At 39.6% G+C, this 62,810-nt stretch overlaps 1 protein-coding gene across 1 annotated transcript; it reads right to left on the minus strand.

The window, feature by feature from the left end:
- Positions 1-13,713: 13,713 nt before the first annotated feature.
- Positions 13,714-45,303, minus strand: leo1 (LEO1 homolog, Paf1/RNA polymerase II complex component). Its single transcript, XM_039770315.1, has 12 exons — positions 45,199-45,303; positions 36,136-36,807; positions 34,543-34,647; positions 33,695-33,789; positions 33,171-33,319; positions 32,471-32,555; positions 28,233-28,327; positions 24,513-24,647; positions 24,128-24,263; positions 17,469-17,658; positions 14,380-14,477; positions 13,714-14,096 (listed from the first exon to the last, which is right to left on the minus strand). Exons 1-12 carry the CDS (start codon positions 45,254-45,256, stop codon positions 13,986-13,988), a joined length of 1,929 nt encoding a protein of 642 aa, XP_039626249.1. The 5' UTR covers positions 45,257-45,303; the 3' UTR covers positions 13,714-13,985.
- Between the last annotated feature and the right edge of the window lie 17,507 nt (positions 45,304-62,810).

Consider the following 62,810-nt stretch of genomic DNA (forward strand, 5'->3'; position numbering starts at 1 on the left):
CTAACTGGTCTGAACGTTGTTAGTGCCATCACAGTACCTTCTGGGGTCTCACTAGCGTCATTCTCTTTGAGATCACCAACACTCTTTTAAAGGTCCAGCTACCTTTACCACCTCATCTTCCCTCTTCAGGCCCGTTAACAGGCCAGCAGCTAAAGTGGAATTACGTTTAAAGCCTGACTTTTCAAATACTCAACTCGACCAAAGACATAACCTTATCGAACCCACTTAGTCTAACTGCAGTTGAGGGGACCGGAGCCTGTTTGGAAATCATCAGACACAAAGACAATAGCCAGCCCTGGACAAGGTGCCAGTTCATCACTGGAGCAACTAAAGACACAATTTCTAAAATTACAGGGATACTCTGCACAAAAATGACATATATTTTTTAATATGGTACTTACTTTTAACCCCATTTCGTTTGCAGTGATGGCTGAGGAAAAATTTTTACTTTTAATTTTTTGGTTTCATGCAGAATGGAAAAAAAAAGTTTATGATATAATGTAACCCAATGGTGACCAATGCTGTACAGAGGCAAATGATGCCAAAGATGTCCATGGAAAGAAAAAAAAAAAAAACAACAATCTCTCACGTTACTTGTGTCGCATAATCTACATGCTAATTATCCTGTCATGTGCTCACCATATACACAATACGTGCATTGTTTTATTAAAATATCCTTAAATACATACTTATATGAAAAAAATCAGTGCACATCATAAACAGGAAACTCATTCCCATAATACTATGCTTCTACATTGAAGACCCGCCACTGCCACACATTTATTGGTAAAGAGTCCTGTCCATGGAAAAAAAAAACAAAAAAAAGTTATGTGTGTTGTTTTATCTTCTGGTCACAATATATATTACTCTCTATTATAAAAGGAGATGATACGTCATTTTCTCGGAGACACTTTAGCGTTCCGCGAGAGACGCAGTGAGACAAAAAGGACAGCTGTTGCACAGGTTTTTAAATGATCGACATGCAGCATGACAAGCAGTATACGCAGCTCGGCGGCAGCAGCAGCAGCAAGCCAGCAGCTGATCCGACCGCATCTCCTTAGCGTGCATTCAGCCCCCTTCACAATGCGAGTGGCAGAGACACGAAGTGGTTGGCGCATAGCGTACCCCGGGGGGTAAAGGTGGTCGAGCAAAGCAAGCAGAGGGCAAAACCCCCTAGTTTTCTGAAATATTATTAAATAAATACTTCCAGAAAAATATGTCCTCATCATTAAACAGGAAGCAGCACCTTATAATATTGTGCTTCTGAACCGAAGACATGACTCTTCACCAATGAAAGAGTGGGAGAGGTGGGTCTTCAATGTGTTAAGATTTCATTGCTTCATTAGATACCTTGGCCTGCTTCTACCCTTTGGAGTCAGTAGTTGCCATTGATCAATATGAGCACAAGAACTGCGGCAATGAAAGTCAAAGAAGCCATTAGGAGGGTGAAAAACAAGAATAAAACCATTTGTGACATCTGAAAAACCTAAGGATTACCTAAATCAACTGTCTGGAATATCATTAAGAAGCTGGTGAGCTCAGTAATCACAAAGGGATAGGTAGGTGAAGGAAGAACTCCACTGCTGGAAACAGAAGAATCCTCACTATGGTAAAGAAAAAGCCCCCAAACTCCTGTCTGACAGATCAGAAACAGTCTTCAGGGGGCAAATGTGGATGTGTCAAAGACCACCATCAGTGGGAGACTGGACATGATCAGAAATACAGAGGCCACACTGCAAGATGCAGACTACCAGTTAGCCACAAAAACAGGATGGGCAGTTTGAGAAAAAGGACTTCAAGCAGCCTGCAGAATTCTGGGAAAAGGTCTTGTGGACAGACGAGACAAAGCTGAACCTGATTAGAGTGACGGCAACGGCAAAGTGTGGAAAGAAGAAGGAACTGCCCAAAATGCTGGGGGTGTTATGGCTTTGGGAATGTAAGGCTGCCACAGGTCCTGCCGCACTTCTCTTCATTGATGCTGGAACTGCTGACGCCAGAGGCACAATGAATTCTGAGATGTGTGAAAACATCTGATCTGCTCAAGTTCCAGTAAATGCCTCCAAATTCAGAGGATGCTGCTTCGTCCTACAAGATAAAGACCCCAAACATACTGCTGAGACCACACAGGAGTTTATTAAAGCTAAGAAAAGGAATATTCAAACCTGGAATGGCTAAGCCAGTCACCCAATTTCGGCCCAACTGAGCAGGCCTTCCATATGCTGAAGGGAAAACCTATGGGGACAAGCCCCCAAAACAAGCAGGAACTGAAAATGGCTGAATTAAGAGGCTTGGCAGAGAATCTACCAGAGAAGATCCTGAGCACCTGCTGATGTCTATGAATCACGGACTTCAAGCAATCATTGCATGAAAGGGATATGCGACAAAATGCTAAATATGGTGGCTTTGACGTACCATTGCTGTGTCCAAAACACTATGGTGCCCGGAAATAGGGAGGGGGGCCGTGTGGAAAAAGGGTGGTCAATTCTACATACTGTGACGAAAATGAACGCAAATGCCTTAAATGAAAGTCTGCAATGTGCACTTTAATCAGATCTGAATTGTCTGATTTGTAAGTGTAAACTGTGGAGTAGAACGACAACTCAAGACCAAATGTGTCGTCTGAAACATTATGGAGGGCACAGTAAATTGGTCCTGTGGTAGACTGGCACCTCATCCAGGGTTGCCAAATGCTGTTAGGATAAGCATCACCTCTAGGGGATCATCAACTGCATGGATTAAAAAATAAATAAAGACAAATTATTTTTTTTTTTGAAAGGCACTATATAAAGTTGACCCAAGGTTTTTGTGATGCTTACCCCTAGTTAAAAGGATTGGCTTATGATCCTATTTACTTCAAATTGCAGATTGGGAGGTTTTGTAGAAAAATGAAATACAAGACCTCAGACATAACACTGATTGACAGATATGAAGCTCTGCAAGTGTGGCTATGGTCGAACATTCCCTGGGGGGTTAATTAACTTGGTACATTTAGGCTGGTAAGGCGGGGTGGGGTCTGGCTTTCCCCTCGACTCCCACCTCTCCATAACTGTTGCGTGTCTAGACTGGCAGAAAGAGACAATGTTTACAAAAGAATTGCCAAGAGACTCAGTGAATACACAGGACAGCTTATCATTTTACAACAGAGGAGACGCTTGACAAGAAGAAAGCTTCCCCAATTAATCATGTCAAGCGAGCTGCTGCACACCAGCACCTTCTCCTCACGCACAGATCACCATTCGCTCATGACAGACAGAGTGGAGGTGATTTCAAAAGAAAAGCAAACTTTTCTTCTGGTTGCACAGTTTGAAACAGCATTTTTAACAAGGTGTTCTATTTACTGGCTACCAGTCAATCTACAATGTTATACCTACCCATGGTTTCAAGATTTTTTGGTAATGACCAAAAGAATAAGAGATTGCGAGTACTACTGGCCAAACTAAGGTTCCAGCACAAATTTGCTGGGCTCACCATCTCCATAACTAGGCGAATGGTTTGGCAAAGTGAGAGGACCTTACAGTAGGACTGCTGTTTCTTTGGATTAAGACGATTTGGACACTTAGCTGGGATAACCCTGGGTGCTCCTCATGGGTTACAACAGGCACAGCCCACTTGGAGGAGACAGCAGTCCCAGGACACCACAGAATATCATCTCTCAGCTGACTGACGAGCACCTGGGAAATTACCCAGAAGAAACCAGAGAAGGACGCTGGTGTTAGGATGATCCGTTTTGTTCAGCACAAGGTGTTGAGATTGCGACCCTGTCAAAGAAAAACAAAAATAAAATAATTATGATGATGCACAGAGAAGAGTGGCTAGGCAGTACGGGTTGCGGCATTCCTACTTTGCTTCTGAGAGGTTCAAATAATGACAAAGGAAAAATAAAAAAGGCAAGAATTTAAAGGAAGAAAAGATTCAGCTGGCCGTCTCATCACAACCCACGGCCAAACTGAGCCCCCATTTCTGAAATGCTGACAAACAAATGCTATTTTTTTTATTTGCTCTCCTCATTGATGCTGTTACATAATAGCACTGCATAGCGCATTTGCTATCACCCCCCCACCCACACTCCTTGCCCCTCCAAGTCAGAGCCGAAACAGTTCCAGAAAACGTGTCTCACTGGGAAGGTCAAAGAGATACTTGTGCTGTCTTGCAGCACCACCTGATGGAGAACACATTTAAAAAGAGGCCACATTTACTCAGACATACTTAAATAACATAACCCTCCCAAAAACACCACAACATGGGCTCCTGGAGTAGAAATATTTGGTATAACATCTGTACCCTCTCTTTACCACACAGCAATACACAGGAAAAACTACTAGAAATCCCATCACGGACAGAAATGAATATTCTTACAAGTAACAAAGTAAGATATAAGCCAGTATATCTTCACGACGTTCTAGACCAGGGGTGTCCAAACTACGGCCCGTGGTCCATTTTTAATTGGCCCGCCGCAAATTCTAAAAATATAATGAAATATGGCCCACACACGAAACTTGTTTTTAACTGTAATGTACGTCTTAGGTTTAACCCCTTGTTGCCTAAATTTATTTCTCTCTATTATAAAAAAGAAAAAACTTGGGGAGGCAGACTAGGGAGACGAGACGTGATCTTCTCAGAAGACAATTTGAAGTCCCGCGAGAGACATTTTAACTTGCTCCCAGCTCTTAAAACAATGACAAGCAAAACACACAGCTCGCAGCAGATGATCCGACAACTTCTCCTTGCGTGCATTCAGCCACCCTAACCCACCCCCCCATCACAACGTGAAACACAAAGTGGCAAAAGGACAGCGGCTGTACAGGCTTTAAAATGATCGCCTTCACAACGCGAGCAGCGTTATATGTCCTGCGAGAAAGAGGACACCCGGGGCTGGAAATAAAGGACAAGTATTAGTTTTACAACGTCGCACGAGACAAGGCAGTGAGACAACATTTAAAACAAGTCCACGGACATCGAACCTAGCAGTTGTTGGGTTGCTTTTGGCAGACACGCATCATGTGCTCCCAACTCTTTCAGGGCTGATGTCGACTTTTATCGAAATTCAGGGGTAGAGGATGGTAATCAGCTGTAAACTGCGACAAAACTCGCCCTTCCATTTTAGTTCGACTCTCTGTGCTAGAAGGAAAGTTAAGTAGCTTTGTTGATTTGACCGAGATTCCCTGCATGAGTAGCGAAGAGCAAACAATTTCTAAAATGGCATCGACATCTGGTGAGAGACTAAAGCGGATATGCAAATTAAAATACTCTATGGACGTTTTATGTATTATTGCTGAATCAGACTCTGACTCGTTGGACTTAAAATTTGATGCAAGTGATCAGGAGATGGAGATCAAACAAAAGTGAGGTACCGGCATCTACCGATCAGTCCCCTGCTGAACTCGTGGTGCTGAACACGCTTGGGTAGCAGATTTGCCTATGGCAGCTTTCGCCTGGGAGGACCACCACTCCAGCCCATCGTGCATCCCTGCTGGCCATTGAGGTGCCCCAGCGCACCCACAGAGATGCCAAACATGCACCGACAGCAGCCACAGCATGTAGCAACAGACGTTTTAGGTTGATTTATGTGTGAAACCACTGCTTTGTGTGCTTTTCAGAAAACTGAGTTTTTTTTGAAAAAATATTCAGCCCTCAAAGAGTTAAAACGACATGCGACAAGCAGAACAGGCAGCTCGCCAGAAGCAGATGATCCGACGGCATCTCCTTAGCGTGTGTTCAGCTGCCCCCCTTTCACAACGCGAGCAGCGTTATACGTCCTGCGAGAAAGAGATGTAACCACACCCGGGGCCGGAAATAAAGGACAAGTATTGTTTTAACAAACGTTTTTAAAGTAAAAGTGAAAATAATGCATATGTAACAATTCTTATGAAAATAACAATCTCTTTATATTGTATATCTAGTGAACCAAACATGGGGGTAAGTGAGCGAAGTGAGCAGGGGGCAGCGCCCCCAGTACAATTATATAAAAAAATTAATTACTTGTGTTTTTGCTGTCAAGCAGATGGTAAATTAAGAAGGGGGGTCTAGTTGCAGCTTGCAATACCTATGACATCGGTCAGGTGATGCCCACAACGTCAGTCACAAAACGCCCTTCGAGTCAGATAACCGTCCTACAACCCTAATCTTAACCACAGTGCAATGGGGCCCTAATGCTAATCTTAGTCTAATCTGAAGGGTGTTACGTGACGGACATTGAGGGCGTTTCATGATGTTGGGGCGTTACATGACTGACCTCATAGGTACTGCAGTCTGCAATTACACTTTGTTGAAATTGATTGTTAATTTGAATATAGCACACAAGCAAGCTGGTACATATTTTTATCTTACCAACAACTTACCTCAAATTTGGACAATTTCTCGAAATTACTAGCCAAAATCCATTTGTATGGCCACGCCAACACTTCGCTTCTATCAGGCGGATGTAGTTTCCACCACGACTGCTAGAAGGTGTGACCAGTGCTTCCAATATGATCCTTGGTACGTATCGAATACGCATCAACTGGCATTGGCTGGATACATATGCCACCTCAGCTGCATTCAGGCCAAAAGCAGTTTGAAGCGATTTTGCGACAATCGTCTACAAGGGGTTATCATAAGGCAGAGTCTTCACAAACAAGAGCAACCAAAGAACAATTTTGCTACGGGTGACCAAAAATGGCAGAACCAAAGAAACGCACAACAGCAAGTGAGTGCAGAAAATTTCAGACATGGTGGGAAAATGAATATTTCTTCCTAGGAGTCAAGGGCAAGTGTGTCTATTTGATTTGCAATGAAACTGTTGCAGCGATGAAAGAATATAATGTGTGTCAACACTACGAAACCAAACATCCGACCTATACGTCCTACACTGGTGCCTAGCGAGAACAGAAAGTTAAGCAAATGGCAGCTAGTCTGCTAGCTCAACAACAGTATTTTTTCCATGCTAACACAAGAAAATGCCACATTAGCCAGTTACGAAGTAGCGCAACTCACTGCCCATCATGGGAAACCTTTCTCAGATGCGGACTTCATAAAACAGTGCTTCACTAAAGTCGCAGGAATAATGTGCCTGGAGAAAATGCAGGAATTCAACAACATTCGCTTGTCCAGAAATGTAGTTGTGCGGCGAAATGAAGATTTGTCAGCTAACTTAAAACATCAAGTGTCAGATAAAGCTTCTGCTTTGGATTAATACTCGATTGCATGTGATGAGAGCACTATACGAAAACCCATTAATGGAGAGCTGTGATGCTGTTTTTTTTCTTTACGCATATTCAATTATGAAGCATAATTTACCTATATTTGATTGATTTTGCTAGCTTAATACACAGGAGGTGAGGCAATAGTCCTCACCTCTAGTGGGTGGCCCAGCCCTTCGTATATTTCTCTGTATGTGGCACCCAGTAGAAAAAGTTTGGAGACCCCTGTTCTAGATTGTCCGGCCCACCATACACTGTATGCACAATTATTAAGCAAGTTGTATTTTTGAGGATTTATTTTAATATGGAACAAATACAGTGCTATCAGTCAATCCGAAATGTTAATAAACCTGTAACTTGAATGTTTTACAAAGGAAATGTGAGTTGAACATTCTCAGGTTAACACACATGTGTGCACAATTATTAAGTCAACTATTAGTGTGCAGAATTATTACGCAACTAAAGGAAAAGCGAAAATCTTCCCATTTCACTTGTTTGTTTTCATCTGTTAAAATTATAATAAACAACTCAAAATTTACAAGTAAACATTTCTGACATTTCAAAAAATTAATCAGTGACCAATCCATCCTTCTTCTCAATAACAGCCATAAGCCCTCCATTCATGGAGTCTGTCAGTTTCTTGATCTGTTGACAACTTTTTGTGCAGCAGCAACCACAGCCTGTCCCAGACACTGTTCAGAGAGGGGTTCTCTTTTCTTTCCCGTAAATCTGCAGTTTAAGAAGGGCTTTAGATTAGGTGAGGAAGGGGGGCCATGTCATTTTTCTTTTAGGCCTGGAGTACTTTGATGCATGTGATGGAGCATTGTCCTGCATAAAAATCATGGTCTTCTAGAAAGATGCAGACTTTTTTTTTTTCCACTGCTTGAATAAAGTGTCTCTGTCTTCTAAAAACTAGCAGTAGGTTTGGGAGTTGATTTTGAGTCCATCTTAAACCTGAAAAGGTCCAACTAGCTTGTCTTTAATAATACCAGACCACACCAGTACCCCACCTTCATCTTACTGGTGTCAGAGTCGAAGTGGAGCTCTGTGCCCGTTACTGATCCAGCCATGGGCCAATCCATCTGCTCCGTCAAGAGTCCCTTTCATCTCATCAGTTCATAAAACCTTTGAAAAATCGGTCTTCAGATATTTCTTTGCCCAGTCTTGACGTTTCAACTTATGTGTCTTGTTCAGTGGTGGTTGGGTTACAGCCTTCCTTACCTTGGCCATGTCTCCTAGCACTGAATACCTTGTGCTTCTGGGTACTCTATATAGGATGCAGCTCTGGAATATGACAGCACTGGAGGAGAATTGGTTCCTGGTAACTTCACGTTTGATTCTTCTTAAATCTTTGGCAGTTAATTTGCGTCTTTCCCCAACCAACACGTTTCTTGTGGCCCTGTTGACTATTTGCAACAAAACGTTTGATGGTTCTGTGATCACGCCCCAATATCTGAGCAATTTCAAGAGTGCTGCATCCCCGTGAAAGACTTTAAATCTCTTGTTTGGCCCATTTTGCCTAAAGAAAGCAAGCTGCCTAATAATTATGCACACCTTGATATAGGGTGTTGATCTCCTTAGGCCACACCCTCCCTCATTACACAAATACACATCACCTGATATGCTTAAATCAAATAAGCATTCAAGTTTATACAGCTTAGAGTCGGAATACATAAATAAAAAATACATACTTGCCTAATAATTGTGCACACAGTGTACTATTGTGGAAGCCTAAGTGTGCAATGCTGTGGCTACTAGGGCTACGAATTGGCAGACACCTCCCAATTTGATATTAGACTCACCTAAAGGATTATTAGGACCACCATACTAATACGGTGTTTGACCCCCTTTCGCCTTCAGAACTGCCTTAATTCTACGTGGCATTGATTCAACAAGGTGCGGAAAGAATTCTTTAGAAATGTTGGCCCATATTCATAGGATAGCATCTTGCAGTTGATGGAGATTTGTGGGATGCACATCCAGGGCACGAAGCTCCCGTTCCACCACATCCCAAAGATGCTCTATTGGGTTGAGATCTGGTGACTGTGGGGCCATTTTAGTACAGTGAACTCCTTGTCATGTTCAAGAAACCAATTTGAAATGATTCGAGCTTTGTGACATGGTGCATTATCCTGCTGGAAGTAGCCATCAGAGGATGGGTACATGGTGGTCATGAAGGGATGGACATGGCCAGAAACAATGCTCAGGTAGCCCGTGGCATTTAAACGATGCCCAATTGACACTAAGGGGCCTAAAGTGTGCCAAGAAAACATCCCCCACACCATTACACCACCACCACCAGCCTGCACAGTGGTAACAAGGCATGATGGATCCATGTTCTCATTCTGTTTACGCCAAATTCTGACTCTACCATTTGAATGTCTCAACAGAAATCGAGACTCATCAGACCAGGCAACATTTTTCCAGTCTTCAACTGTCCAATTTTGGTGAGCTCGTGCAAATTGTAGCCTCTTTTTCCAATTTGTAGTGGAGATGAGTGGTACCCGGTGGGGTCTTCCTCCTCAAGGTTGTGCGTGTTGTGGCTTCACAAATGCTTTGCTGCATACCTCGGTTGTAACGAGTGGTTATTTCAGTCAAAGTTGCTCTTCTATCAGCTTGAATTAGTCGGCCCATTCTCCTCTGACCTCTAGCATCAACAAGGCATTTTCGCCCACAGGACTGCCGCATACTGGATGTTTTTCCCTTTTCACACCATTCTTTGTAAACCCTAGAAATGGTTGTGTGTGAAAATCCCAGTAACTGAGCAGATTGTGAAATACTCAGACCGGCCCGTCTGGCACCAACAACCATGCCACGCTCAGAATTGCTTAAATCACCTTTCTCTCCCATTCTGACATTCAGTTTGGAGTTCAGGAGATTGTCTTGACCAGGACCACACCCCTAAATGCATTGAAGCAACTGCCATGTGATTGGTTGATTAGATAATTGCATTAATGAGAAATTGAACAGGTGTTCCTAATAATCCTTTAGGTGAGCATATATTGATCGTTGCTGATTTGATTTGTATTGAAATTTTTTTAAAACACTGCAATTTGATTTTACAATGTTATGGATGATGAACATTTACTTTATTATTGAAAACAAGTGAATCTTTCTTAAAACACGTTTATTAAAGACTAGCAGACCACGTGTGCTTCGCTGAAGTCGCTGTAGTTGGAATAATTATGTATCTACTGTACATGCAACTTATAGAGCTTCTTTATATACAACATTTTTGGTTTGTCCTCCTGGAGCCAAAATATATAAATTTTCGCTTTTGACTAATTCGTGAACATGCTACATAAAAAATTGAAACGGGAAAAACGGCAACACCGCCGGGAACAACAGTAAATGAGATGAAGTAAAAGTCTACTAAACACTAAAGTACAAAAACGAAGTAGAAAGTAACAGTAAACCGCAACACCGACGGGAACACCGGCACACCGCGTCTACTAAACACTAAGAAACACTAAGTAGAAACACTAAAGGAAAAAATATTATTCAGTAATTACTGCGTCTAGTAAACAGTAAATGAGTAAAGGAGAGAGGACTAAACACTAAGGAAAAAGAACGGCAAGACCGCATCAACTGCGGAGCTCAGCTCGGAGCGAAACAAAGTGAATGAAATGAGGTGAATGGGAGGGGAGATGATCACGTGACTCCCCCACCTGCCTTAACTCTCCATCCCTCCACAAACACAGTCTCTCGGATCCCAACTCTCCTTTATATGTATAGATGCAGTGGGTCTCCAAATTGTTGAAACCCTTCCCCTAACCAAGCTGAGTAAAAATAATGGAGACAGACGCATCAATCAAATTCCAACTCTCAAAATTAAAAGTGCTTTGTTAAATTTTACTTAAAGAAACACAACAGCATTCACAATATGCAAACCAACACACACCACTGATAATTTCTAACAAAAAAAACAAACTGTGTTCTGTCAGAATCACTGGAAGTGTACAGTATGTTAACAAGCAAGTCCTCACATTTCAAGTGTATGCTGTTAAGAACCAGCACAGTATTTAACATTTTAAAGGAAAACAAAGCGTTTTAGTACAAATACTGCATAAAAGTTTAATTAGAAAAGATTAGCTACATGGCTACTGCTTTAAAAAACTGCAACAAACAAAAAAGAATAATTAGCTCTGATACACTAAGCTCTCTTACAACTCTCAAGCACAACTGCTTTGTGAAGGCCGTGTGAGGACAGACACATTCACCCAAAGTTATGTGATGTTACTGTGAAATAAGGCAGTACAGCCCTTGAACCCAAAGCATCCAATCTCTGAGCAACTCTACCAGCATTGCTTTAGTGACTGTTTAATTTCTGACTTTGTTTGACTGCAGATTTTAAGCACTGCTGTATCAGAGGGAAAATGCATTTATGGTACAAAGTACCTTAGTTTTAATGGATGGGTCAAATTACAGAAACCAGCATTTTTTATGATAACATACAGACAGCAATCCTTGCATGTAAAATATGCAATGGACTGTTCAATTTTAAACACTAGCTATAGATTTTTGGTTAACTGATGCTGTGGCAGGTTTTGCTTTGTTCCAGCTTAACTTCTGGATGGTATCAAGGGAGACACACACGTACACAATTGGTCTTTAAATGGTATCTAATTTTTCAGTGGAAGATTTTGCATATTGCCTGTCACACACGTGCGCATGGGTGGCAGCTAAAGGGCTTGAGTAAGGGCAATTCCGAATCAGACCGGGATGTGGCAGAGTGCACCGACTCTTTTTCTCCCTTTCCTGCAGACCATTTACTGGAGATTCCACCTGGTCCTCTTGATGTCACTTCCGGGTCCAAACCTATGGAAGAAGACCTTGCCAGCTCCGGCCCCTGTTATGCCACGTTCGGGCTCGAGCCTATGGCTGAAGACCCCTATGATTTCACTTCCTGTCTTCCCCTAGTAAAGCCTCCACCTTTTTCCCTATTCACTCAGTTCTGTTTTGGACTCGGTTTTGTGCACATCAGCGCTGTTATACAATCTGCAACTTTGCAGCCAGGATACCAATATACGCGTGGCTGCCCCAAACCTTTTTATGACTCTTATGTCTGGATTTTGAGACTAGCCGTATTCATGTGCAGTTCTCCATTGACTTTTTAAAATCACTAGTTAAGTCCATGCTTTAGATTTGTAAAAAGGTGCTGCATGAACCTGAGGATGAACCTTTTCTGGCGAGTTTTCTTTCTCAACGTGACACAGGCAAGCTCTCTACAGCACATTACCCAAAGTCAGCGTAAATGCATCCCATCATTAAAATTCAACAGTGTGCAACAACACGCTAATTATACTGTATACTATTCCAGTAAACAACCATGTATTTACATTTGTTGATATGATACTAATAATGTAACTATGTAATTCAGCTGAACAAATTACATATGCCGTTCTAACAATACACAGTTTACCTGTTACTTTCTTTGATGAAAAAGATTGTATTGATTTCTCATCAACATGCCCTGCAACCAGATCCTCCAACTTGCTGGGAGAATTCAGGGGTTGGTGGCACGACTGGCACTCCAGCAACTGTAATAAAAAAAAACAAAACAAAAAAAACAACAAAAACCTCACTGTCACACATTCCATTCCAATTAGTGTGGTGCTGAGGTGTCACCCGTTGTACAGCTACACTTGGGTCCTAATTTGGGACCACATAAGTGTGGTGGGTGCGGCTCAGGATCAGTTCTTGCTTGTAATTGTACTTTAACATAAACAAAATGCTATTTCCTATTTTTTATTTTTACTGCTTCAAGCAGCCTTTACTTTTCATTTCTATGGAAGTTTATACAGTGACATTTATTTTCTTGAGCATATCTGTATAAGTTTATTTTTTATCCTGAAAGTATGAAAATGATGATAAGCATAAAGGAATGACTGTGGTGGGCTGGCGCCCTGCCCGGGGTTTGTTTCCTGCCTTGTGCCCTGTGTTGGCTGGGATTGGCTCCAGCAGAACCCCGTGACCCTGTAGTTAGGATATGACGGGTTGGATAATGGATGGATGGATAAAGGAATGACTGGAAGTAAATTAGGAACCCTTCACGGGCAGCAGTGCCTGCAGTTATCAATTATCAGTTCCACAGGAAACTATTCACATGGAATTAAAGAGCAAATTGCAACATTTAAAGTGAACACTTACAAAGAGACGAGGGCTTAGAGGTTGAATGATTAAAGTAATATTCTAATCACATTTCCACAGAATGAGGGTAGAAATAAAGAAACTACTTAAACAGAGGCCCTAGCCCACTTAATAAATTAGCTGAAACAAAACCAGCTGCACTACATGAGGTGTGAAGATTAATGGGGTGAAACTCATCATAGCTGAGGAAACAAAGAAGAGCAAAGTGCCAAACATGTCCCTCAGGAGAAATCCACCAAATGGTTAATTTTTCCATATCTTACCAGTGCAGGGTCATCACGTCAGGCAACAAATAATTATCTGCTCATAAATTGGTTCATAATTTGTATTTCAAGAAAACAGTACAATTGCAAATTAAAAAAAAACAAAATAAATCTTACAAGCAGCATGAAAGTACTTAGTTTGGACCTTAAATTAAGTGTAAAATTTACAAATAAAAAAATATTCTTTAGACAAATAAGCAGTATCAAGAAATGGAAATGCAAGTATCACTGTTTTTGTAATAAGACTCATTTATTTTAATATGCTGTACAAAACATTACTTTTCTTAAAAAGAAAAAAAAATCTATTTCAGAGCTACACAGTGACACTCAGTGAACCAAGAAGCTCCTTACAATTCCATACCCAAGCAAAAGATTTGGGAAAAAAACGAGAATTTTATTCATCATCTTCCTCCTCCTCTTCATCACTGATGACATACTTCTTAGCTTTCTTGCTGCTTTTCTCTTCCTCATCTTCAGATTTCCTCTTCTGAGAGGTCTCTCCTTCCTGCCAACAAGAAAGACCATTTCAAATTAATTGAATCAAACTACAAAATACTTCTCTGGTATTCTAAGTACAGTAATTCTCTATACATCCTGAATGTGCCAAAGGGTGTACAAAGAGAGGTGGGTAATATTTAACAATGAGCAAAAGCGAGTGTGGCATGAATAGCTGATAAGGTCTCATTAACATGATCATTTACATCTAGCTGGTCACAATATTTTCTTAATTCTGCCTTAATATTAGGAGAGCATAATGAAGTAATAATATTCTTTGAGAACACACAAACCTCATCACTGGTGAGCTTCTTGGCCTTTAATAACCTCTGTGTTCGGTCATCATCGGAACCTTCGTCACTGTCAGATGAGTAAATTCTGGCACGTTCCTCTGTTTAAAGAAATAAAGTTTAAACTATTTACAGACATTACTTTTTGTTAACAATGCCACAATAGGAAATTCATGATATACAGTAGTCAAATCTACCTACAAATAAACATGGAGACAATACAAATACCATAAAATTTTATACGGTGTGTGTGTGTATATATATATATATATATATATATATATATATATATATATATATATATATATATATATATATATATACATACACACACACACATATATTGTGACGGACAGCCGGGTCCCATGCCCAGTCGGGACGCCCCTGCTACATATGTCATCATAACCAGCTCATTACCTCCCCTGGGACGCTAGGTGGCAGCCTCCCTGGACAATGTTCATTTCCCACTCTCCCACGTGGCTACCTGGGACATGGAGTACTCTACAGCCTGGTTGGGAGAGGGGGTGGCCGCTAGGGGGCGCTGCCACGACTCAAGAGCCTGGCTGGACGAATCTTCAGCCCCACCCGGAGGTGCAATTAGGACCAGGTGGTCAAGCACCTGGAACACTTCCGGGTGGGGTATAAAACGAGCCAGGCTCCACCACTGGGTAGCCAGAATCAGGAGAAAGAGGACGAGGTTGCCTGGGAGGAGTGGTGGTACCAGAGAGGGAAGAGTATTGCTTGTGCTTTGGGACTGTGTGGCACGGGGAAGACGTGTCACACAGCTGAAGAAAAATAAAAGCCTGTGTGTTTTTGTGCACGTGCCTCTGCGTGGTCTGTGCCGGGTCGGGCGCTATATAGCACCTTTTACAATACACATACATATACATACACAGACACACATATACATACATACATATATACATAAAACAAATTCAGGGAATGCCTTAAGCTATACTGAATTAACAAGTGGAATCACGGGAGACACTCTTCTATTTTTTGTGGAAAAATTAAGCATGGTCCACAGATGCTGTCCTACATCCTACAAACACAATCATAAGAACCAATAACCATTTAATCTGTATTCTGTATTGCATCATTAAAAGTCAGTGATGCACAAAACAACTTACAACAAAGGTATTCCAAATAAGCTATTTATGAATATTGCCAAGTGACAGAGGCAAATATGCAGCAGTGACCCTGAGATATGATGTTCAATGTCTAAGCCACTTCACCACACTGTCTGAATAAATTGCTAAATATGAAATAAAAGAGACAAATGAAATCGACAAAGAAAATATAATTGGCCTTTCAAGTTTAATATTCTCAGAGTAAGTGAATAGCTTTTTTGCATGGTGTATGAAATGCATAATGTGCTGTACCAGGAGGCCAACCATATAAAAAAATGTTTACTGAAGCAAAAACAAACAAGGGAGAAAAACACAAATGTTAACTCAAAGTACCCAGGAAAAAAAAAAAAAAAAGATTAAAACACTGTTGCCACTGTAGGCTTACCTGTACAGGTACTGAAACCTTGTCTAACCTGTAGGATGACTTGCTAATTTGCAGAATAAACATTCACCAACTGTTTTTTTTTCTCTATACACTACAGTGGTCTTTTCCACATACTATCGAGTTTTTATCTTAGTGCAAGCTAGCTTTAAAACCAAATGATTACCCGTCTAAAGAAGCCAACAAATTCCCACTCATTCCAGTGCAGAACAATTGGCTGCCACCTAAATGGGTGAAGGGTGTGAAAGAGTAGAATGGTGCCATTTTCCCAACCTAGGACCATGTTCTGTTTGTGTCTGCCAGGAGGTATCCTGCCCTTCTGTCAACCATCCACAGCTTCTTCTCTCTTAGTTAGGGGAAGGCTATGTCCCCAATATCTTCAGGGTTAACACTGTCTATTTACTTTGACGGCTCAACTTTCAATTCCTGCACAGAAGCCCCCATTGTGACGCCTTCTTAAAACATTACTTGCAGGGCTTCTTGACTCAGACAATGCACTTTAACTCACGTTTTATTATTTGGCTAATTCTACTGTAGTATAAATTTACCTTGATTTCTTAGTGCTAGGCCAAGCTCCGGCTTTTTTCCTGCTCCAACACTTCCTCTCTAGCAAGTGCCCTTCACACAGAGCAACAACTCACAGCCCTTTCAAAATATTCATTTTAAGATAAAGCTGATGTAAAGTTTGCCACTTCTAAAATAAAATTATCCATTGTATTGATGTGGACCCGAGTTAACAGCTTTGCATGGTGATGAATTTCTAGTGTTCAGCCGCAGTCTCCTCACAGTGTAAGCTAATACAACTCCTAGTCTCAGCTGTGGAGAGACCACTTTTGAACACTGTAAGGCCAGCACTTCCTGGTGACATCAGTAGAGCTGTCCCTCACTCAGCTCTCGCAACACTGGCACTAACACTCTACCTGTCCGCAGTGCATATTTCAACATTCTCACCAAATGTTCTGTTGTGGACTCACACCACAAAGTATGGGAGTTTGCAGATTTGCACTGTGGTCAAGTGCCAGCTGGCCATTTGTTGGTGTCAGTCACAGTGCAAATCAGTGAGCCGAGATGGCTTGTAGTGTGTGCAAATCTACGATAAAAGGCCCAGGGTATTTGATATTATTACATTTCTAAGCTGAAAATCTATAAGTGAATCACCACTTCTGTTTACTAAAAGAACAAATGTTATGACAGTTAAGTAGGCCTTAATAAGCAGTCATGCAAACCAGCTGCTTCCTACTGTATAATTATGCATATACTAATTTGTCCCTTGAACACACACATGAGAAGTGATCTGCATTATTAGAACACACTTATCTTTTTTTTTTTTTTTACAGCATCAGTCATCATGATATGAGTGGGTGTATTAAAGATAAATTCACTTATTACTTATTTCTATTACTTTTATTTTCTTTTATTAACTCCTGCAGAACGTAACGTGGTAATGCACAATTCATTAAAAAATGAACACCATATAAAAGCACATACACAATCAATTAATGCATACATAAACAAATAATTTATTATTTAAAAAATTATTTATTAAATAAAAAATGCTGAGTTTTAAAATATGAACATACCTCTGATTCCTCCACCTCTATATTTACTTTTGATGGCAGCCAAACTGATCGATTCTTCACCTTCATCTTCTTCCTCATAACGGTCAGGCTCCAAATAGTTGGCGCTGAGACCTCTTTGGTGCTGCCTTTCTCTCATTCGACGCTGTTGAGATTCTCTTCGAATTGAAGCTCTAAGCCTCTCTTCTTCTTTCTGAAGGGAAAAGAGGTCAGATGAAATTAAAAATGCATCTACCATATTAGCTGCTATAATTGTAAATGGGGCCCTAAACTGCTTTTTAATGAGCTACATAAGGATTACAATGAAAATGTTGGCTGTGCTCGGGAGCTTCACTTGATAATGACACCATGACACTTACAGGAAGACAAGTAAGGAGCTTTTGGATTTTTTACATAAGGGTTTAACAGACTAAAGATTCTCTCCAATGTAAACAACTTGATTAGCCCCTTTTCCTTTCAGACATATACTGCTTTCTGCACATATTTGAGTGATAATTGTGAATGGCACTGTGCACAAATAAATTCCAGCCAAGAACCACTGAGTATACTGTAATCACTCATCTGTATGGATGTGAGCGCGTATGCGCGTATGCTCTCCCCAATGTAAATGTGAAGAGACTTAATTTAATCAAGTGAAATGAATGGTTTGAACCAAGTCAACTGTAATGTCAATGAAGGGAATTGCTCAGTAATTAGGAACATGAGCTGAATATTTCTCTGAATTGGATAGGTCCTTTCACCCAGAGATCATTAGAATGAAGCTAACTTAGGCAAAATAACATCACTTAAAATGAAAACCCTTGCATACTAATAATGTACTTTGCGGATAGTCCATCATACTACATCTACAACAAAATGAAATACTTAGCACAGGCAACTTTCTGCTTTTCTTATTCATCTATCTATCTATATTTATTTCTATTCAACACTTTCTGCAAACAAGGTTTACAATATACTAATCTATAATACTAGCTGAAATACCCAGCATTGCCTGGGAGGAAAAGAATGCTTGTTGTTTTGTTTGAAAAAAACATAATTAAATAAAAAAACCATAAAAATAAATTAAACAATAAAGACTCACTAATGTCCTTGTCTTGAGGGCTTGTATGTATGTTATCATCCAGTTGATGCTCGGAACCGGCCAACTCTATTTAATTTGAAAAGCAACAGGGGCGCGGTGCTGCTCAAACAAAGAATGCTGGCAGTCGCCTGCTATATACTAACTAGAGATATGTAAGCCCATGCTGTTAATAACAAAGGATTCTAGAAAGTATTGAAATCGTCAGAACTACGCTGGACATCTCTCTGCTAGGAGGATTCGTGTTGCCAACGTGCTCACATCGTTTGTGCATTAGCAGCTAAGCGACTGTCTTTCTTAGGAGGTTTCCTTTTGCCGGTGTGCAGGCCTCGCTTGCGTATCCTCGGAGCTGGTGCCCTCACCCCAACTCTACGTCTCACTTCCGGGCCGGACAGACACACACACACTTGCACGCATTGAACTCTATTTCATTTCAAAAGCAACAGGGCTGCCTGTGGTGCTCAAAACATAAAGAATGCTGGCAGTCACCTCCAGTTCGCCCTCTGGTGGTTGTTCCAAGTGTCAACTGAATGATAACATAAGACCGTAAGATCATGAGAAGGGGTGGGTTAGGGCTGATTTCACCCTATTATTTTTAGTCGACCATTGAGAAACATGTGTACCAAGTTTCATGAAAATCACTCCAGCCGTTCAGACGAGATTCTGGAACATACATACTCAGATTGACTTGTATGTATATATGTATGTGTATATATGTATATATATTCCACTCTTGTCTTTGAATATTACAAAAGTACAAAAGTTGTGGAAGTGACCAAATACAAACACAGTAACAGGTACCTGTGCGGTCTGTTTGTGAGGAAACTGCACAAGAAATGAAGACATAATACAAACAAAGCTGAAATTGTAAAAAAATGAAAGCAGCATGTTTTCTTTGCTCTTTGTAAGTAAACATTGTTAAATGAATGAAATGGATATCACCACCTTCAAGCTCTTGAAGGGTTACTGTATAAATGTATACAGTAAAAAAAAAAAAAATTCTGAATATGAAGAGATGCCTTTCCTGCATTTAAATTGCAACACTTGTGAACACACTACATTTCTATGTGTAAAGATGGTTAACAGTGGGAACTATAAGGCCACAGAATCCGTGAGGCAGCAGTGCCAACTACAACACCACCATGCTGGCCTATACATTGATCATATGAAATACTATTAAAGTAACTACAATAATTTAAAAACTTAATACTACAAACACAATTTTATATTTTACTTTTGAAGTAATGCTACTAGTCTCTATGAAGTGCTTTTTTCAACGACCAGTTACTGGTTTAAACAATATTTCTAGCCTTACAAACATGGTGCATGGGAAACCTCTCATTGTTCCGGTTTTCATTATTACTTTGAAATTTCTTCATTTTTTTTTAAAAGGTTATGTTCAGTTGTTTGACAAAAGCTCATAATATTCTTATTTATCATAGTTCTGACACATTTATTATATAGTCCTAACAACTAAACACTTTGTTTTTTCAAAAGAGGGTACAGTAATATAATGCATTACATCTGAATCACTATTTGTATATATTGTACTAGATAAATACATAAACATATTTCTTTAATTTATTCTGTCACAAACATTTAATGCAAAGCACCCATTTTTTCCACATGCAACAAACACAGAATAAGAGAAAAAAAAACTTACAACCCTCTAACATGTTAAAATGAGTTCTGCACTTTCATGTAGGCGGGAAAGTATTTTGAAGGTTGTAAAATGAATGTGAACATTTTTGCAGTGACTACTTTAATATTTCTGTGTAAAGTTGTAAAAAATAAAAATGGCATTGGTTCAAAAAAGTTGACCACATGCAAACAAGCTAGAGTATTGTCTTCAAAATCTGTTGAAAAGGTTTTCACAAAACTTGGTGTGACAGTCATGCTGGATCACATGAGATTTTTATGTATTAGTTGAAGGCCATTCAATTTTACCAGCCATGTTTTGCTAAATTTGTTCATTATGACTGCAACATAAATAATCAACAAAATATTCAGTAATGTCAAAAGAAGTAATCAAAAACAATATTGTTCCTCTAAAACCTTGTAGTATAATAATTTTTTTTTTAGTATTGAATGGAATGTAGCATGACACATACAGTATAATAAATGCAGAAAAATAGCCTCTCACTTTAAAAGTAGCTTCAATTAAATTGCAGTATAAACCATATTTAGATGGTTAGATGTGTAATAACTTGCAACATTGTGCATTGTATTGTATGTTTTTGCTTTCTTGTGTAAATCTATTTGTTTGGTGTTCAATTGTGTTAATTTTATAATTTAATTGTATAACTGTGCTATTAACTCATACCCAGAGAAATGGATTGGGCTTCTTTTTTTCCTGTGCTTCTGTTTCGATTAAGATACTTTAAAAATATGTTTTATTTTATGATCTCTAGACTACACGGTTTTCCTAGTGGTAATAGTGCCAGAGTACAACTCATAAAGGACATTTGTACAACAAATAAAATGAATAGCAAAATTATAGCCCGTGTACTATCAACATTTACATTTGTTTGTTTGTAAACAATTTTCAGGAACATAGTTCTGATTGGAACTATAAATGTAATATAGTGCATCCTTTCCCTGTTCCTTTCTGCCATCTCTGCCTAATAAATGTGACCAGCATGTTCAAGTACTGGTATTGCCTCCCTGATTTGGCTTTCTGGATTTTAATTACTGTACCTGCCAACTTTTAATTATGTTATCTGGGTCAAACCATCTTTTTTGATGTTTAATTCTTTTGCTTGACTTCTCTGAGCTCTCTTTTTTATGTATCACCAAAAGTTAATCTGCTTGTGTATAATAGCTGCTAACTATTACACACCTCCTGTTGGAAGGACCCCAAATACTTTGCTCTAAGCAGACGGCCATTCTCATTTTATAATGTGATACACTAAAAGTTATTGGCATTCTGTTCATGTAGATAAATCTTGCATAAGCAAAAGCTTCATGATGAAGAAGCATGCCCGCTATCCCACTGAATGTAATCCCCTTGTGTGATAAGTGGTCTGTGTTGCTGTGCTAATTTTAAATAAATAATCGCGCAACAAGAAGCTGCTTTCTCCAATCAGGTGTGGCTGTGCGCAAGTGTGTTCTTCTCCATGGTTAATTGGGGAACTGGCTGACTGCGCCACATAAAAGTTGGCAGGCAGGAGGCTCAGTCAGACACCTCAATGATGCCATGGAGGAAGAGGCTCCTTGAACCTGCACCCAATTAGGCAGCAGAAGTTAAAGGAGCCTGTGTGGGACAGAAGGGAAGAGAAGAAAGACAGAACAGAATAGCCATGAGAACAACATTGGGATGGAGAGATAGGACCAGCTAGCCAGCCAGCCAGAATGGGTAAAGGCAGTACAGCTGTTGGCCCCGTGAAGGAGCAATGGATTGGTGCTCTAGGGGCAGATCATTCCCACTTAACAGTTGTAGTGGAGTGGGTGCGACTGAGATTGGATCTTGTCTATGGATCAAAGGTATGCCGGAGTAAGCGAGAAGGAAGACAAGAGGACAACTGACCCCGAGCGGTCTGGCCGACGCCACTTGTGACAGCCAAGAGAGCTGAAGTCTCTGCCAGCTGAGCGAGCAATGGGTGAGCTGGGAAGAAGAAGAGGGAGTTGTGCGGGGCTCGTCTATAAGTGGAAGACATATCGATCCGATAACTGTTGGTTTTTATTCTCATTTTAAGTCTTGCTTTTGAACTCACAGATTTTCACCGTTTTATTGGATTATTTATTTACTGAACATTTTGAACACTGCAATGTTTTGGACATTGTTTTTTGAATTGTTTTTAATAAAACCACTGGTGCTATTTCACCTATCCCTTGCTATGTGTATGCCCTCATCCACTGGTTCATCCTCGGATACTACACCGGCAGTAGCGGGTTGAAGAGACTCCCTAGAGCAACTGGGAGTGTGGAGGTTGAAACTTAAGTGTCTTTTTAACTTTTCTTATCTTGACGTCTTTTTCTGGTTCCCCCAGGGTAGTTTAGTGTGATGATTGAACTATCACTTGTCCCGATAATAATTATTATAATAATTAATATAATAACTGTTGTAAGGATTTTGGGATGGGGAGATGGAGTGAGCGTCAATCAGGGTATTATGTTTATCTTAGAAGTGTCATTGTGTTATATTTCACAAGTAACATCACCGACTCCGGATTTTAATAATAAAAAACTGATTAAAAAAAAAAAGGGTATAGACTTTGTATTAAAGCCTTCCTCTTTAATTATTCATTTACCATAGCAAATATACACTCAGCAGCCACTATAAGGTAGACTGGTTCAACTGATTGTTAACCCAAATATCTAATCAGCCAATCAAAAGGAAGAAACTCAATGCATTTAGGCATGTAGACATTAAGACAACCTACTGAAGTTCAAAATTAACATCAGAATGGAGAAGAAAAGTGATTTAAGTGACTTTGAATGTGGTCAGACTGGTGCCAGATGGGCTGGTCCAAAGTATTTCAGAAACTGCCAATCCACTGGGATTTTCACGTACAAACATCTCTAGAGTTTACAGATAATGGTCCGACAAAGGGCAAATATTCAGTGAGCGGCAGTTCTTAGGGAGAAAATGCCTTGTTGATGCCAGAGGACAATGGCCAGACTGGTTTGAGCTAATGGAAAGGCAAAAGTAACTCAAATAACCACTCTTTACAATCGAAGCAATGCAGAAGAACATCGCTGAATGCACAACACGTCAAACCTTGAAGCAGATGGGCTATAGTAGCAGGAGACTACACTGTGCGCCACTCCTGTTAGCTAAGAAAAGGCAAGTGAGGCTACAAATCGCATGGGCTCACCAAATTTGGACAACTTAAGTTAGGAAAAGCTTTGCCTAGTCTGAGGAGTCTTGATTTCTGCTGCAACATTTGGATGGTAGGGTCAGATTTTGGCGTCAACAACATGAAAGTATTGACTCATTCTGCCTTGTATTAATGGCTCAGGCTGGTGGTGGTGTAATGGTGTGGGGGATATTTTCTTGGCACACTTTGGGCCCCTTAGTGCCAACTGAGCATCATTTAAATGTTCGAGTACTGTTGCTGACCATGTCCATCCTTTTATCAATGCAGTGTACCCATCTTCTGATGGCTACTTCCAGCAGGATAACGTGCCATGTTGCAAAGCTCAAATCATCTCAAACTGGTTTCTTGAACATAACATTGAGTTCACTGTACTCAAATGGCCTCCAAACTTAGCAGATCTTAATCCAACACAGCACCTTTGGCATGCGGTGGAAAGGGAGATTTGCATTGTGGATGTGCAGCAGACACATCCGCAGTAAGTGCGGATTGTTATGTCAATACAGGACCAGAATCCCTGAGGAATGTTTCCAGCACTTTGTTGAATCTATGCCACAAACAATTACAGCACTTTTGTATGCAAAAAGGGGGGTTTGACCCCAGCACTATCAAGGTGTACCTAATAAAGGAGCCAGTGAGAATATGTATGTGCAGCTTTGATAAATCTGCACCATTAGTGGTATTCAAATACCCCACTACAGACATTCCCTGTCTACTGTACATATTTTCCTTCATACATTATGACACATTTTAAAAAATTGTAATACCTTTATCATCTCATTACGCTGAGATTCTGGGTCTCGTCCTGCCATTGGCAGAATTCGGATTTTCTGGGTCTTAGAACACCTGTCTGCTAAAGAAAGCGTCATTTTTCTGTGAGTTGCACTGTCTGTTGAGTGAGGTCTGAAAGAGAAATGGAAAAAGTAATAACATACCTATTATTTAGATTAAACATAATGTATGATTAAAGTAAAATGAGTATAAAATTAAACAAACCCTAAAACAAAACAAGCACAACTTCACAATCCAGATGTTACAGTATCTTTACACTTAAATATTAATGACACAAAATAAAATTTCTCTGAACCCCCCCATTAAATTCTAAACTGACAGGATTTAAAATTTTCTTCATTCATTACTTCATTTCCATACCTAAACGTAAGTTTGGTCTTGAATACAGCCTGTCCCTGCAGACCAGTTCCCTGTCGAATGAAAAGATGGTTGTGGTCTCCTTGAAGTGGCGCCTTATACACATCAAACACTTCATTGCCCAAGTGAAGGGACATACTGAAAAGAAACAACACATTAGTTCAATGTCAAAAAAAAGAAAAAAAAAAAAGGACATTTTTTCCCCCCGATTTTATTACGTTTTATCAAGTGTTTTCAATAGAAGGAAAACTAAAATTTATTCCTCAAATTCCCTAAAGTCTTTTATATACGAATATGTATGTCAATCCATGCTTCATTTTCTAGGATGCTGCAATACAACACTGTTTGCCTCCGCAGGGCTGTCTGATCATAGATCCTCATGAAATCACTTGCTGGGGATGGTCAGCTGTAGCTTAACATACAAAGCAAGTGTTGAGTATTTTTTTTATTATTAATTGCTACAGTAAGACAACTACACCACATTGTATATTTGTGTCAATATGCCAACTGAAGCAGACCTCTTCAGTCTTGGCTCTTATTACAATACTTTCCTCCCGAGCAAAGAGTTTCCCAAATCAAGATATGTACAGCTTAAATGCCATCTGCAGCAGTTAGTACGGACATATGGATGGGTGTCATATTGGACTTTTTGCAATATTACACATAATGTGGCACTATAAATTGCACAGTACAGTTTAGTTTTTAACATACACTGCTGTTTTGTCTCTCCATTTGTATATAGTATTTATCCTTGCACTATATTTTTTCTCTACAGTTTTGCTCATGATGCTGTAAGTTGCACAGTACAGTGAGCCTTTACTAGTTATGTACATTTTTGTCCACTTTTTTCCAACATTCCCAAAGTGTCAATTTGATGGTCATGAAAACAACCTTTTTGTCCAACCAGTCCTAATGGGCTCTGTTTTTCTTTGTTACAGGTTTAAAAACTTTTAAACCTGCACTTTAATGAAGGTCAAAAGCAGCAGCAACAACAAGAAATCATCAAAGTTCAAACAGAATTTTACACTTGCTACCATATGTTTTATTATATCTAATGGCAATAGAATAACATTTTCCTCTCAAATGTCTAAAGTACCTAAACATACATATGATGCAGTAGGTCATCCAGATAATGAAAAAATGTCATAAAATATTAGACTGCCTCTATTAGCAGGCAGGATGACATCCAACTGCAGTATGAAACAAAGTAACTGGCAAAAGAGTAGGATGTCAAGTTTCAACAAATGTAAGAATGCTTAAAAAAAATCATTAATACACTCATTCATTTCTTTACATTAGTTATTTACACTGCAAGCCACTCTATCAAGGACTGAATTATTGAGCCTTATATCAACTGCTGCCAGGATGGCACTGGCTCCCTGTGACCCTGAAATGGATGAGCAGGTAAAAAAAAAAAGAGAGATGTAAGGATATTTATAGAGTGTTTTATGTAATATATGCCATTGTCCCCTTAAAATGCCCTGCTCGAAATGAATGTGTGCATTCAATTGGCCACTTAAAACTTTAGGCAGTACCAATATAAAGGATTATTGACACGATACTTCTTATGAATATTTAGCTGTTACATGTGAAAAACCAACAGCTTGCTGATGACATCCGTTAAAAGAAAGCCGGCTCTCCACATTCATCCCATTAAAAGAATAGAGGTAGAAATCATCTTCCGGCAAAGCACAGAGCTAACACGTGGGAATGCAGAGAATGTGGCCCAAGCAGCTACTGGTAAAGTAAATGAACTTGGGAGTGGTGGAGTACTGGTGCGTTTTATTACAGCAAACAAATGACTGTAGTCGTATTAGCACATAACCTGAACAGCAGCTTGCTATGTAAGAAAGACTATTTTACAAAATACGTAGTAGCCCAGGCTATCAAAGAAGGAAAAAAAAAATCCAGATTTGTTCTGGTTGTCTATAGTTATTCAACACCACAGTTATTTTCAATCCAGAGATCAAACAGTATTCTGTTTTACATATGAATTTCAAACAAATACAGCAAGGCATCCCTGAATTTGTTTTTCCGTGAACATTTTTAAAAGTTTCTTATTCTTACAACTGACTTATTTATTACTTAGAACAGGTAATGTCGCTGCTTTCTTATAGTATGCCAACTAGGCTGAAGGTGAAATTCCACTTCACTGAAAACATACACTGCATTGCACTTTGCTTGGCCCTCATTGCAAATCGGGCAAAAGACAGACAGAGTGCCTTACATGAGCAGATTTCAACAAATAAGTAAATTATATACTATTACTTCAAGGACTCTACCGTGCATATAGAAAAAACCTTAATAGGTTGGAAAAAAAACTATTGGATTATTATTGAATATCTTTTTTTATATACACACACACACACACACACACACACACACATACATACATACATACATACATACATACATACATACATACATACATACATACACACACACATACATACACATGGACACATGAAAACGCATACAGTATTCAAACTGCTTATATTTGTTCATTTAATGGGGACATTAGTTAATGCTTTCAGGCTGTTAAACTGATTTTTTTTAAAGCTGTAATTTTGGCTGCATGTTACACAACATACATCTTACAACAACAAAGAGGTTTAAAGACGAATGGTTTTCATGTATACACTTATCACTCAGGGAGGCTGAAAGTAAACTTTTTTTCTTTTTTTGAGTTTGCAGAGTCTTTCATTGCCTTTATAGTGACCTGCTTGAAAAGAAAACTGAACCCTTAAAAATAACTAAAGTGCACTGAATTTCAAACATTGTTTACTAATGCTTTCATTTCATAGCATTCAGAAAACAACTGTCACACAGCACTTGATTCTTCACTGAAAAGAAAATGTTGCATGTGCTAGCCCCATAATGCCCAGTGACACAGCTGACAAGTAGCAGATCTCTCAAACAGGTACATCCTGGAATACTGTAAACAGACAGCAAATTAGAAGGCCCCTGTAGAGACTGTGCTTAGTTGCCATTTCACTTTTATTTTCCTAAGCAACAGCACCACCTACTTTGCAGTTTTAGTATAGCACTATATGCAGATAAAATTAAACAGACTAAACCGAAACACTAAAAAGCACCAAAAAAAAGTTAATCGGTAGTACTAATATGTTCTGTTCCCTAGTCCAATAATCCCACCCCCATCACCTAAATTAACAAAAAATACTCTTTGTATATAAAAAATATTGCTACTAATAAAGAAACTCAATATTCAACACAAGGAAAATTCTGACATTTACACGAAGAATAGTATAGTACTAATGGGTAAAAACCTCACTACATACTGTACATGAGCAATACAAATATTATAGTGCTATCCAAAACAGATCAGTAAGTCAGAAGTGACAAGATTAAATCCATCCATCCATTCTCTGAATGTTGTTCAAGTCTGCAGAAAACTGGGACACAACACAATTATCAACCTGTAGTGACTGACAGTCCATTTTGGCAGACACAAAACAGGTTAATTCAGATTTCACACCAAACCAATTCAAATTTCTTTGTGAAGTGGGAAGAAACTGAATTAATCCAAAAAAAAAAAATTAAAAATGTCTCATAAACACTGAGACAATGACCTAAAGCCACACCAAAGCAGGGCTGTGAATTGACCCTAGCTTCTTAGACCAGTGAAGAATAGCCGAATAAAGCAAAAATGTAACCATGTTTAACTTTGTTTAAAATGAATATAAAGTAAATCAATACACACACCTTCCATCTGACCATTTGACTATTCGGGCATTACTTTCACGGATTTCACTTCCATCTTCATCTCTGCGCATTCTCCATCGAATCGTATTCTCCACCTAACAGGTATGAAAAACAAAGAATCTTAAAATTCAGGTATTAAAGTTATCAGTAAAATTAATTAAGTGAGTTGTCTACTGTTGCAATCACAACTCTTCACAGTATTTGAAGCAAAACGTCTAAGTCCGTTTGGAAAACTAAAAAAATTATTACCTTGTCTTACAAAGATGTCACAAAATGTTTGTGTAAGCAGATCCTCACAAGTGGACTATCACTGACCAACTATTAGATCAAGCTTCTTGTACACATCACCAATAGTACAAGCTTGTGTTCTAAAGTAATGCTTTCTGTATTTAATGGCAATATCGTATATTTTTTTAAAAACTTGTGTATTCATATGCATTCTTAAATATCTACAGGGTACAGAGAAGAATGTTTATTTTTTCTTATTTATTTTTACTCACCAAAACACCTACAATTTTTAACTGATCTGGGCAATGTCTATAAAAGCATGTATCATTGTTTGTAATTCTTAGTATTTTCAAAGCATTCTTATTGTGAAATGTGCTAATAAAGATTTAAAATAACAAAAACTTCATATGGGTCAGGATGTATTTAGCCATAGTTGTACTTTATGGGTACTGCTCCTGGCAATTCTCATTGTATTACTTTTTTATGGATACGTATGATCAAAAATACCCCAAAAAAATGCTGTCATCCATGAAGAGTGTAATACCTGTCCAATAGTGTAAAGTGAGGGAAAACTTTCTCTTCAAAATATTTGACCTAGGATACAGGGAACCACCATAGGGTACTTCATGCCCTTAATATAACATCTCCAGGCACAGCTGATATAACTGACCCCAAGGTAAAATGCAAGCACTGAAAGGCAGCAGAAGGCATTACAATAATTAAGAACTGATTTTGTTTTCTAAACAAAGTACGTATTCTACATATATAAAAGTTGAATGCATGTTTAAATGCTGCCTAGAGAATTTTTTTTTAACTAATTGATGATGTACAGGTGCCGGTCATAAAATTAGAATATCATGACAAAGTTGATTTATTTCAGTAATTCCATTCAAAAAGTAAAACTTGTATATTAGATTCATTCATTACACACAGACTGATGTATTTCTCCTCAAAATAACTATTCATGGTGGCTCTAAAATCGGTACTGACCCCTACTCTCTTTTCTTTTTCTTTTTCCGGTTTCTTTGTGGTGGTGGCCTGCGCCACCACCACCTACTCAAAGCTTCATGATGCTCAAACAATGATGGACGGATTAAAAGGCAGAAGTCTACGTGACCATCATCATCATCAAGCCCTTCCATGAGAATCCTAAATCCAAAGAGGACTGTTTAATTTATGTTAGGTAGAATGCCCAGAGGGGACTGGGCGGTCTCATGGTCTGGAATCCCTACAGATTTAATTTTTTCTCCAGCCGTCTGGAGTTTTTTTGTTTTTTCTGTCCCCCCTGGCCATTGAACCTTACTCTTATTTGATGTTAATGTTGATTTATTTTGTTTTATAATTGTGTCTTTCATTTTTCTATTCTTTAATATGTAAAGCACTTTGAGCTACTGTTTGTATGAAAATGTGCTATAGAAATAAATGTTGTTGATGTTATTTCAAATGTTTATTTCTTTTAATTTTGATGATTATAACTGACAACTAATGAAAGTCCCAAATTCAGTATCTCGGAAAATTAGAATATTGTGAAAAGGTTCAATATTGAAGACACCTGGTGCCACACTCTAATCAGCTAATTAACTCAAAACACCTGCAAAAGCCTTTAAATGGTCTCTCAGTCGAGTTCTGTAGGCTACACAATCATGGGGAAGACTGCTGACTTGACAGTTGTCCAAAAGACGACCATTGACACCTTGAACAAGGAGGGCAAGACACAAAAGGTCATTGCTAAAGAGGCTGGCTGTTCACAGAGCTCTGTGTCCAAGCACATTAATAGAGAGGCGAAGGGAAGGACAAGATGTGGTAGAAAAAAAGTGTACAAGCAATAGGGATAACCGCACCCTGGAGAGGATTGTGAAACAAAACCATTGAAAACTGTGGGGGAGATTCACAAAGAGTGGACTGCAGCTGGAGTCAGTGCTTCAAGAACCACCACGCACAGACGTATGAAAGACATGGGGTTCTGCTGTCGCATTCCTTGTGTCAAGCGTCTCACCTGGACTAAAGACAAAAAGGACTGCTGCTGAGTTATGTTCTCTGATGAAAGTAAATTTTGCATTTCCTTTGGAAATCAAGGTCCCAGAGTCTGGAGGAAGAGAGGAGAGGCACAGAATCCACGTTGCTTGAGGTCCAGGGTAAAGTTTCCACAGTCAGTGATGGTTTGGGGTGCCATGTCATCTGCTGGTGTTGGTCCATTGTGTTTTCTGAGGTCAAAGGTCAACACAGCTGTCTACCAGGAAGTTTTAGAGCACTTCATGCTTCCTGCTGCTGACGAACTTTATGGAGATGCAGATTTCATTTTCCAACAGGACCTGGCACCTGCACAAAGTGCCAAAACTACCAGTACCTGGTTTAAGGACCATGGTATCCCTGTTCTTGATTGGCCAGCAAACTCGCCTGCCATTAACCCCATAGAAAATCTGTGGGGTATTGTGAAGAGGAAGATGCAATATGCCAGACCCAACAATTCAGAAGAGCTGAAGGCCACTATCAGAGCAACATGGGCTCTCATAACACCTGAGCAGTGCCACAGACTGATCGACTCCATGCCACGACGCATTGCTGCAGTAATCCAGGCCAAAGGAGCCCCAACTAAATACTGAGTGCTGTACATGCTCATACTTTTCATGTTCATACCTTTCAGTTGGCCAACATTTCTAAAAATCCTTTTTTTGCATTGCTCTTAATTTATATTCTAATTTTCCGAGATACTGAATTTGGGACTTTCATTAGTTGTCAGTTATAATCATCAAAATTAAAAGAAATAAACATTTGAAATACATCAGTCTGTGTGTAATGAATATATCTAATTTACAAGTTTCACTTTTTGAATGGAATTACTGAAATAAATCAACTTTGTCATGATATTCTAATTTTATGACCGGCACCTGTATATTATCACTGATGGCAGCACTCATATGCTTTGATCATGTGTGTTTTTTGCTATTAGTATAAATAACTCTTGTAATGTGTAATCTGACTGAACCTGGTGAAAGTATGAAGGCTTGTTCAAATGTGCTATCTTCTCATGGATCCAGCAACCTGGGTGCAAAGACTAGACACAGAAGTCAACGGTGTGGAGTTCACATATTCTGCTTGTGTGGATTTTCTCCTCGTATCCAAAAAGAGGTGCTGGTTAACCGACTGTGTGCATATGTGTCCTTTACTGCTTTGTGCCAAGTGCTTATAGGATGAGCTCCAGCCCCAATTAACCCTGAACTGAAGTAACCACTGTACGTTTGAGAATGTAATGTCTGATTCTGATAAAAGTTTTTCAAGTATATTTATTATAATAATATTTTCAAATGGATATTTTCTATTACTTGCAGTCAAAATAATATCCATTCTATAAACTCGGAGGTTGGAGCTTTCTTCACCTTTTATAAACCAACACACTATTTTAAATTAAATGATTTATTCCTATGCATTTATAAAGTTTGCTTCAAGATTTCAAGCCAGCCAATGAGTTTTGGGATAATTTTCCTTCAGAATAAATTCCACCTGCTTATTGGAGACTATCAGAGAAAATTCAGTCAGAGTGCTCGCTTCTTGTCTGCCGAGTGACCAGTCTCCAGTAGAACCTAAAGGGAAGCCTCCACATGAGCATACTAGCCAGTCATACAGACTTGTGTCCAAGGCTGTTACAAACAATTATGCTCCAAAAACACAGGCAAAAACATTGTGAATATGCAAAACTGATGCCCCCTTAAAAATGTTTAGGTCATAATTACAGCAGATGACAAAATGACTTATATAGCACTCACAAAAATAAGGTCACTAAATTATGACATCCACTCACTATCCCAAAAACTTTGCTAACATTACTAAACATTACTAACATTTAGGAAGTGAAGCCAAAAGACAGCACTATCAACACAATGTAATGTGTCACAAACCTCCAAAATGACATGCTAGTCTTTCCTTTAATAGAGTTATCTTACTATAATTAAAAATTAAGACATAACCTCAGACATAGAAGAGTTCATAGAAACATTTCTCTAGAAGGTTACCTTTAGCTTTAATCTTGTTCTACCTTCTTCATCCAACATCTCCTCATCTTCAAATTCATCTTCGTAATACTGTGGGTCAAATGGTCTGAAAATTAAAAGGAAAAATTCGGACATAAGCATCAGTGGGTTTTGCACCCTAGGAACCAAGTTACCTGAACTATTGTACAACATTTTAGTAATTATTTACCGATCTGATGCTGATCTTTCTGATCATAAAATAGGTCATTATGATAGCAGCTGACGATTCATAATTAATTGCAGAATTATGTTTTTTGAGGGTTCCACTAGAGGGCCTCTTTCTCTTGCACAATTTAGCTCAAATACTAATTAGCACATCGTCATCTCATAACAGGCTTAAGTTTCAAGTTTGGTATTTTTCCATCCAGCTATTTTAGCTATCGTCAAGAAACTGTGATACACAGACATACACACATCATCTATATATTGATGTTTTCAGTATCATGGGACCCAAAAACGTCAAGATCCGTCAAAAACCAAAAATCGAAAGTTTTGACAAATCTAAAGCTTTCACTTCCCCTCCCCTACTATAGACAATAGGTTATGGTGGGGGAGGGTGCAAAGCAAAAATGATTTAATATGATCTGCATATTTGACATCAAAATGTACTGTACTGAATACGGCAGAATGGGAGGGATAGATAGATGGACAGATAAGATGCATAAGGGGTACAGCATCTCACCTTGGTTCCACACTGAGAAAGTTAGGCAATTTGACAAAGTAGAGATCACTTCCTAAATCGGTGTTCACTTTAGGTATTTCAACTTCTATCCTAGTTTCTGGAACTGACTCTTCCTCTTGCTGATCCACATCCATTCCATCTTCCTTTTCCTGTTTTAAATCAGAATAGATGAAGAATTCTTCCTTAACGAAAATGGTCAGTCACAGTATACAGGTATGAATAAAAGAACATTTCACAAATAAATAGAATTATACAGACAAAGCAGAGATATGGATACAACAATTCTAAAAGCACAGAAGAATGGGATTAAAAGCAACAAACCTTTCCTTACAAGCAAGTGACTAAAGTAAAATCTGTAGACCCTGCCACCATTCAGAAGCAGAGGTGGATGGACATCACATATAACACATATTGTATAGCTAGCATTTTTAAAGACACTCCAAGAGCAACACGAAATAATTCAATTACTGTATGCAACAGCATTCATAAGCACAGGGGACTACATATCTCAGGACTTCACTCACAAGTGGTTGCCCAGGGGTTGGTGGCTTCTCTGCATCACTGTCAGAAGAAATATCGTCTGCTTCTCCAAACAGATCACTAGCTGCAGGTTTGGGCTCTAAAAGAGTGATAAATTGTTTAAAATTGTGAACATACAATTAAACTAATATGTTTCTGCATCAGTATTGATATGCTATTAACAAATATATTCTTCAGACATGTTCATATTTTAGTTAAGGAGGATGAAAGCATTTGAGTGGGAGCTAAATACAATGGTACAGCTGACCCCATTGTCATCATCTGCCACTACATCAAGCTCTGAACAGCCATAAGAACACACTTCATTTTAACATGAACGTTTATGTTAGATTTGACATCTGGTCATTTCAAATACCTTATGCTGACTATGCAAAAGATGTTTAAAGTCAGTGTAGTTTTAATAATAAACCTTCATAATCTGCTAAAAAAAATATTTGGTCGTTCCATTTTTGATAGATATCCAGTCTGTAAGAGAGCGTAAAAGGCATATTGGAAAACAGGGTTGCATTGGGAGAGGTAGAGTCATCTGGGTGCCACATATTCTTACAGTTGCAACCAACATTCAGTATTGCCCCTTATATATTCAGTTAAGAGTGCTTCATAGTGGAGGGTGCACTGGGCATCAGGGAAAGCCACACAGTCACCACTTTGAAATCTTGCTGTGCCCTGCAACTCAAATGAGGGTAATGAGGAATTAGAATGGCACGAGTGCTATCCTAGATGTAAAAACACCCAGGAGGTGACTTATTTAAGGTATTTGTAGATGGTCAAGAAATCATAATCAGGGGTTCATAATTTAATTTTTAATCTAGCAAGAGATAAGAACAATTACCTTTTCCTCTTTCAGCATCACTGTCCGAATCCGAATCTGAAGCGATGACATTTTTGCTCTTCTGCCTCACAAACTCGCCTTCGCTGTCACTGCCTTTGGCAGACACTGTTGTGAAATAAATTATTCAATTGAATACTGTATTTAATACAATCAATACATAAAACAGTTTTTCTAAATTTATCACTGAACTGATTTATTCATTAGATTTTCATGGCACATATTTTGTAATGTTAACAATAAAAAAATATTCTCCGCTTTGGGATTAACAAAAAATAAAATAAACCTACTTTCCTAAAGTACAAAACTTCTCAAACAACATTTCTGGAACAAAGGATCTGCTCACGTAACTGAAGAAGAAACCCTGAAGTCCTTCAAAAGGGATTTGGATGACATATTCGAAACACCGCACTATTAGCTAAACAAAAGAGCTTGATGGACTGAATGGACGCCACACTACTCTGTCAAATGTCTCATGTTGTTATAGAGAGAGAAGCCTCATACAATGTACTGTCAAAGGCTGTAAGGTTTAAAATAAGAAGGAAACTGGTTTTACAATAAAGACAGTACTATAGAGGTCAGTGCATGGACCAAATCTGCACATTAAAACAAGCATTTGTTAATGAGCAGTGAAGAACCTTTCAAAATGATTTATATAATTTATAAAACATTCCCAGTGCTACCCACTATACGTTCTGTAACTCAGATAAAGCACTCTTTGGTTACTGCCCACTGTGGTAGGCACTATATGAAATTAAAGGAATGCTCTCCAACTACTTTACAGTAGTGCTCCCTACAGACAGGGCCATATGAAACAGACTGCTTTTTAAAGCATTTTGTGGTAACACACCACAAAACCTAACGTTCTCCATCAAGCTTAAACAAGTACAGGGTCACCTTAGCCCATCCCGGGACATCTGGAACACTCCAGAAACATCACTGCAGTGCCCCATTAGACGGATATTCACACACACATTACAACTAACCAAACACACACATATTCTAGATGTGGGACGAAAACCTATGAAAACATGGCGGAGAACACGCAAACTCCACAAACACAGTGGCCAGGTACAGGGTCGAAACTCACTGGAGCCATATTCTTCTAAACACTGAATTGCCATGCCATCCACTTTTTAAAAATAACAACAATCTCTATTTTGCCTCTTTCAACTTCAGGGTCATGAGGTATCAGGACCTGTTACAGCATCACTGGGCAGAAGGCATGAAACAGCCTTACCTGTGGCGCCAATCCATCACAGAGCCCACTCATGTACAAACACATACAGGGACAATTTTACATGGAGACATGCATATTTTTTGGGATATGAGAGGAAAACGTAACAACTCCAGAGTCAACTATGGGGTGTGGAAAAGGATAGTAGATGACTTAGGCAGCAGCGCAAAATAATTTGTAATTAGGCTAAGAAAAAAAAGGCATTATATTATTTATGAAACTGTGTAAGGTATCAAAAACATTCAATATTTTAAGTATTGTGCATAAACACAGAAGAAAATTAATTTGTGAAATGTAACCAACCCTTATTCAGTAACATACTTCCAGAACTGTATAACACAAGTGTGATTAATTATTACCTGATTTCCGCTCTTGGTCTTCATCTTCCTCATCATCAGAGCGTCTCTGTTCATCATCCGAGTGCTGAGTCTTATCCTCATCATCTGACTGATCGCTTTTAACTTCCCTCTCCCACTTCTCATCATCCGTTTGTGCTTCTTTTCCAGAACCTTCAGAACGAGGACTTACAGCCTCCGAATGGGGGCTTGTGGGCTCAGACCGAGCACTGCCAGCTTCTGAACGGGGGCTGCCAGCCTCAGATTGAGGGCTTCCTCCCTCAGAGCGAGGACTGGGGGCCTCAGATTGAGGGCTTCCTGCATCAGAATGAACACTGGCAGCTTCAGACCTTTGTCCACCATCCTCCTCCTCCTCTTCCTCCCCTTCAGAAGCACTGTGCTGTTCTGCCTCTGAGTGATCATGGTCTTCTTGTTCTGAATGCACACTCATTTCTGAGCGATTATCAGACCTTTCTGACCGATTATCACTTACACTATGCTGAGAGCCACGTTCATCTTCACTATCATCCCCAAAAAGTTCCTTGTTACTTGGTTTCCCAGCCTCTCTATCATCATCATCATCGTCGTCATCATCATTTTGACCATCTCGTTCACTCTCACTTCCTGAAGCATTGCTCACAGACCGGGGCTGTTCTTGCTCAGAGTCAGACCCAGACCCTGATCCAGAGCCGGAATCTGCCAATACAAAGTTTTAAATTAAGTTAGTTATACAATGGGCAAACCAGCTGTGTGTCTGTATTTCCACTTCTCTGCACTGGAATAATCTTAAAAATTGTAAAGAGCGAGAAATGAAATGTAACAAAAATTAAAGGGAAAAATATCTAAATAATCTAAGCTTCTGTACAGATGTGACAAGTGCCAATTAGAATATGGATTCCAAGAGACTTCAAAATATTTTTAGTGTATTAAAGAGAAAAAGCATACAGGAAAAAATTACAACGGGCAATTATTCAAATGGAAAAAGGATAGCAAAACGAATCTCATTATTCATTGTCAATGTTTAATGCTTCTAGGATAAAGGAGATACAAATGGTCTTTACACTTTTTTTTATCTTCTTAAATAATACGCTACCATGGCTGTTCGTTTGTCTGTCCAGGATTTTAAATCAGCTGTAGCTTGCAAACCACTTCACCTATTGACTTGAAATAAAGCTAAATAAGTTCACATTTCATTAACCCATCCACTTTCTAAACTCGCCTTTTCCCTTGAAGGGCTGTGGGCAGTTACAGATCATCAGTGCAGTGAAGGGCACACCCAACACACAATGAAACAGCTCGGGATCCTGGTTGACAACCCCCCCAGGCAAACAAGTGGTCCAGTTCCACCCTGCAGAAATGACCATCTTGGCCCGGTCCAGGTACTTGAGTCCTCAACAATGAGGAACCAAACCACATGTCTGTAGTGCCATAACTGACGCTCTCTCACAATGTGCTTCATTTGGGCCTCTGTGAGCAACCACTCATTCAACACAAAGTCAAACCAGCTGTACCCAAGGATTCTCAGAAGAGGCACAATGCTGAAGGATTCCAGTCTTCATCTCAGGTCACTGGATAGCGTCCATGTCTGACAAACAGGGGGGCACCAGGACTGTAAAGGCTTGGACCTTCGTCCTTTTGCAGAGATATTGGGAGCACCACACACCCTTTTCCATTGACCTCATGACCATCCATTTTCTCTCAATCAGTCTACTAACTTCATAGTAAAGTCACCAGAGACATGAATGTCATTGCCGAGATAAGTAAACCTCTCGACGAGGTTGACACTCCACAGACAGACACACTGCTGATGGCCATGCCCAAGAAGTCATTAAAGGCCTGATGTTGGTTTTTATCAGGATGCTCGCCAGCCCAGACACTCGGACTCCACACTAAGTCTCTCAAGAGCCCTGATCAGAGGCTCCATTGACTCTGTGAAGATCACAGCATCATCAGCAAAGTCAAGATCAGTGATATTTTCTTCACTAACAGCTGCCCCACAGCCGCTAGACCCCATGACCCTGACCAACACCCAGTCCATACAAGAACTGAACAGAGTAGGAGCAAAAACAGACCGCTGACAAACCCCAGAATCAACAGGGAAGAACACAGAGGTTCTGACTCCACTCTGCACAGCACTCATAGTACCAGTGTATAGGCCAGCCACGATATCCAGCAAACTTGAAGGGAGTCTTAGGATGTCCCACAGGGCAACTTGATCAACTGAGTCGAATGCTTTATGAAAATCGACAAAGGCTATAAAGAAACTCTGGCGATATTTACCTTTGCGCTCCCTGAGAGCCCTCAGTGCCAGGATGCAATTCGAGACTTATTAGGATGACACACTACACGATTACACGAGTTGTAAGGACTTTACTGTTGTGAAGGATGGCCGGCTTCATATTCTGGCCCTCACCCCCAGGCCGCCAGGAGGAGATCTCCCGAGAGCATGGACGGGCCCCGAATTCCAGCAGGGCCAAATGGACTATGTAGTTTTTATGCACATCCCTGCTGGATACCTTGGGGATCATTGGGAGTCGCTGTCGGGAGGCCAGTGGACTCATTTATGCCCTATAACCCGGAAGTGCGTCATAATCCCATGACAGGAAGAAACGATGTGCTTCTGGGGTGAAGATAAGGACTATTTACCCTGACCCGGAAGGAATAAGGACTTGTGAACTGTTGGGCAGGAACACCTCCAGGTCAGGGAGTATAAAAGGACCATGGGAACTCCCAGACAATCAGCCGAGCTGGATGGCAGGAGGGCAACGCGTCTGGGAGTTGCAGGATTGTTTTTGATTTATTATTGGAGTATTGTTTATTAATAAGTAGTGTGGAGAGTGCTTAGTGCACGTAATTATTGTAATAAAAATAATTATTTTTGTTCTTTTACCTGGTTGTTTGGCGCGGTACCTGTGGGTTTGGGAGCGATAGCGCCCCCTACTGCCACACCGTCTAAGAGTCAAAAACAGCATTTCCCAATTCCTTACTTCTAAACTATATTTTCTGTGAAGTCGGTCATACCACTTTTAGAGCATTTCTTAATTTCCAGTTAAGGACTGGGAATGAAACTTTAATGAACACCACAAACAACATTAAAATCCCAAAAGCTTCAACACAGAAACACCTTGCTTTAAACCAAATCACATCTATATTGCATGATCAGCAGCTAAAACTGCCTAAACAACCAAATCAATACGCATTAGTGCTACAGAGTACAGAAAAACAAAACCCCTTCATTAGTGAGAAACAATTAAATAGATAGATAGATACTTAAATCCTTACTATGATTAAAAAAACAAAAACACATGGATGCAAAGTAGTCCACTTAATGTTTTATTCAACTTAGCTGACTTCCTGTTAGTTATGAAAATGAAAACCATCTTGTGTATTTATATTTTTATTTTTTATTCATCCTTTCTTATTCTAGGAAGCCAACTTGAGATTAACTATCCCATTGTAAATAAGCCCTGAAGAAAAAATAGGCAAATACGTTACAGCCATAGCCACATCAACTGCATGAAATTTGATTAAGGTAAGCTCATAAAAGTAACACAACAACAGTAAACAAATCACATTAGAATAAACGTAATAAATTATTTGCCATTAGCCCTCAAAAAATCAAAAAAAAAAACAACACACTTAGACATATTCTTCCAATTAATGGAGAAGGCTCTTAAGGTCATGATGTTAAATCCATGCCCCTCACAACTTGTGGGTATGAACTTTCATTAAGTCTGGCAGTCCAGGTCTTGATTGAATTCAGCTGTTTACCAGAGGGCACTCAGGATGTGATGGAGCAGTTACAAAATAAATGAGTTACATTTCAGTGTGGAAAACAAAGTGGACCCATAGCAGGGGACATGGCAACTGTTGATTTTACAAGTGATGAATGCCACTCTTTCTGGCCACTTCTGGCACTCAGCAGGCAGACAACCTCATCATTCCTTCAATAATGGATCTGTTGACCAGGAGTTTTCAACTTTATGCCAGAGGCCATCCTGCAGATCAAAAGGTTCAGCACAGACTCATCTTGCCCAGCTCATCACTTATTCCATAAACTCCCATCCGGTAAACGCTTCAGGTCAATTACGTCAGCAACCTGACCTGACTTCCTTTGTATGTTCATGCATTCTGTCAGATACTGTATGAAGGGTGTGTGTACAGTGTATGTACATGTATGTGTGTTTTCATCTGCATAAACACACACACCTTCACATCTCCTTTATAATTGTGCTATTCAGCAAGCTTGTATGAAGTTTTTCTTTTTGACTTACACTATTTATATTATTTGTATGTGATGCTGTGGTCTGTTGTAAGCAGCTCCAAATCTACCAAGTCAAATTCCTGTACATTCAGTACTGATGAATAAAAAGGATTCTGATTTCATCCCAATCAATTGTTTCTTTTAATCAGCCTGCTCCATTAATTTAAGCATGCTGTTATTTACTAGTTTATGTTTTTTATGTCAATCCAGAAATAATAACCATAATCTAATTTGAGCTAAATCATTACTAGATGAAGCAAGCATTTATTTGCGTTAGACAGGGGTGAATTTTTTTTTTTTTAATGTTCAAGTTATTTAAGGTATCATTTGCACTGGGTAGCTGCTGCCTTTTAGAGTTGTCTCATGTCCACTTTACTGACTGTTCATTTTCAGTACACATCTACAATTAACAGAGCAAACTTACTATAAAAATGGGACCCAAGAATAAAATAAAAGTACTTAAAGCTATGACAAACACTTCATTTCTTTAAATTTCTGCAAGATTTATTTAATCTGCAAGATTTGGGGTTGTAATTAATAGAATATCAGTCATTTACTGTACTACAAAAACAGACAAATATATTTAATAATCAATCATGTATTTTTATTTGATTTTTGATTTGATATACTACTTACTATAAAATGGGACTCAAGAATAAAATAAAACAAAAGTACTTAAATCTATGACAAAAGAAGCACTTAATGTCTTTAAATTCATGCAAGATTTGGGGTTGCAATTATTTGAATATCACTCATTTACTGAAGTACAAAAACAGACACAAATATTTTTGATTTTATATAAAATGGGACCAAACAATAAAATAAAACAAAAGTACTTAAAGCTATGACAAAAACACTTAATTTCTTTAAATTTCTCCAAAATTTGGGGTTGTAATTATTTGAATATCACTCATTTACTGTATTACTAAAACAGACACAAATATATTTAATAAGCAATTATGTATCTTTATTTGATTTGATATACTACTTAATATATGGGACCCACAAATAAAATCAAACAAAAGTACTTAAAGCTATGACAAAAAAAAAAAACCACTTAATTTCTTTAAATTCTTAAAATGTTTAACCTGCATGATTTGAGGTTGTAATTATTTGACTATCAGTCATTTACTGTATTACAAAAACAGACAAATATATTTAATAAGCAATCGTGTATCTTTGAGTTTTGATTTGACATACAGTACAGGCCAAAAGTTTGGACACACCCCTCCTCATTCAATGTGTTTTCTTTATTTTCATGACCATTTACATTGGTAGATTCTCACTGAAGGCATCAAAACTATGAATGAACACATGTGGAGTTATGTACTTAACAAAAAAAGATGAAATAACTGAAAACAGGTTTTATATTCTAGTTTCTTCAAAATAGTGAAGGACTGCATAGTGAAGGCAAAGGGGCCAACAAGTGCTAAACACCTCTGGGAACTCCTTCAAGACTGTTGGAAAACCATTTCAGGTGACTACCTGTTGAAGCTCATCGAGAGAATGCCAAGAGTGTGCAAAGCAGTAATCAGAGCAAAGGGAGGCTATTTTGAAGAAACTAGAATATAAAACCTGTTTTCAGTTATTTCACCTTTTTTTGTTAAGTACATAACTCCACATGTGTTTATTCATAGTTTTGATGCCTTCAGTGAGAATCTACCAATGTAAATGGTCATGAAAATAAAGAAAACACATTGAATGAGGAGGGGTGTCCAAACTTTTGGTCTGTACTGTACTTTGTTAATCCCTAAGGAGAAATGTATTGCAAAGAATAAAAAAAGAAACTATTGTTTTAAACACAACATAAAAACTTTTTCAACTAATCCAGCATTTTGCAATTGCATTAACAATTTTTTTAAACTAAGAGAACTATGAAATTGACGTTCTTCCGAACTGCGTGTATATAAAATAAATAACATGAATCTCGCAACACAAATGACGGCATTGCAGCTATATTAATTAAAATGAATAATCACAATTGCAATATCGAGGGCAATCATCGCTACCTCCGAACCTTACGGTAATCATGCGCCCCTGTTGAGTCTGTTTGTTGGCTGTGTTCTTTGTGAAGCGTTTTTAACGTTATGTCATGGTCTGCCCGTAAAACCTGTTGACAAACCATATTTTCCTTTTCGATTTTATTGTCCCAATTGTTCAAAATTATAAGAGAAATCAGTACAGTGGATCCAGGCTGTTGGTATAAAATGAGCTGAACAAGAACTGAGAGAAAACTTCTTACGGTAAATTTTGCACATTAGGAAGTTTTTCTTTCCACTTAGAACATGAAATAAGTGGCCAAATAGTGTGGTGGAGATCAGGACTGTAGGATCCTTCAAAACTCGACTTGCTGTTTTTATGGACAGGGTTGTGGCTTCAACTCCAACTCCTATATTTGTAATAAGACTAAATATTTGCCATGTTGATTGAAAGCACACAGCATATAAGTTACAAGATACCTCATCACTGCCAACATGAATCATCAGGTTACATTTAACACAATCACATGTTAACGTTTGAGTTTAAAGGCTGTAGAGATGGCTTTTTTAAAAATTATTTATTAAATAAGTTGCAAAGGATTGTGTGGCATTAAACATAGCACAAAACTTAAAATTAAGCAAAAGGCTGGATAAAAAAATAGTTTAATCAAATTTGTATATGTGAAAATGAAAATTTTAACACATTACAGCGAAAAGAAAGTTTGCCCTTGTGGATAAATAAAATGTGCCAAATACCAAAAAAAACAAATATTACAACTAGCTTGTGTTACCCATCTAAGACGGGTTGAAATCTAAGTGATTTCATTAACGTCTGTAGTGCACCAGCTACTGAAATGCAGTTTTTAATGCATGTTGTAATAAAATACAATGTATTTGTCATTCCAACAGATGGCGCATAACAAACATTTGCAGTAATAGAATATATTAGATACACTGTATTAATCCCATGGGGAGATTTAGAGGCATATAGCAACAGAAGCATAAAACACAAGAATGCAGACTCACGGGACAGCTGACACAGGATGACACAGAAGAACGGGAACTTTTGAAATGCGTAGTGGCAGCCATGTACAGTTGACAGCACTGCGGAACAGGGACCTTGAGCTGTAAACAACCTCGCCATTTAGTAATCAATGCAGCTGTGCGAGAATTGTTCGGTAACCGTGTCATCTCAAGATTCGGTGACATTCCCTGGCCCTCAAGATCACCGGATTTGTCCCGTTTGTGATTTTTTCTTGTGGGGCTACCTTAAGAGTCGGGTCTACACGACTCGGCCAAGGACACTGAATGAATTGAAACAAAGAATTCAAGACGAAATTCGTGGTATCCCAGCTGAGATGTTGCAGCGATCAATGGGGAACCTCAACAGCAGCCTGGAAGAATGCATACGTACAGGAGGACGCCATCGACAGGATGTAATTTTTAGACATTGATAGTTTGGATTACTGTCTCTTAAAAGGCAAGTCGTAGTGGTTCAATTGCTGTCAATAAATTTTTTTTGTTGGATTTCTTCTATTTTTATTGGGTTTTTCAAAAGTTTCCATTTTTCTGTGTCACCCTGCATAACCAATCAATCAATTGATAAGTAAATTAATAAATAAAAATAAGCTTAGCGAGTACATCAGGTGGAAGCATCAAATTGCCTGATAGCAGTGGGCAGAAAAGACCCCCCAAAAGGCGCTTCTTAGTACACTGTGGTGGAATAAGCCTGGGTAGACTGCATTACGTGCCAGCTGTTGAAATGATAAGTACAATGCATATGTCACTCTTAAATGACATTTGGTTTGAGATTCATAAAAGCAAAGTTAATGTTTGTGATGCACCACCTGTTGGAATGACAAATGCAATGCACTTTATTACAACAAATGTTTGCGACACACCATCTATTGAAATGACAGAGAAAATAGCAACCGAATGGACACACAGTCACTTTTCCTTTTACTAAGGTGGATTCACATGTAGTCAGAGTCTGTACATTTCATCAACTCCAGTAACCTGATAATTGGCTTCTGACTCCCAAATCCACAGCCCTTGTTATGGAGGGATTAGGTGGACAGGATTGGTGAGCCGGCACGCGTCAAAATGTTTCTAATGTAGTAATTTGCACAGTATCCACATGCCGGTCTGGTTAACTGGCGATTCCAAACTGGCCTGTGTGTGTGTGTGTGTGTGTGTGTGTGTGTGTGTGTGAGACCTGTGGCATACTGGTGACCTGTCCAGGGTTACTGGTCCAGACTGCAGCTCCACGTAACCCGTTATGTTTACGTTCATTTTTATATTCATTTTCTATAGTGAACACCGGTACAGTACAACTGCTCCAGCAGGGTGGCCTTTAACTTTTAGTGCAGAATTAAAAGTTACAACCAGCGTTCTGGGAAATAAATGAAATTTTGATTTGAGCCTCAATCGTAAATTACAGCAGCACGAGCTGAACACGTTTCACAATGCAACATTCAAGAAAAACGTTTAATATTTAAAGCTCAACTATTCAGCCTTCTCCTTCTTAGAAATGCCTCAGCATTTATAAGATTTGTAAAATAAGTGCATGTCTTCCGTTACTGTAAAATGAAGTACACCGGGCCTTGCTTTGCCCCCAAACCGATTAGGATGCAATAAGAGATGGAAGATGAGATATTATGAAAAGTTAAAAAAAGAAGAATGAAATAATATTACAGTGGGAAATTATATCAAACACACACGGCAAAAAAGTCAGAAGAAAACTTGACTAGGTCAGTACACAAGTGACACAAGGTAAACAAGATTTGCCTCGAAGCGTTACAAAAATACGTGTCTATCGACGCTCTTTCAAAGTATACCGCGTACCTTTCTGTTCGTTTTCACTGTCACCGTCGCTGCCGAACAAATCCTCCATATCCGCCATGTTTTTTTTTTCTCTGAGCAAGCGGCCGATGGTAAAGTGCGGTTGTCTAAAAGCTCCGATGGACTCCCAGGACTACTAAAACAAGGTTCCGCCTGGATGAGTCGCTACGTTTCCCGAGCAACGGCGCTGAAGGTGTGCTAATCTCCCATCTCAAGACTGCTTTCTCCTACGTAAATAATTTCACCTAGTCTGGTAAAAGATTTTACTCCTCAAATACATTAAGGTGAATCAAGATCAGAACATTGTCTGAGTTTTGACATAAGGATAAACCTTCCCATCTCTAATCAACGCAACTTTCACCATTAATTCAGTTTATCCATCCATGGTGGTTCTGGAGCTAGGGATCTGCGCCGGTGTTTTGTCGATTTATGCTGCCTTGTCGAAATAAACTATACGTACAAATATTTACACGTTTAAAAGTGAAAACATCGAAATTAACATAACATTTTTATGGTATTACTCACCATCGGACAATTTTTTTTCTGAGGTTCCACATACCAATTATGTTCGGCTTACAATCGCAACAATGCTGGACAAAAAAAAAAAGACTAAAATGGAAAACGCATTGGATTGAGGCATTGGATACGTTAGCTCCTAATTGCTTAAAAGACACATAATATTTTTTTAGCAGGGTCTGTTTTAATTGATTTTATTTATTTAAGAAACTTATTTGACAGTTGTTTTAGAATAAATGTATACTGTGCATGCACAGAAGCACATTTCAATAGGTTGCGTGGTTCAACACACACCAGTGCGGCAACACTCTGTCAGCACATACTCTCAACCTTCTCTTCCACACTGGAGGAGAATCGACCTGCAGAGCCATAGCACCATAAGTCACCACAGGTTCAGCAGTTTTAGGGCGGAAGTGACATCATTGCATGGCTAGACCAGCAGTTTGGTAATAAACGTTTATAGGTTGTCACAAATCAAAAGGATTGAAACGCTAACCACATCAAACCCTAACCTTAACAAAACTAACCCCTAACATTAACTATTTATCCTATACGCTAACCATACATACCCCTAACCTTAACTTCCACCCCCTAACTGGTGGCATAGACCTGTGGTGATGTCTGGTGCTCTGCAGCAGGATATTATTGTGCAAACTAAAAGGATAAAGCTGGCGGCTGGTTCCTATCCCTGCAAGCATAGGGCACAAGGGAGCAACAATCCCTGGACATTGTGCCAGTCCATCGCAAAAATTCAATCATTCATTTCCAAATCTACATAATCCGTTGTAGGGTTTCAGGGGCTGCAATCTACCCCCTGTGGCACTGGGAACAAGGCAGGGACCAACCTCAATACCAACTCATCACAAGGATGACACATGAACTGTGGGCAGCTTTGGAGCCAACAATTAGCCTGACGTATGTTAGTGTGTGTCTTTTTTTTTTTTACAGTGGCTTCCATAATGTTTGGGGCAAAGTCACATTTATCCTTGATTTCCCCTTCTGCTCCACAGTTTGAAATTACAAATTAAACATTTCTGACATTGTGAACATTGCAGACTTGCATAAATTTGGTCACATCATCCATGAACAGCACAGAAATCCTTAAAGGACTCGTTTATACTTTACGCTCAGAACGCGCGTGCGCGATTTGCAGTACCAGAAAAAAGTCGGGGGGCGCAGTGAAATAAAAGTTGGAACGTGACGTCAGAGTCTCTGTTTACTATCTACATGTGACAGAAAGCTGCTCTGTGGATCCTAGTAGGTTCGATGTGCGCGCTTCGATGTTTGGTGAATGGTTCGATGTGGTAAAGGGAAATGCCGACTTGCACATGCGTTTGTGGTGCTTTTATATTCAAGCGTCGCATATTCCCGATCGTAAATACACCATACATTTTAAAAGTCTTACATACCATCTTTTGTGCCGTCTTTTTTTCTGGGGCTTCCTCCTGACCTGACAAGAGTGGCAAAATGTAAGAGATTACCACACAGAACACATTAAATGTATGATATTCCAACTCTTTGCACATTTAGAATCCTTAGATTTATACTTGATATCACTTTCATGATGAAATGCATTAAAGTATGAATGTTACATTTTACAGATAAATCGTTCATTTCGTGTAAATAATGGACACAGTTAATAATTACACACATGGAGGTGACACGATAGCAGGTATTCTCTGCCTGGAGTTTACACGTTTTGCTTCCAAAGATATGCAGATTTGGTGACACTAAAATGACACCAGTGTATGTGAGTGCTTGTATTCACCTTGCGACGAGCTGATGCCTCCTCCAGGGATTGTTTCTGCCTCATGCCAAGTGCTAGCTGGAATGGACACATCCCTGGATTGATGGATTAAATCATTAAACATCCTTTTCAGAGATACTGCGGTAAGGTGGCATCGGAATTTAATGCACAACTCAGTGAAGCCGAACCTGTTCTCGCCGTGATAATATCTTGCACTGCCACCTGCTGGATTCCTCCAGATTTACGTAAACTACACGCGTAAGTACAAACAGTAAAACGCTTGTGTAGCAGAAGCGTCCCCTGGAGCATGCATCTCGTCGCGTGAAGTATAAACCCGGCCTTACACTTCAACACTCAGTACTGTGTCTCTTTTTGAGAGTCCTCGGGCACCGCTGGTTTGACTTTGTGTTGCTCACGGAGTCCCGAATGAGGCACATGACCTGCATTCTGAGGGAGCACCAGTTACAGCACTAAGACCATGTGGCACGATTCCCAGAGGGTGATCCTCACTGTTGAGGACCAGGCCAAGGGGACGCCCACATAAAAACCTGCTGTGGCAGATACAATCGATGGTCATTTCCAAATAGTGGGACTGGATGGCGTGTCTGCTGGTTCGAATCCCATAAATGCTAGAAGTAACTCTACTCCGTTGGGCCCTTGAGCCAGATTCTTCACCTGCAATTGCTCCATCCTGGGTATGATGTTAATCTGCATCCAGCCCAGCAAGCAGGTCCACTAATTTACAGGGAAAACTTGGGATTTGGTGGCAGGATTGGCACTCCAGCCACCATAAAAGAAACCTCAGACTGTTCCAGAGTGGTGCTGAGGTGTCACCTGCTGTTTTTAGGTTCCAATCCAGGTGGGTATGGCAACACACTATCAGCCTCTCTTTTCTTCTTCGTTAAAATAAACTTTTTATTTAGTAAAGATTTTTCAAGGCCCTTTTTGTATCTAGTCGGGGTTTTGATGTTATTAACCCTACCCCAAATGAGGACAACCTTTGAAAGTGCTTTTGGTACATGAAGAAACTGCTCTGAATTTATTAGGCCATTTTATGCCATTCTTCACAATATACAGGTATGAAGACGCTCCCCCTTGCATTTTTTGACACAGTTCTGTAATTTGTAGGCTAAAGGTCCGTAGTGCTGGTGTGTCACAGAGAGGGTGTTGTTCCTAATGGCCATCGGTTTTTGTCTTCATTCTCTCATCCACTATTACTCCAAGAGGTCTTGAGAACATCCCATAATTGAGCTTGCCTTCTGCATCAGCTTGTTGATTTGGTGGGTGTTATATCTCAGCCAGGGTTCCTCTATTGGCTTGGGTTCAAAGTCTTGTTTCAGGTGCTGTTTGTTCTTTGTTGATCCATTTATTTTTTATAATATTATGTTTGGTTGATTATCTGCTGTACTTTGTTTACTTGTGTTATGTTCCATGTGTTTTGTGGGTGCTTCCCCAAGAGGTGGGGCCACCTGCCAGTCACCACCAGGAACTGCCCTGGTGGGTCATTATGAATGCAATAGGGAGTTGGTGAGTTTACTTGTTTTTATTGTTATTCTGTGTGTGTGTGTGTGTGTTTTATGGATTTCTGCATTTTCAACCTTATGCTCTGTTCTTGACTTCATACTTGGATTCTCTATTGGGACAGTGTATGCTTTGAATTGCTTTATTCTTTGAGGCAACCTGTTTGTGCCTCTTGTGCTCTTCAGAGCTTCACAAATTAAATAAATCATTTTATGAAGATTCTGTGTGTCTATCTGGGGTTCTTGATGGGATTTCTACATCTAATGAGCAGAGCCTTTGGGACTTACACACTTTGGGACTCCTTGAATATGGCAGTGGACCTCTCTTAAAGTGATATTACCAGTCCAGCGTACCACCCTGGCTATCACAGAGTTATAGAACAATGTAAAGGATATCACTACCCACATTAAAGGAACACAGTCTCCTGAAATAAGAGCCTGCTCTGCTCTTTCTTCTGTCATTTCTCAGTGTTACATGATCAGTCCAGTCTGTCAATGTTTTGGACCCCAAAGTACTTCTAGCTGTGCACCACCTCTCTAAATAGTGACCAGGTATAGAGACTCTTTGTTGCAGTGAATGTCAATAAGAACTTCTTTGGTTTTGCTCCTCCTGTTCTCTGGTAGGCTGCTGGGTGAATCACCATTTCTTCACGTTTCATGTCATCAGGCCCAGAATTTCCTGCTTGCTTGTGCTCTCCCTTATTTCTTTATTTCTTGCCTGTTTTATTATTTTTGGTATCCTTCCAAATGCCATGAGGGTGCCCTATACTGGTACATAATTAAATTCTTTTGGTTAATTTATTCAAATGTTTCAGTACATCTATATACACTGCTTAAAAAAAATGAAAAGAACACTTTTTAATCCGAGTATAGCATCAAGTCAATGAAACTTTTGGGCTATTGATCTGCTCAGTTAAGTGGCAGAGGGGATTGTTAATCAGTTTCAGCTGCTTTGGTGTTAATGAAATTAACAGCATGTGCACTAGAGGGGCAACAATGAGACAACCCCCAAAACAGGAATGGTTTAACAGGTCACTGACATTTTTCCCTCCTTATCTGTTTTTTCACTCGTTTGGCATTTGGCTACGGTCAGTGTCACTACTGGTAGCATGAGGCTATACCTGGGCCCTACATAGGTGGCACAGGTAGTCCAACTTCCCAGCATGGCAGGCACATCAATACATGCCTCCCATTGCCAGAAGGTTTGCTGTGTCTCCCAGCACAGTCTCAAGGGCATGGAGGGGATTCCAGGAGACAGGCAGTTACTCTAGAAGAGCTAGATAGGGCCCATCAGCAGGACCCACCAGTATCTGCTCCTTTGGGCAAGGAGAGACAGGACGAGCACTGCCAGAGCCTACAAAATGACCTCCAGCAGGCAGGCAGGCCACTGGTATGAATGTCTCTGACCAAACAATCAGAAACAGACTTCATGAGGGTGTCCTGAGGGTCCAATGTCCTCTAGCGGGCCCTGTGCTCACTGCCTGCCTGGCACCATGGAGCTCGATTGGCATTTGCCATAGAATACCAGAATTGGCAGGTCCACCACTGGCACCCTGTGCTTTTCACAGATGAGAGCAGGTTCACCCTGAGCACATGTGACAGACGTGAAAGGGTCTGGAGAAGCCGTGGAGACCGTTATGCTGTCTGTAACATCGTTCAGCATGACCGATTAGGTGGTGGATCAGTGATGGTCTGGGCAGGCATACCCATAGAGGGACGCACAGACCTCTACAGGCTAGACAACGGCACTTTGACTGCCATTAGGCATCGGGATGAAATCCTTAGACCCATTGCCAGACCCTATGCTGGTCCAGTGGGTCCTGGGTTCCTCCTGGTGCACGACAATGCCCGGCCTCATGTGGGTAGTAGTATGCAGGCAGTTCCTGGAGGATGAAGACATTGATACCATTAACTGGCCACCACACTCACTCGCCTGACCTCAATCCAATAGAACACCTTGGACATTATGTTTCGGTCCATCCGACGCCACCAGGCTGCACCTCAGGATTGTCCAGGACCTCAGTGATGCCCTGGTCCAGATGTGGGAGTAAATCCCCCAGGACACCATCCATCGTCTCATTAGGATGTTGTCAGACATGCATACAAGCACGTGGGGGCCTACTGAGTACAATTTGGAGTTGCTCCAATGAAACTTTGGCAAAATGGACTAGCCTGACGCATCATTTTTTCACTTTGATTTTCGGGGTGTCTTTGAATTCACCCCTCTGTAGGCTGATAATTTCATTTCCATCAAATGTTGTGGCATCCTTTCATTCCTAACACATTACCAAGTCCGTATCAGTAGAGATATCCAGCAGGATTTTTTTTCCCATTGAGAGCTGATGTGTTTTCAAAGTGTTCCTTTAATCTTTTTGAGCAGTTTATATTCATGCCTATGCTTCAACTTTAAGATGCTAACTCATTCATTGTTTAAGTATATTAATCATCCATCATGTTATTAGAAGACCAGTGAAAGAAAGAAAAACAAGTAAATCCGGAAACCAAGTAATAATGATAACAGGAATTTATTTATCAAATAAAGCCCTGAGAAAACATCTTATAGTACTGGAGTACAGGAAATTAAAGTCGTTTAAAAAATGCTGACAGAGTGTGCTTCTGACTCCTCCAGAAACCAACCCTAAAAGTAGCAGAAGATAATCTCTGACAATATGAAATATAGCAGCAGTGTTCATGAAAAAAAAATATATATTAGGACAGTATAAATCACTCTCTGAAATGGCAACATCCTTGCTGAGGTTCACTCTGCCACACAGAATGGTGCATCTCGTCTGTGTGGTGACATATTTGCATATCAGCAAAGCAGATTGCCAAGTTAGTCAAATGAAAACTTACTACTAATGGCAAGTATAAGCAGGATTTAATAAATTAAACACATATACTTAAAAGAAAATAACACAGAGGTGGATGGATAAAGCAAAGGAAGATCTGAAGCAAAAAGGGCTTGACTTGGGTGGAGGTGCAGGACCAAGCTGTTTGCAGAAGGCTGATCAAGCACATCAACCCCACACAGAAATGGGAAAAAATAAAGACAAAGAAGAAGAATAAAAAGAGAATAAATGAAACGTGACCAAAAAATGTTAAAATGATGCAAAAATGAACAAAAATAAAATAAATAAACATATGCTGTCACATACATGCTTATGGGAGACAGTTTATTGCCCGCTGAACCAGGGGTTGGTGCTGTTCTATAATGACTTTTCTCTTCCTCCTTCTGCAGCACGAGAGATTGATGACATCACCGTCTCTGACATCACTTCCATCACGTTGTCCTCCTGGACCTGCCCACACTCTATAAGACCAGATACACTGCCATCTTGAATCAGTCTACCTCCGGACTTCCATCTCGAAAGATATTCTCGTATTGTCTTTGGCTTTTCATTCATTCCATTATACGGGGTTCACCACGGTGCCCCAACTCTTCTTCAGGCTTCTTTGTGTTTTCTTACAATGTATACAAATATAAGTTGAAATGCCAATCTTATATATAAACGTGGAAGTGTATGTGTCTGTCCAGCCTGGAAGTGAGAGGTGGAGTTGGGGTAAGGGCTCCACCTCTGAGAATACACAAGCAAGACGAGCACATCGGCAAAATGAAACCTCTGAAGAAAGTCACTCGTTTAGCCTCTAATACAGAAGTGAGATGAGCACATCGGCAAGACGGCATCCCTTTTACTTTTTTCTCCCGCCGCTAATACACAAGCGAGGTGAGCACGTCGGTAAAACAAAATCTCAGAAGAAAGACAAAGGCACTTAGCTGCTAATACAAAAGCGAGGCAAGCACGTTGGCAAAACGAATCCTCCTAGGAGAGAGATGCCCAGAGTAGTTCCTTTCAATTACCTGACATCTCTACATTTCAGTTTTTTTTCCCGGATGATTTCAATAGTTTCAAGGACCCTGGTTTTTTTACAGCACGGGCTTACACAGCTAGTACATTTATAACAGGAAACAGGCAAATTGTGAGGTGGTCAAATTAAAGAATTCAACATTGATATGAAAGACATATTAGACAGAAAAATATGAATAAAATGTATAAAGATATAAAACACAAAAGTCAGTCCATATAAGTTCACGAAAGACTGAAAAAACATTCCAAGTTTCATAAAGGTGGTGTAAAATGAGAATTTCCCTCGGCTTCGAATCCTTTTGTTGCAAGTTGGGCAAAAATCTTTAAATTCTGTTTTGATCGATTTTGTCACTTTTTGTTCCTGCTTTCTTTTTTAAACTTCCTGATATTTTTGTTGTTTGACTATGAAGTCATTGGTTGTATAAGTTTGACTTGACTGTATGTAATGTTATTTTCCTCAAATCAAGTAAAATTTAAACAGGATCAAGCCTTATGAATTCTTTCACTTTGGCTTTTGTTAAAATTGTTTTCAAGAATTTATTTAATGTAATCATTTTATCTCTTCTCTTTTCCTGTTTAACTTTATATCCTGTGGAACGAGCCCCAGACACAGACAGGTAGACATGTTTAAAATGTACCACCACCCGTTTATTTACACAATATCTACAATTAATAAAGTGCACACAACCCACAAACTACCCCAAAGTTCAGGCCTCACACTGCCTCTTTCTCTCTTCAGGCCGCCTCCTTGCCTCTCCTCTTGAGCTCTGTCCTTCTCCTCACCCGACTCCAGCCATCGAATCGAGGGAGGCGGCCCCTTTTATACACACCTGGATGTGCTCCCGGTGCTTCCCGGCAATCCCCTGTGTGGTGGAAGTGCTGGCTGCGCACACGGGAGCACTCCGGGTGTCCTCGGTCCTCTTCTCCCCAGCACTTTCGGGTGTGGCGGAAGTGCTGAGGTCCAGGGCTCCAAAGGCAGCAGGGCGCCCCCTGGCGGTGACCACGGGCCCCTACAGGGCTGAGCTTCAAAGCTCTGTACCCGTAGCCCCCAAAGCTACCAGGGCGGTTGCCCCCTCGTGGTCTGGAGGAGGCACAAGCCCTCCTCCAGTCCTCCTGGGTGTCCCGGCTGAGTTCCATCCCCAGCCGCTCGCCACAATCCCTTTCTATTTAATTTTAATTTTCTGATTTTTTTCTTCATTTGTTTTCTAATTTGACTATGAAGTAATTTATTGTATAAGTTTGACAGGATTATATGTAATGTTATTTTCTTCATATAAAAAAAATAATTAAAAAGGCCTATAAACGGGATCAAGTCTTTCCAATTGTTTCACTTTGGCTTTTGTTGAAAAATGTTTTTAAAGAATTTATTTAATGTAATCATTTTATCTCTTCTATTTTCCTGTCTAGCTTCATATATCTTTCCATTTAACTTTCTGATGTTTTCTAGTTTGACTATAAACTAGTGGCGGCACGGTGGCGCAGTGGTGGCGCTGCTGCCTCGCAGTTAAGAGACCCGGGTTCGCTTCCCGGGTCCTCCCTGCGTGGAGTTTGTATGTTCTCCCCGTGTCTGCTCTCCGGTTTCCTCCCACAATCCAAAGACATGCAGGTTAGGTGGATTGGCGATTCTAAATTGGCCCTAGTGTGTGCTTGGTGTGTGGGTGTGTTTGTGTGTGTCCTGCGGTGGGTTGACACCCTGCCCAGGATTGGTTCCTGCCTTGTGCCCTGTGTTGGCAGGGATTGGCTCCAGCAGACCCCCGTGACCCTGTATTCGGATTCAGCGGGTTAGGAAATGGATGGATGGACTATAAACTAATGTATTGTATAATTCAACTTGATTGTATGCAATGTTATGAAAAAAAAATCTATAAAACAGGATCGAGCCTTACCAATTCATTCACTTTGACTTTGGATAAAAAAATTTAAAGAATGCATTTAATGTAATGATTTTATCTCTTTTCCTGTTTAACTTTATGGCCCTTTCCTTTTAATTTTAACTTTCTGATGTTTTTTTTCTTTTGTTTTCTAGTTTGAGAATGAAGTAATTTATTGTCTAAGTTTGACTTGATTGTATGCAATGTTATTTTCTTAAAATGAAAAAAACTGGATCAAGCATTACCAATTTTTTCACTTTGGTCTTTATTCATTTTTTTTTAAAGAATCTATTTAATGTAATCATTTTCTTTTCTCTTTTCCTGTCTAGCTTCATATCCCTTTCCATTTAACTTTCTAATGTTTTCTAGTTTCACTATAAAGTAATTTATTGTATAAGTTCAACTTGATTGTATGTAATGTTATTAAAAAAATCTATAAAGCAGGATCGAGCCTTACCAATTCATTCACTTTGACTTTTGTTAAAGTTTTTAAAGAATGTATTTAATGTTATGATTTTATCTCTTTTCCTGTTTAACTTTATGGCCCTTTCCATTTAACTTTAACTTTCTGGTGTTTTTTTTTTCTTTTGTTTTCTAGTTTGACTATGAAGTAATTTATCGTCTAAGTTCGACTTCATTGTATACAATGTTATTTTCTTAAAATAAAATAAAAAAAAAAAATTAAAAACTGCATAAAGTCTTACCAATTCTTTCACTTTGGCCTTTGTTAAATTTTTTTTAAAGAATTTATTTAATGTAATCATTTTATCTCTGCTCTTTTCCTGTTTAGCTTCATATCCCTTTTCCATTTATTAATTTATTTCAGCGGGAATCCTTTTTGTGAAACTGAACATTCATACAACAGGCCTTTATAAAATTCGAGAAACGAAACAAGACCATTCAGTCCGTCAAGCTCGTTTGCTTAGCTAATGGCTAAGCTGTCCCCTTTGTTTTTTCTCCATATTGCACTCTCTCTGTTTTCTTAGAGACTTGTTTATATGGCCTGAAGGAGGAGGTGATATGCTCTTGAAGAACATTAATGATGGTCTCGTCACTAATATACTGAAGGCTTGATCCCATTTAAAGATATTTGCCCAATTTGCACATACAGAAGCCGAGCTACATTCTGTTTTCACTCATTTGATTCTTATTACTCAGTTCACTTTATGTACACTTTGTTGAACACAGCAGCTGTCCTATGTTTCCATTTTTGTGTTATTTTCTTTAAATATATTCATTTCATTTTTGTACTCTATTGAATCCAGCTTATACTTGCCATTAGTAACACATTTACACCGCCATGTAACAGGTGTGGGTCGCATCTAGTGTTAAAAAGGACACAGCAGTTGAGCAAAGTACAAGCTCTCCGACACTCCATTTGAGATAAAAGATGCAAGATAAAGAATAACTCACACAGAGCTTCACAAAGATTAAAGATTGACTTGTTTCACACTAAATGCTCGATAATGAAGATGCTTTATAGAATAAAGATTCATTTGTGCTATGCTTTATTATAGCGATAGCCTTGAAATAGCAGTAGTAATAGTAGTAGTATTGTCCCATGCAAAAATTACAGTGAAATTCTTACTTGCGTGTCTGGCCAACACTCTATGGACAATAAAGAATAATATTTATGAAGCTTCGAGAGAGTTAATGGTAGCTATTGTTAGTATTATATTGATTTTTCAAATAAACAGTACTGACTGTGGAGAGGAACCATGCAAAAATAAAACAGGCCTGTGTTCATATTTGTAATAGTGCTTAACATGAAGCCCACCGTTTCGATTAAAGGTGGACTCCTGTGGAGCTTTGTTAAAGTGGTATAGCATGTAAAATGAAGAATGAATGACTTGTAAAGTGCTTTAACATAATGTATGGAATAATAAAAACTGACTTGTAAAACATCGCGTGGAAGAACTCTTGACTGATTTACCTGGAGTGGGTAACATTGTGGCCCAGCAGTTAGTGCTGCTGCCTCACTAAAGCGGCCCGGGTTCAAATCCTGCCCCTGGCTCTTGTCTGTGTGGCGCTTGCACTTTTTCCACAAAGACTTGTCAGAACTGTGTGACTCTTAAGTGGCCCCTAGTGGGTGTGGCTCTGTCACCCTCTCCAGGATTGGTTCCTGCTGCTGACCCCTAACGCATAATTGGACGAAGTGAGCCTGAAAATATTATTAATGCTTTACTCAGCACTTCTGTGAGCGTCTGCTGCGAAATGCATATCCAGTAATAAAGACAGTGCATTATGATAGTGTTGATTATACCGTAGAACCCGCTGCTTTCTATCTAGTAAATGAAATCACATACAAACTTGTGACAGTTCTTGCCAATATATAAAACAAAATATATTTCTGAAGAATGCTGTGATGTTGCTCACTGTTAAAGTAATCTTATAAAATGAAAAACAGCTTTGTCAAAATCGGAGTGGTACTATTTTCTAAGTGCTCGCTTATACAAAATATAAAAATGTGTGCAGTTTCTGAAGACAATGCTCAGTAAGAAAGTTGCTCTGATAAATAAATCAACAGACTGTGCTTCATATAAAAAATCATTTTCGTGTGGATGCTTACTGTACAGGTTGTGTAATAAAGTAAAGTCAAATGATGTGGCTTAACAAGTATGGTACCATACACTCTTAAAAATAAAGGTGCCAGAGCGATGCCACAGGGGAACCATTTTTGGTTCCCAAAAGACCCATCCAACATGAAGGATTCTGAAAGAACCTTCAATTTATTTAGATCTGTAGCAGCCTCCATACAGGAAATAAACACAAATAGATGGCATCACATTTGTGAAATACCAACAGGTTGGGATTCTAAAAGAACTCTCACTACATACACGGGCTACGTCCAGGTTTTCTTAATCTGTTTGTGTCCTACAGCCCGCCAAACATTAAAGATTTTTATTTTCCCTGCAAATAACAAAGAACTAACTTCATACGCAAAGAACCCGTCCCAGAATGAAATGCCGCTCAGTCAAGCAATGGAGCTATGAAGTACACACCCAACCCAGTAAAGAACCATAAAGTGCCAGTATTTTTAAGAGTGTAGGATTTGTTTATGGCTTTGCCTTAATGCATGCTGTTTTTATGAAAGATTCTATATAAGTTTGAGATCAATAAAGTGCTTTGTAATGTGGATGACTAAGTATGGCTTTTATATAAAATAAAGAGTGAACCAGGTGAAGCGCCTTGACAGTGCCATTTCTGAATGGCACTACATGAAACAAAGATTGCATTGAAAGGCATTTTCTGATGATGGAAGGCATTCCTTTGCACTAAAATAAAGACTAACGTATTTCTAGCAGGGTGGCACAATGGTGTTCTGGGGTTCAAATCCCACAACTGGTTACTGAATGTGTGGCGTGTTGTGATTATTGGCAATTCTACATTTGGCGGAGTGAGAATGTAAAGGTCTATGTGAGTCAGCCCTGCAATGCACTGCCTTCTGCTCATTATTGAAACGCTTCCTTGTTTGCAATGTAAAGCACCTTGTTGTCCATCCATCCATTATCCAACCCGCTATAGCCTAACACAGGGGTCCTCAATCCCAGTCCTGGAGAGCCGCAGTGGCTGCAGGTTTTTGTTCTGACCTGGTTGCTTAATTAGAAAGCAGTTCTTGCCAATAAAGCACTAACAAGCTATGAAATTAAATTAACTCTGCTATGTCAGGTCATTCTCATATCCTAGATTTTCTTTCCCTTTCTATTATGCAAATGATTTGAAGGCTAAAATGGACGAGTAATTCTCAGTCCTTCACTTTTTCCTCTTCATTTTTCTTCAAAGTATTTAATTAAACCCAATAGTGCAGATAAATACACACAGGTGTAAATGTAAATAAGCTAAATGGAGAAATGCTGCTCTCTCTTGTCATTTGCATGTTATTGATAATAAGGAGCAATTAAAATAGCTGTTTAAGACAAAATTGAGCAATAAGGGCTCAAAATCACTAAAGTGAAGCAGAAGTGTTACTTTAGCAATAAGTGCTTTTTATTAAGCAACTGGGTTGGAGCAAAAACCTGCAGCCACTGCGGCTCTCCAGGACCGTGATTGAGGACCCCAGGCCTAACACGAGGTCACGGGGGCATGGTGAATTCAATGTTAGTTTATTGATGGTGCGGGGTGGCACGGTGGCGCAGTGGTTAGGAGACCGGGTTCGCTTCCTGGGTCCTCCCTGCGTGGAGTTTGCATGTTCTGCGTGGGTTTCCTCCGGGCGCTCCGGTTTCCTCCCACAGTCCAAAGACGTGCAGGTTAGGTGGATTGGCGATTCTAAATTGGCCCTAGTGTGTGCTTGGTGTGTGGGCGTGTTTGGAATTGGCTTCAGCAGACCCCCGTGACCCTGTGTTTGGATTCAGCTGGTTGGAAAATGGATGGATGGATTGATGGTGCCCAGTAGCCTGAATCAGATTTGACAATGTTATATTTCTAGGCATCGAGAAAGGTTTCATTATTAAAATCTTGAAATAAAAACTGACTATGATGTAAAGAGCTTGCAAAAACTGTTCACTTTGTACAGTGCTATAGATAATACTGATTGACTGACTTATCCCTTGATTTCCCAGCAGCATGTACTGTTAGCAATTGGACAATGGATTTCCCACAAAGCTTCACTACCCTCCCAGTTGTTAAAAAACATTTGATTACTTTAGAAATGGCAGTACAGTCAGGCACAGACAGGAGTGCAGCCCCAGGTTCACAGTGTATTTTTAGAGTTATGTCCCACCACAGTTTGGCTCTATGCATACTTCATGTCGGTTTCCTTTAGTGCCGATATGGATAGTTACAGCCTTCCAGCTGAACACCGGGTGGCACACACAGTAACGAGTCCAGGGGTCCTAGTCCTCCTGGCATGGACTCTTCATGTACTCCATGTGTTTGCGAGGGTTTCCTCCCACAGTTTAAAGACATGCAGGTTAGGTGGATTGGTGGCGTTTAGTCGGCCCTGGTGTGTGTGTCGCTATAGCCATGCCAGGGTGCCAATGCAGCACAATGCAACCAGACAGAGAGCTGTAACACACTCCATAAGTATTAATGTGAGCAGCAATACATAATTGTCAACATTATTCAACAAGGTTTTGAACATATCGACAGGTTGTCTCTGTAATTTTGAACTTTCCGTCATTGATTTTGACTATGGACCTCATGTATAATACTGTATACGTTTATGGGCCGGTATTTTAAAACTGGCGCTGGCCCCGGATGTCTGGGAATCCCGAAAGACAGCTATAGGGGAGTCCCATTTGCTTAACAATGAATACACATGGTAGCATTTATGTTCTTTTTCTTGATAACCTCGGTATTAAGTGAAATTTTATTTTATTAAGTTGGGTAGTGATCGATTATGTTTATTTTGTTTGTTGATGGTTTGATGTTTGTTTCAGGTGTACAATTTCCCCTGCAGGACTGAAATGGTGTCTCCCTGTGTCAAAGCAAGCCATATGGGAGAATGGAGGAGACTTTATAAATACGATTGTGGCCACCATAGACATAGAATTACTAGACGCCGCATGACCAGCAGCATCGTACGTCAACGTCGCTGCCATAATGCGAGTGGCACTGCTGTGGAGTGAAGTAATGGATAAAGATGCCTCACGCATGTGCTGCTTGGGATTGTACAAACCGCTGTACGCTCTAATCCAGATCCCGGGGGATTACATTTCATAGGTAAGACGAAACAATTGTTTTGGTTATATTTGTTTTAGAACCTTAGCACTCAAGGTCACCTTACAATAAAATTAAACCACATTAGTAAAATTAAAACAAGAGAATGATAAATCAAAAAGCAATAATTAGCAAACAAACAAAGATAACTGGCAGTAACAGTGCAAAATTCACAATTGGTATGCCAGTTTGAAAAGATAAGTTTTAAAATGTGTTATTGAATCGAGCTGACGTAGATGAGAGGGAAGACAATTCCCGAGTTGAGGAGTACAATGAGAGACGCTCGAGCTCCCAGAGCACCGAGTCTGACGTGTGGTACAGAAATTCGAGCTGCAGATGAGGATCTGAGTGAGCGAGAGGAGTGCCAGTCTGGAGGAGATCAGTGAGGTGTGGAGAGCTTTAAATGTTCAGAGCGGTGTTTAATATTGTATTCAGTAGTGAACAGTGAAGTTGAGAGAGGATCGGTGTGATATGTTTAGTGGATTTAGAACAGCAGGTTATTATCCTGGCAGCAGAATTTTGAAAAAGTTGTGAGCGATGGATACGTTTTTGTGGGATGCCAGATAGAATAACATTACAGTAATCTGTACGTGAGGTGACATTAACCGATACTTCAGTACTGTGTTGCGTAAGAACAGGACGAAGACTAGAAATGTTTCCGAGATGGAAGAAGACAGTCCGAGAAATGTTACTTATATGGGAGGAATTATTTAATAATTGCCATTATTAGTGTATAAATGGATATAAATAATTGCATGTAAATGATTCGCCAAAATCTGTTGTATGTAAACGATACTGTTTTAAACGTAATTGTTTTTTCATCAGAAAACCCAGTTTCTGCGTCTACCTGTATTAGTTTAAACGGCACTTTTGCCACTCGCAATATGGCAGATGCGCTGACATATCGTGCCGACTGGACAACACAGTGAATGCGCCGTCTTATCTATATATGTCTATGGTGGCCACAAGTGGTACAAGTAGCCTTCTCAGCAGGACGCAGGATGGGACGGAGACACAGCTCAAAGGGGTGTGGTGCAGAGCTTAGAGGGGCGGAGTTACCATCTCTGCTGCGAGGGTCTTCTCACAAGAAGCGGAGTTTTTCTGATCGATTGTGGAGACTTGTAAGGTAGGGGTTGTGTGTGCAAGGTGCACCAGACATAGAAGGGTCCGGTGGCTGAGCAGTTGGTTGCTTTTAACAAGCAGTCTGAGACCCCTGTGAACCAAAAACAGCTCCTGAGAATTTTTCTTTTTTTGGAAGAGACGCGTTTATGGTATGGACTGAAGCAGAGTCCAGTTTTTGTGTGTGTGTGTGTTTTTTTAAGGCTCCTAATACCGTTTACTGGAATGAAACTTATCAAATAAATATCAGGGTAAGAGCCTATTTTTGAGTTGTTTTTCTCACTATTCTGTCATTTTCTCCAGAAGAATTGTTTTAACGCAGGACTGCATTTTTTTGTTGTTTAGTACATCATTCACTTTTCCCTGTAAAGTTTTACACCAAGAAGCGTGTGTTTTTATAAAATAGCTATTGTGGAATAAAAATCCACCTTTTTTTTTTTTTTACATCTGCTTCTTTTATTATACCATTGTGCCCAGTCAGTCCCAAACTACTAGCAGGCCATCTGCTTCAGTGTGAGATTTGTGAATTTCCCCTTGTAATTATTTAGGTATCTATCTATCTATCTATCTATCTATCTATCTATCTATCTATCTATCTATCTATCTATTATATATATTATATAGTGCCTTTAAAATCTATCTATCTATCTATCTATCTATCTATCTATCTATCTATCTATCTATCTATCTATCTATCTATCTATTATATAGTGCCTTTAATATCTATCTATCTATCTATCTATCTATCTATCTATCTATCTATCTATCTATCTATCTATCCTGTTCCTACACCCTATGCTTGCTGGAATAGACTCCATACCCAAACCCCCCTTACCCCCCCCTCCCCGGCCCTACTCAGGATTAAGTGGGCTTAGAAAATGGTCCGGTATGTTCTAGTGTCAAAATGATAATCATCTTGTTGCAGCTGAGAGTGTTCTTTGGTGGGGTATTTTGCTGGTATAGCTTTCTTTCTGTTACATTGTAGTGTAACCACAGTGACCACCAAAGCACGGAACTTGAGAATCCCCTCCTTAGGTCCTGCCAGCTCAATATGGGTCTCTTTGGTGTGTGGACCCTTCTTGTGAGCACCCTCGTCCCAACTTTTATAAGAGAGAGTAAACTCATTACCATTTGCAAGCTCTTCCAAATTAATGAAAGCTACATTTCCTACTGTAGGGTTGAAATCGCACAAATTAGAACTGCACTATTGGAAGACTTAGGTGTGACCCAAATGGATGCCATCTAAGTGGGGCCGTCTTTCAACTTGTGTTTTGTTTTCCTTCCAGCATTGTCTCACCAGTATGAGAGCTGCTCAAAC

This window comes from Polypterus senegalus, chromosome 12 (genome assembly GCF_016835505.1).
Source record: "Polypterus senegalus isolate Bchr_013 chromosome 12, ASM1683550v1, whole genome shotgun sequence".
In the NCBI taxonomy this organism is placed as follows: domain Eukaryota; kingdom Metazoa; phylum Chordata; class Cladistia; order Polypteriformes; family Polypteridae; genus Polypterus; species Polypterus senegalus.

Coding starts and splice junctions, on each gene's coding strand:
- leo1 (XM_039770315.1), bottom strand. CDS start 45,256: ATGGCGGATATGGAGGATTTGTTCGGCAGCGACGGTGACAGTGAAAAC. Junction 36,808..45,198: donor CAGTGAAAACGAACAGAAAG/GTACGCGGTATA, acceptor TTGTATTGGCAG/ATTCCGGCTCTGGATCAGGG. Junction 34,648..36,135: donor AGACCAAGAGCGGAAATCAG/GTAATAATTAAT, acceptor ATTTCACAACAG/TGTCTGCCAAAGGCAGTGAC.